A 64211-nucleotide genomic window follows, 5' to 3' on the forward strand; every position below is an offset into this window, starting at 1 on the left:
CTCCCCCTCAAGTGTGTGGAAACTGACATCTCGTGACACAAAGAATTCCTTAGTATTAAGATCATACACTCTCCAACCTTTCTGCCCATGAGGATAACCAACAAACATACACCGCCTAGACCGTGGACTAAATTTGTTTGTAGGTTTTGGTTGTGTCACCGCATAACATAGGCAGCCAAATATCCTTAAGTGACTGTAATCAGCAACAGATCCATGCAAAAGCTCATAAGGAGTTTTGCCATTGAGAAGCTTTGTGGGAGTTCTATTAATAATATGAGCTGCTGTCATCACACTCTCTCCCCAGAATTTGATTGGCAAGTTTGCTTGAAACAAAAAAGCACGAGACACATTTAGAATATGCCTATGCTTCCGTTCTACCTGACCGTTCTGTTGCGGCGTATGAACACAGGATTTCTGATGAAATATACCATTGGCAGTGAATAATTCAATCATCTTGTTGGAAGTAAATTCAGTTCCATTATCTGATCTAATACTCTTAACTGTTGTATTAAACTGATTTTGCACCATTAAAAGAAATTTTCGTAACACACCAAAAGTTTCACTTTTGTCACCCATCAAACAAACCCAAACAGCACGACTGAAGTCATCGACTATCGTTAAAAAATAATAAGCACCAGAGAAAGAGGAAGTGCGGTAAGGACCCCATGTATCACAATGAAGAAGATCAAAAAATTTATTACTCTTTCGATCACTAATGGGAAACGAGGATCGATTTTGTTTGGCACGATAACAAATATCGCATGCCTTATTGTTTACATTGCCAAATCGAATGCTACTAGAAAAAGGAATCAGAGAAAGTGCTTCGGATGATGCATGGCCCAACCGCTTGTGCCAAAGTTCTTGTGTATCACTGGAGCGAACTGTTAAAGCTGCTGCTTGGCTTGGTCGAAACACATACACACCATCCCTGTGATCACCCAATCCAATCTCCGTCCTCAGCTTGCGGTCCTGCAAAACACAACTATTATTAGTGAATACCACATCAACATTATGTTGTCGTACCAATTGAGATACAGATATCAAGTTACACTTTAAATTTGGCACAAATAAGACATTGGATAATGAAAAAGAAGGAGTAAACGAAACAGATCCTTGTTGCACAGCATAAGTAATAGCTCCATTGGGTAAACCGATTGCCAAAGGTTCAACATCTGTAACATTCTCCAGCAATTCCAATACCCCTGTCATGTGGCGTGATGCACCACTATCTATAAGCCAGTGACAATGGGAATCTTTACGATTTAATTTGTCCTTTGAGCGTTGCGGGTTGTCAACCAATGATAACAATTGTGTCACCACGTCAGGTGTCAGAACGGCGAATGCATTTGCTTGCTCTAGTGGTTCCTCCGTTTGAGCTGCGTGTGCACCAAATGGCTTTGCATGGAATCCTCCTTGTGGGTTACTGCTCCTATCACCACCGAAACGTCCTCGTCCTCGTCCAGGAACTACAGATAAGTAACTACACCTAATTACAATAGGACTCAGTTATACATATCCTAACAAACTACAGGTTACAACATATCACAACAAATCATAACAACATATAGAATCTTCTATTCCAACACTCCCCCTCAAGTTGGAGCATGAAGACATGAAATGCCTAACTTGGAAAGAACGGCAAGAAATGGAACACGACCAAGTGCTTTGGTGAAAATGTCTGCGAGTTGCAAATGAGAACGAACAAAAGTAGTTCGAATCGTCTTAGAAACCAACCTTTCCCGGACAAAATGGCAATCAATTTCAATGTGTTTAGTTCGCTCATGGAACACAGGATTTGCCGCGATATGTATAGCGGCTTGATTATCACAACATAATTCCATAGGATCATCATGGATAACATCAAGTGAAGCAAGAAAAGACTTCAACCATATCAATTCTGCTGTCGCGGCAGCCATGGAGCGGTACTCAGCCTTTGCTGAGGAGCGTGAGACAGTGAGTTGCTTCTTTGTTTTCCAAGAAACATGTGAGGTTCCAAGCATAATGAAGAACCCAGAAACTGACCGGCGAGTTAAAGGGCAGCTGGCCCAATCTGAATCACAGAAAGCATGAATTTTGAGATCACTTTTGGAAGAAAGGAGGATACCTTGGCCAGGATTCATTTTGATGTATCTTAGTACCCGAATGGCAGCCTCATAATGTGCTTCCTTTGGAGCTTGCATGAACTGTGAAAGAGTGTGCACTACATAACTCAAATCAGGACGAGTGATCGTAAGGTACACTAGCTTGCCAACAATTCTTCTATAGCGACCTGGATCATCATAGTCAGGTCCATCTGCCAGAGCTAAGCGATGATTCTGTTCAATTGGAAACTGAACCGGTTTACAATCCAACAAACCTGTTTCTTTGAGGATATCTAATGCATATTTTCGTTGGCACAAGAAGATACCCTCATTGCTACGGGCAACCTCGATGCCCAAAAAATATTTCAAGTGACCCAAATCTTTAATTTTAAAACACTTGTTAAGATAAATCTTAACCTCTTGACATGCTTGGGAATCATTGCCTGCCAACACCAAATCATCAACATAGACTAGTATGGTCAAGAAGGTAGAACCACGCTTCAAAGTGAACAAAGTGTGATCTGCTTCGGATTGAACAAAACCGTATTTAATAAGTGAGGAACTCAACTTTGCAAACCAATTCCTGGGAGATTGTCGTAAGCCATATAACGACCTTTGCAAACGACACACTTTTCTTCCTTGTCCTTGATTAAAGCCTGCCGGTATGCGCATATACACTTCTTCGTCCAGTTCTCCATTAAGAAACGCATTATGAACATCCATTTGGTGCAAGTACCAACCTTTTGCAGCTGCAACCGAGAGTAGAGTTCTAACACTCACCATTTTCGCTACAGGAGCGTAAGTTTCATGGAAATCTTCTCCTGGAACTTGATGATTACCTGCAATTACCAACCTTGCTTTGTAGCGCTCGATGCTACCATTGGAATGATATTTAATTTTATATACCCATTTACATGGAAGGGCATGTTTGCCTGCAGGTAAATCAGTGATAGTCCACGTATTATTTTCTTCTAGTGCATGTATCTCCTGAGCCATAGCTTTACGCCAAACATCATTGGTCATTGCTTCTTTAAATGACCGAGCTTCACTACCTGCATCAATAGCAGCAACAAAAACTCGATGTTTTGAAGAAAAATTGTTAGTATTCACATAGTTGGCAATTGGATACCGTATACCTGAGGTGGAGCTAGAAGAGGTGAGACTGGGAGTGTATGTATGTGCCTCAATCAGATTACATTTGTAGTTACTCAAATAGGACGGAGGCCTTCGTGTGCGTGCTGGACGAAGAGAATCGTTTTGAGCTGATTCTGCACTTCTTTGCACAAGTTCGTGAGCTGAATCTTCTATTCCAACAAAACCCAACATTGGTAAGCTCCCCCTCAACCGAGTACCCTAAGCGCAAAGTAATTGACCCGCCTCCTAGCCAATCACCATGCTAGCTCGAGTTCAACCCGGCTTTGATACCAATGTCAGGCGAGTCCAAAGGGAAGCCCGTGGCGGGGGACCACCACCAATAGGCTAAGGCTACACCAACCGTAGCAAGTGGATCCGACATCATGTCTCAACTCAAAATCTTAAGGAATTGGGTTCATGGGTCCCTTCCATTTATATACTCTTCACTCAGCCCATTATCAATCAATGTGGGACTCATCACACTTGAATATCCCAACACAAGAATAGTCGCATTTAAACTTCTTCGCTCCTCTCAAAAATATATTTAGTTGATGAGAATCGAACTCAAATTTTCTCGTTACCTACTCAGATTAGCTAAAGTAAATAAATTATATTATTTTCACTATAGGTGAAAATGTGTTATATTTTAATCTGTTTTAATACAAAAAGCTCTTAGCTGTAATACAATTTTTTTCGTGTGGTAAAAAGCTGTAATGTACAATCATAATCGAACCTCCAGTATAATGATAACTAATTTTGAATATCAACTTTCAAATTTTAGAAGATAGAATAAAGCTTGAAATATTTGTATTATTGACCTTAAAACTTGATCAAAAAACTTAAATTCATGATTTAATATTCCAAAATTGGTAGTAAAAATTTAAAAAACTAATTGCTCATGATGCAGAGATAAAAAATTCTTTTAAAAAACTCATTCACAAGTAAAATATAGCCTCTATTAATTTCTAAAAAAAGTGCAATTTCTTAAAGTGGAAAAAAATTATAAGACAAATTGTAACTTACCAAACACATATATAATTTTATATTTTTGTCTTTTTTCATTTATAGAGTAATGCCTTGTCGATCCCTTGAATTCAGCATCTTATGGTGGATGCCACCTGATATTTTGAACTGGGGAAAGTGTGGTTTACTTAGCATAGTAGCAGTGTTGGAACGTGGCTAACATGCAACTAAGATCTTGTGGGGTTCAGACTTCAGAGTACTCGGGTCGTGTCAAGCTTTGAAATCGGTGCATGCAGGGCCACAGATTACTAAAGAGAATTCTGCTGAGGTAACTAGGTGGCATCAATTTACTGAACAAAGGTTTTCAGGCCACCCAATCCAATGATGAATGATACCAGTTTTCTATCACTTTCCCATAGCATTAATAAATTTTGCTAATTAATTCAATTGATGTCAGTGAATTAAGCCGAGCTAAGAATATATGATTGGCCTTTTCTAATATTGTTTTAAGTAGAAGTTTAAAATTTTAATTTTGATATTCACTCCAAATCAAATTAGTTACGAAATGATAAATTAATTAAAATATTTAAAAAAATTGATAACTCATTAATTGCCACTTGTTAATTATATTGTATTTCTTAAAATATTAAACACTAATCTAATAAAGACAATCAACGACACATCACGCATTGGGGTTCTGAAAAATTTAAAGCTTGCCAATGTATTCGTCAACTACAAAGTATCACTTAATTTGGTAGTTTAAGTATCTATTTGGATTATTTTTTTAAGTTAGAAGTTATATATAAGCAGAAGTTAGGTGAAATATATTTTTGAAAAAAACTTTTATAATGAAAAGTTTTTTTTTATAATGAAGAAAAAAATTAAAAATCAAAAGCTTCTGGAAGAATTTTTTTTAAATTCTTATCAGCTTTTTTTAAATTGTGTGTTTTTTTTTAAATGAAAAGCTATAGTGTTAGAAAAAGGGAGAATTTTCTTAAAATATGTGCATTTAAATAGCTTTTAAGCTAAAAAATTTATGTATTCACCAAACAGCTTTTAATTTTTTTTAGCTTTAACTTATAAGTAATTTTTAAGTTAAAAAAGAGAGGATCCAAACAGGCTCTAATATGATTAGCATAACCCTTTATATTTTTAGATAAAAAATTTAAATTAAGGAAGGCATGCCTCATGCATCGCATAATATTCTTTTATTTTAGGGAAATATAAGTCTTCTACAAGAGATTTGTATCTTTTGTCATAAATCCTTCTATAGATGTGTTGTTATTATTTTATTTTTGTGATGGGTTCCACCACATTGTATCTTAATATAGAATATACTTTTTTCTATTACATGAGAGTAGACAAGTCATTTATTTTAAATTATTCTTTGTCAGGAAGCTTTGTTTATCAAACATGAATGCTTTTGTTTTAGAAAGGATGACATTGGGCTCAGAACTTTGGAGGATGTTTAGTAGAAGCGAATTTTTTTTATCCGAAAATCACAATTTTACAAGAATATGATAGAAAAATAAATTTGACAAGAATGTTATCCAAAAGATGTTTGGTAGGCCAATTTTTTTTTAAAATATTAGGTCAATTTTCCTATTCTATGTTTAGTTGATTATAAAATATTAATAGAAATATAGAGCGAATTTACAAAATTAACATTAAAGTTTTTTTTTGTTTAGCCTTTTTTTTTTTCTTCTCTTTCTTAACTCCTTGTCTTTCTCTTTTTCTATCTGTCTCAACTTGTGGAAGACGAAGACGAAACACTAGAAAATTTGAGAATGGAAAATTGGTGGGATACTGTGTTTATCAATTATCGATTCTTAAGCAGTGACTTTCATTTAATGGATGCAGGTGAGATGTTGGTAGGACCTGCAAAAGTTTTCTTAATGGATGAGATTTCAACTGGTTCCAAATTGTTAGGTTTTTGAGGCAGCTAGCTCATATCATGGATGTTACAATGATAATCTCTTTATTACAACCTACTCCATAAACATTTGAACTTTTTGATGACATAATCTTACTTTCAGAAGGTCAGATTGTGTACAAAGGTCCACGTGAGAATATTCTTAATTTTTTTGAGAGTGTGGGGTTCAAATAGCCCAAATACCCAGGAAGGAATGGAGTTGCAGACTTCAGGAGGGTGTATAAAGCACTTGTTACGATGTTCGCGGTGGATTGGATTGGTTTAAGAAGTAAAAATTATTTGATTCAATTCTTTCGGTTTGATCCTGTAATCATTCATTCAGTTTGGATTTTTTTAAAATTCGATCTGATCCAATCCAATTTTTTTCTGTTTGGATCGGATTGATTTTCAATTTTTTTCTTAAATTTTTTTTCATGATTATTGTGCAAATAACATCTTTTGTTTAATTTTTTTTTTCTGAAATACAAAAGTATCAGTAAACGATAATATAATTTTTTTTGTGAGCAATGAGATATGAAGCTCTACACAGATAAAATGTTGTTGATGAGATCTGACTAGGTTTTTTCTTAGGCTTAATTGATGAGTTAATGAATCTTGGATTTAGAAAATTTTGGGTTATGATTAGGGAAAGACCCAAGTAGGTAGAGAGAAATTAATATATTGAATCGGTTTGGATTATATTGGTTTTCATCAACCAATTCAAAAACCGATCCAATCCAATTAAAATTTGCGATTTTTTTTCAGATTTCAATTTTTTGATTTATTCGATTATCGCGGTTTGAATCGGTTTGGATCGTTGATGAACACTCCTAGTATACCCTGTGTTTATCAATTATCGATTCAAAGCGAAACACTATTGTATGGAGCATGATGATATGTGTTTAAAACCTAATTGCATCCTCCCCAACAACAAAGGCAACCACAAACGGGCCTCCATCAAGGACGAAGACCATATTACAACAAAAAATAGGCAACCGGGGAGGATATTTTTGTCAACCAAATCTTGTGTGATTTTCCCAGCCTATAGGAATTCAAGAATACCACTTCTTCGGTGGTATTTTTCAGTAGTATTTTGATTTAAAAAATACACATAAAATAAAATATCGGAAAAATCACTTCATTGAAATTTTTTTCTAAAATCTTCTATCAAACATGGTCTTTTTGAATCACCACCCTCAATTTCTCAAAAATCCTAAAAAAAAGCCGTTCACCAAACTCCCCCTTGAATCAATGGGAGGTTTCATACACATGGCTGTCTTCAATTCATAAATTTTATTATTATGCTCAATCGCATACGTAGAATTACTCTTGACCCATCTTTCCCCCTTTTGTAACATGCATTATGCTGTGACAAAAAAGAAGCTGTCGACTCTATTCTTAATTTTGGAATCAGTACGAATTTCCCTACTTATTATCCACGTTCTCCATGCAATCGGGGGAGCCATACATTTTTAGAAATTTCACTACATAATATTTAAAACTTATTCCGATGACATATATTCATGTCCATATAAAAAAGTATACTAATTCTCTTATACCACATGGCCAGTATTTTATATATAAAAATCTCTAAAATTAAGTGATTAAAAAATAAACAAAAAGAAAAAGAAAAATAAATGTAGAATGACAAATCAATAACAGACTAGAGAGAAATCGGGAATGGATGCAAAAGTGAAAGAAGAGAAATAAGATCAAAGTTGAGTGAAACAGTACAAATACAATACAAACAATACAATACGGTCTTATCTTATGTTAATGCTATTTCACGATAGCTTATGGTTGTGGAGTTGTTGTAAGGTGTCTTCACACTGTTAATTTGGTCGTTGCTAAGCTACCAATACTCAAATGCAATATTCGTTAGCCACGCATGCATATTCATCATTCTCTGTCTTGTCTTCCCTTTAAACGTGCCCCTCCTTCTTCCTCGCTCTCCTCTCTCTCACATCACCTGTGACATCTCTGTTTCTTTCTTTCTTCTTCTTCTTCTTCTTCTTCATTTGGATTCGTTGTGTATCTGGGTATGTCACGTGATCTTCAAAGTTTGTTGCTTTTCGTTTTTTCATGTTTGCCCTTTTAATTTCCCAGACTCTTCTGCATCCCCATTGCGATTGTTATCTCTTTTTGGCCCGTTTACTCTATTGGGTCGGAAACATTGATTCAGGGGAAGATCTCGAAATGTTGGAAAATTTCTATTTTTTTTTTTCGTCTGATGAATATAATCTTTCAATTTGTTATGGCAAAGAAGACGTTTTTAGCTATCAATGAAAGTTTTTTTTTTTTTTTTTCTGAGAACTGTTATTTTGGGTTGAAAGTGAAACTTTACTCTTCTTTGAATGGAGAGGGAGAAAGAGAGTTGGATCTGATTGAGACGCTCAGAGAGTTTTTCTCTCTGTTCTTTTGTGCAAAAAAAGAAAGACTCCATTTTTTTATTTTTATCTTTTTGCAGCAAAAGTATTTTATTTTATTTTTTCTGATTGGAATTTGCTGTGAAGGGTGGATTTTTCATTTTCTGGTGTAGGTCAATTTTCGGCCAATTGTGTGTTTTTACCTCTTCCTCTTGGTGTCGGTAAAATCCAATACACGCAGCTCTGTTTTCGTGTTCTTGGGGTGCTTATGTGTTTTATCATGTAATGCTTGTTTCGGAAATCGCTTAGGTTGGTGTTGTTTATTGCTATTTTATGTGGAGGTTTGTCTGGTGTAGATAACGAGTGTAGATTGAGCAACCTATGGAACCACTTGCTATCATTGCCAATATTCTAAGCATGTTTCTCGAATTCACATGTATTTTCTCTTTCTTGTCACACTGCAGCATGTGCATGAATATCTCACTAGTCCCTCGTGTTAATCCCCAACGTACTACACAAAACTAAATATAATTATAAGTCATTCAATTATGAGTTAATTCATTTCTGTTTTGGACCTTAGGGGTAAAATTCACCAGAAATTTAGTTCAGAGGAAATCCTTTTTTCCTTTTATTCCTGTGTACTTTGTAAGATGAAATAGTTTCTGATGCTTTCTGTTGCAGCAAGCAGTCATATGATGAAGACTGAATAAGAGATTCAATTTTCTATGAAGTCAATCAAATCATGGAGGTGGCTGATGAGAAAAAAGAGTGTCTTGCCTGATGGTTTGTCATCTTTTCTTTAAATTCTCATTACTTTGGATATTTCTAATTTGAATTTCTTGTAAACTGTTTTTTATTGTGGAGTTCTGTTTGTAACTTCACTTTTTTAATATGAATTCTCTTGGACCAGGGAAAATCAAGTTTGAAGATGAAACAGCTGCCTTTTATGGCAGTTGCGTGTACAGTAATGTTGTTTGTTTTGTATAGGACTATAAAGTATCAATATTACCAAGAAGAGGTATGAGATCTATAGAATTCTTTCGGATATCATCCTATGTCGTAACTATGGGCCAAAAATGTTGATATTATGTTTTGCTGCTGTGCTGCTTTATCCAGATATTAGTATAACAATGTTAGTATTTATTTTGATTAGAAAATCAGTGAAGTGGTGCCGAAAAAGATTAAAGAACCAAAGTTTTTGTTATCATTAGAAAACAATATTAAAAGAGTATCTTAGCATAAAACCCTATAGCTTTATTTGAATTTTTTTCCAGATGCTTGTATGGTGTACATTCAAAAGCCACTTTTTTGTGGCAGGTGGCAATTACATGGCTTAAGCTTTTCCTTTCTTATAATGCACCATTAAATGACATTTTATTCTTGTTCTTCCTTCTTTGCATGGCTAATTCAAAATTTCCTTCTTTGTTTATCATCTGCCATTATCAGATAGACAAAAAGTGGAGTACCCGGGGAGAAGAAAAGGTATACTCTGATGCTAGTTTAACTTTTCCAATTAGCTTTATGACTCTTCTTTCCAAATTTGAGCTTTGACGCATTTAAAGCAAAGGCTCTGAAGGTTATGGTAAATGATGGCTATGGTTGCTTTAAAATTTTTTGATGCACCTGCCTACTTCACAATTCTTGGATTTTGATAATGTAACTTGGTTGCATATTCTTCATTCACATTGGTACTTTTGATGCCAACTGTGCAGGCATATCCTGCAACTTCTGTGAAGTTGAAAGGCTTGCCACAAGGTATAATACACGCTACTTCAGATTTCGAGTTAAGGCCTTTATGGTTGCCAAGTAGTTCAAGGTCTAAGGTCAGCATCTTTGCATTGTTCTTTTACATTATAGTTCTAGTCAAACTGATAGATGATGGCCAAAATTTGGTAAACTATAATGGGCATGGTAACAGTTACCAAAGCTGCTTCACCTGAGCTAGCTAACATGATTGCTTGGTTGTGATTATTTGATTGCAGGATAGTGTGTACTCCAATCGTAACTTGCTGGCAGTTCCAGTTGGTATTAAACAAAAGCATAATGTAGATGCCATGGTGCAAAAGGTATTTTTGATGATTCATTGGGTTATAAAAATTGTTTTAATCAGCATTCCTGATCTAATTTCATTGGTTTCAGTTTCTTACAGGAAATTTTACAATTATTTTATTCCATTATGATGGAAAGGTGGATGAATGGGGAGACCTTAGTTGGAGTAGCAAGGCCATACACATAGCTGCTCAAAGCCAAACAAAGTGGTAAGTACAAGACTGATCACTGATGGGTGCTTTTTTCTGTATGAAAACCTTATATATTGAATCATATGTTAATTGAGGGGAGGTCACTTTAAACTTAGAAATTAATTGGGCATGTCATCTCTTCATCGCAGAAAGGATTTATTGAAAACTGAAATGTCTCTTGGACTCGAAAAGAGCCAAATAGGCTATGTAACATCGTTACAAGTTTGTAGGACATTTTGGCTTCTGTAAATGCAATGAAACCAAGGTTTTTGTTTAATTTCCTTTTTCTTTCTCGGAACAACCACTTGAATTGAAAAAACTTTACATAGCAATATAACCCCTTATCGAAACTACGTGAATCTTCTAGTTATAGATAAATTGGGTAATGTGCCACTGCCTGACCTTGGTTCAATTAATATTTCTTTGTTATTTGTATACCTTTTCAGTCTGGTTTATTTTTCTCAATTTAGATACTAATACCTGAGTTCTTTCCCAGGTGGTTTGCAAAAAGATTTCTACATCCAGATATAGTTTCTATTTATGATTATATCTTTCTCTGGGATGAGGATTTAGGGGTGGAGTATTTTTCTCCGTCAAGGTATGACTGATGGTTTTGTTGCTTTTGCTCTGCTGGTGGTGTTTTGACATTTGTCTACCTTTTGCTTCTAATGTATTTTTTTTTCCCAATTAATTTGGGATAAAGGTGTTGTTGATGTTGATGTTGATGTTGATGTTGATATGATATGATTTTTTTTCTGGTTTAGATTTTGAAAACTGAATGAATAGGTGGCCTTTGTAGTCAATTAAAATGAGAAATTTCTCCTCTATTTCCTATTACAATAAAAACCAAGAGCATGGTTTTGGGGAAAAAATTTAGGGACCAATTGGAGTATCCTCTTTTTTATATAAATCAATTTTGTTTTATGTCAACTTGTATTTTACCAAAACAGTTCACAACCAGCTTTAACTGCTCATAGGATTGGTTGTTCACTTGATAATTTATTGCCCTAGCCTCTAATTCAGTGATGGTTCATACATACATACTTGTGTGTGCTTGTGTATATCAATCATAGCATATATTGCTGAATGCCTTGGATCAATTTAAATACCTATACATTATTGCTATATTGATAAAAAAAAATTGGTTTTAGATGAAAGTCTGTAATTGTATTGATAATTTCTTCTAGCTAAATAATGATTTCTCTGCCTTAGTGTTTAATTGAACTTGCACCCACCATAAACTCTATATAATCGTTATTAAATTAGTAAGGTTCCGTTAGGTTGTTGAGTAATATATGCTCTGTAATGGTGGAAATAGAGGTTATTGGTTGGATTTATGTTCTTTATCTTGTTCTTTTTTTAAAGGCTAGTCAATCACCTTGTGACAGATTTTTATACTCTCATCAAAGAAAGAATGAATTAACATGGACATTTGTTTTTGCAGATACATTGAAATTGTAAAGGAAGAAGGATTGGAGATATCTCAACCAGCTCTTGACCCAAACTCAACAGAGATACATCATAGAATTACAGTTAGAGCTAGGACCAAGAAAGTTCATAGGTGACTTATTGTCAAAGACAATTGATATGTACTTGTTAATCATTGCTTGTCCATTGTCATACTTACACTTGAGTTTTCATATATGCAGGAGAGTCTATGAACTCAGAGGCAATACTAGGTGTTCAGATGCAAGTCAAGGGCCGCCATGCACTGGGTAACTGTTACTTTATTTGAACCCGGTTATGCTGTGTGTTTTTTTCATGTTGTTTTTTGGTTCTGGATCTTATTCAAGTGGTGTTATCATCCTTCCATCTGCCATCAAGGTGGGAGATGTTTGAATTTAATCTGTCAATATATTGAAAAGGAAAATAAACGAAATTAATAACATTTCCTGCTGTGGTGATTTATGGTAATTGTTGGTTACGTCTATAAACATGTTATGAATGACATTGAAATCTCAATATGACTTGGGCAGGTTTGTGGAAGGTATGGCTCCCGTTTTTTCTCGATCTGCCTGGTATTGTACTTGGCATCTTATACAGGTAATTTTCCATTCTACATAGGAATTGTAAAAGCTCTTTTAAGTTCTAACAACAGACAACACCTGAATTTTTTCAAAATTATTCAAAAGTTTTATCCCTTATACAAACTCTGTGTTGAGTTGTCTACTCTGGTGTACTTTTATGAACTAAGAGATTGATTAATAATAAGGTAGGAGATTAGAGAAAAAGATGAATATACTCTGTATAACTATATCCAGAGCTAGAATTTTCTAGGAATTCAAGGACAACTGAGAAAGAAAATTACAGAAAAAGAAATGACTAAACCACAGAATTGAACTCCCAGCCTTGGGAGAGGCCTCTCCCCCACTCAGACCCACACTTTACACAATTTTGTCTGCTCTCTCCTTGTGTTGTTTTTTATCCTTCCTCTACAATTCTGTTAGGCTCCTTCATTCTCATCATTGCTTCCTTCTTTCCGCTCATTATTCCCATGATGCCACTTAACCAACTCTTCTTTTGGCCCATTATCTATGATGGACTCTACTTCTCTGCCCAGCCCCCTCCTTCCCTTATCATACACCTTAGTGCCTTGTTTGAGTCTTCTAGAATAAATTTTGGTAATGGGCCTAACATTTAGCTTTTTGTTTTTGAAATGAAAATTCCTTATTTATTATATTGAGCCATTAAATATGTCAAGGTACCAAAAGCATCATATTGAGGATGTGGAATCATTTTCTGCCCTCATCCAGCACCTGAAAAGAAAACTTTTTCCAATTTACTTGGATTAACATGCATTTTATTTTAGTTGATTTCCAGATGAAGTTAACCTTGTCTCTGTTGTAATTTTAGGTATTCAATTTTTGTTTTTGTCTAGTAATAGATCAAAATAGCTCATTATTTTGGTAACTCATTATTATAATTTTCATTTTCTCAGAATGACCTTGTCCATGGATGGGGAATGGATATGAAACTTGGATATTGTGCACAGGTGAGAATTTTACACATTTTTTGGACAAAGTTTTTAACTTTTGGTGGTCATGGAATGCATCATATTTTCCATTCAACTTGGAATGCATTATGTTTTCCATTCAACTTATATATCAACAGTTTGTTGTGTTTACACTAGAATGACCAGCTCTTATCCTTCTCTTTAAGCTTCATTTACTGCATGACAAGTATCATTAGCAGTAAAATAGTCAATGTTATTTTTCAGGGAGATCGCACTCAAAATGTGGGAGTTGTTGATAGTGAATACGTTGTTCACAAGGGAATACAAACTCTAGGTGGTAGCGATCATGATACAACTAAAGTATTTTCCTCCTTTCTCTCCTAGTGTTTGAATTCATTTACCTTTCTTCCTTTTGTACTATGTCTTTGTTAACCAAAAAAATGAAAATAAAAAAAATCATCAACTGCTTATTTCCTATAATCCTATTTCATTAACTAACTCATTGAATCCTAAATTCATTTTTTTTTTTATTGATTTTGTTCCCTAATCAGAGACATGGTTCAGCAGCCTTTGATGAACGAACTGAGGTGAGGGATTTGAACTGCTTACAAAACCAAGTATTGTATTTGTATTTGTATTTGATCACAAAGTATTTTGCAAATGACCCTTGTTTACATTGTAACATTGGGGTGAGCAGATAAGAAGGCAATCAACATGGGAACATCAAATCTTCAAAGAACGCTGGAATCAAGCTATTGCTGAGGACAGAAGCTGGGTTGATCCTTTTAACAGTGATCAAAGACGAATAAGACGAAGGCACAACAGCCAACGGTTTTAACTAACCTGGTTTCATATGTTATTAGCCCTGCTTCATTCATATAAGCCATTAGTCATATTTATAGGCATATAATTTCGTTCTTTTTTTAATGTAGCTGAGTGAATTCTCAATTCATTCAATTTTGAAAGCTCACATATTTCTTTATATTCTTTTGTTCTTTCCTTTTGTCCGGATTTTGTTCCTTGTCTTTTTTCCTCTATACGAGTCCTCCAATTTTGATGTAATTATCATATATGCAGCCTTAGTATTACCATTAGAGCTAAATGAGCTTTCCATTTTCTTATTGTGCTTTTGGTTTTGGTGGTCTATGTGTTAGTATTTGGGTGTCCTAGAGACAATCTTATGATTAAATAAGGATAGAGATGTAGACCTTTTTAATATTGTCGCAAATAAATAAAAGCACTATTTATCTTGTTCCATAATTATGTCTCGATATTAATATTAATATATTATGAATAACTTGATAAACCCCGTGGAATAGAATAGGTATCTCTTGAGTATCTGTGATGAGATCACAATCATGAGGATTCAAGAATACTGGATGTTTATTCCTAATTTTATGTTCCTAGTGTAGAGATACTGAGAATGGGGTCAGTAATCTCGGGTAAGACTAGCACGACTTATCTATTTGTATATGGATACAAGGTATAGACCTCATGTGCTACAGATATGGAGATGTCTTAGCTAAAGTCGTGGGTGGACCTATAAGGGTATATCTCGCACTGAACGGACCCACAAAGAGACTCTATGAGGAACTCTCACAGAGAGTATCATTAGAGTAGTCTCTTTATATTTGGGTATGTCTTTCCTAAGACCAGAAGTTATTACCTAGACTGTGTTCTAGAAGGCATGCTTTGATTGTGCACCTCGTCTGCCTGAAACATGGAGACTCATAGGTATACTGTTGGGCTTGTCCTGAAAGAACACAGGGCTAGGGTGATAAGCTGAAGGAATTCGTCAAATCTCTGTGAGAGATTAGGTTATCTGTAAACCGGAGAAATCGGGATGACATTTACAGGGACTCAGGAATCTATGCATAGTAAAAGAGATCATGAGATGATCTGCCTTTAGAGTCTGTAAATTGAAGATTCCCTATTTCGAATAAAGCTTACCCTAAACCGCAGGGGTTGATACGCTTCCTTACCCTAGGTTTTATGGGAAGGTAACCGAGACGAAAGGAAATATATACGGCAACCAAATATGTTTAATAGGATGATCAAATCATTAATCTAACTAGTTCTGGGGCAACAAAGCATTGCTAGTGCTCTATGTTGTCATTATATGGGTTGGGCTTATTGGGCCCAAGCCCATTTATGTCAGTGGCTAAGTTGGACCTAATGGGTCACACACAAACACCTAATTGTCTAGATGCTCTAGCATTAAAGGTATTGGGCCTAATAATAGTTATTAGCCCAAGAAGTTGTTTGGAACTCCACCTAAAGGGGTGGAGGGCGCATAGTTCATTGTAATGAGCTTGGATAGTCCAAGACATTACTAATTAATTTAATTAGTTAAATTAATTATCAAACATTTAAATTTTGAATTTTGGAATTCGAAATTTGAATTTTGAAATTTTGAATTTGAATTTCAAAATTCGAATTTTGAATTTGAAATTTGAATTTTGAAATTTGAATTTTGAAATTTGGATTTTGAATTCGAATTTTGAAATTTGAAATTTGAATTTGAATGTTTGAACATTTGAATTTGAATACTTGAATGTTTGAATTCAAATATTTGAATTGCCTATGAAAGATTGTTTCATAACAAAAGGATAAGATGAGATCTTGTTGGAACAAATCACTAGTATCATGAGAGAATCTTTTGGACAAGATCCAAGGCCATATATGGCGCTGATTTGGGTTGTTGGTGAGCAAGATTTGCTCATCAAAATCAGCTCCAGAAGATTCAGTCAGTTGGGAGAAAATCTGAGTGAGTTGATTCAAATTTGAATGCAACTACTCAGATGTATCTGGTCACCTTTTTGGGCTATATGGGGCGCACCATATAGCTGATCTTATGAAGATTTCTGATCAGAATTTTGAATAGGTTTTTGAACCAATTCTCAAGAGAATATTCTAGGAGACTGTTAGCAATTTTTGAAATAAAACAGCTCTACTTCTCTCTCTCCAATCTGGCGCCTAATGATCAGATTTTTAGGAGAAAAATCTGATTGGTATTTTATTTTAAATACTCTCCTCTTATGCACCTATGTGGTAGTTGTTCCTCCAAGGGTTTTTCTGAAAACCTAGCCTATTCTCTCCTCTCTCCTGCGCCACTTGTGAAGCTTTCACATTGAGAGCTTCACTTTTTCAAACACTTTCACCTAGCCTCCATCTTCACACATAGAGCGCCTAGCAAGCCTCTTTGTGGTGATCATCCGGTGGCTTCACAAGAAGGAGTTCTTGCACCTAGACGAGTGGGTGGTGTGGATCAACGTTAGAGGGTCTGAACCCTTCAGACCGGCCTTGATCATCTGGTGATTTCACGAACAAGGTAACATCATGCTTTCCTAAAGCATGATCTTGATGTGCATGTATATTCCGCAAAGAAAAATTTTGTTTTTCCCTCTTGCATGCATCGGCCTTCAAGGCCATTTCGAACTTTCAAGTGGTATCAGAGCCCGGTTGCTTTACCATCGACGGGTGATGGTACCTTGTTTGTAATCATATTTTTCACGGTTAAAATCTCTTTAAAGGTTAAAGATTCAATTTTTTATGAATGGATTCTAATTTACAATACTTTAAACGGTTAAAGTTTTTGTTTTTATGAACATGTTATTTCGAATGCCATGTTCATGCATCCATTCATATTCATGGTTGTCTTTTTCTTTATAAAAGTTTTAAAAGGAAGCACCTTTTTGAAGGGTGGAGTTCGACCATGAAAGGTGTTTTGAACACCTTGATTGTTTTCTTATTTTTTTCTCCATGAATTGTTTCATGAGCATGCAATAAAATTTTTTCGAAAATTAATCTCATATACATGAGTATATGGTTCGGCCATTAAGTGTTGATGGCTATATGCATGATTTAATTTTGTGTTCTTTGAGAAAGAGTCAACAAAATTAGAATTATATTAATTGTTATATAATTCGGCCAATTGAAAAATTAAGAAAAGTTTTAAATTTTAAATATGTTTTGATAATTAATTGTTAAATATCAAGACATACGTGAAAAATATATATTATGTGATAATATTTTGTACTTGTGAGTTGTCTAACATTTCAGGTGCAAAAGAGGAAGGGGATGGTCATGGTGCCCGGAATTTGAAATTTCAAATTTAAATTAATGTGTAATTTTGGGCTCTTTTAAAAGAGATGTAATTTGAATTTCAAATTTTGTAATTTAAATTTTGTATTTTAAATTTTGTCCCTCCAAGATGTTTTGGAGTTTCTTTAATTGTAATTAGAGAAATTAGGCTAGTGGCGTATAGACGACAAGAAGCCGAGGCTTGAGAAGCAAGATGGACAAAAGAGCGAGCACCATGACTATCTCAAAATAAAACTGTTTTATTTGCATGTATGTTATTATACGACTAGTATGCATGAGATAGAGTATCGCGATATGTATGCTTTATGACTTATGACGTCTAGTATGCATGAGTTGGACTAAATCGCGTTTGTATGATTATTATGCAAGTCCAATTGCGACTAGTTTAAACCGTTAGATGTATGACATAGGTAACGACTAGCATGATAATATATTAATGCGTTTGATGAGACTTAATAAACCCTTAATAAAATGAACCCTTAAAAGGAATAAAATTATTAAGCGCATGATTACCTCCCACCACCAATATTACTCAAACCTCCTCTAAATAGTGGTGCTCTACAACCCAGTTGGGACCCACTGTTTCGTTGAGTAAGAGTAGTATTAGAAGTGTAAGACACTTGGGGTGCTGGTTAGTGCTTAACTGAGACATAAGCTGCAGGCCCAGCCGGGCTTATGTGCTTAGGGTAATAGTGCTAGGTTGGTTGCATGAGATGCACCACTAAGTGACAAGGAGTTGTCAACCTAATGTTAAGAAAGGGTATGAGATACCATTGATAAAGATCAATCCATTATTTAAATTAATCTTGCGGTCTCAGACGGGGGTTAAAATAAATAATCGCATTCTTAATCCCACTAAGGTAAATTCTAAAAGTAGAATAACCCTAAGTCAAAAGGAAGGGTCATTGACTTAGATAAAATAGTGGGAGGGGCAAAATTATTTAAAGTCTTTAATAATTTTTTTTACTACATGATCAAATATTAATTAATTTTATCTTTACATTTTTCAGTTAATTAGTATGACTAATACACTGTCACTGCGCTCCATACTTGATACGAACAAGCTGACCGGTCCAAATTTTATGGACTGGTATCGGAACCTAAGAATTGTTCTAAGGGCCGAAAAGATTGCTTACGTCCTAGATGCTGAATTACCCGTAGCTCCTAGGGAAGGGGAAGATGGGTTCGCGGAATATGATTTCGAGGCCCACAAACAGCACATGGATGACAATGTGTTGGCTGTCTGCATCATGTTGGCATCCATGTCGCCTGAACTGCAAAAGCAGCATGAGCATATGGATGCTCCCTCTATTGTCTTACATCTAAAAGAGTTGTATGACATTAAAGGCAGGCATGAGAGGTATGAGGCCTCAAGAGAATTGTTCTCTTGCAGGATGTCTGAGAGCATGTCTGTTGGCAGTCATGTTCTTAAGATGATCGGCCTGATTGAGAAGCTAGGAAATCTAGGCTTTATCATGGATGCCGAACTAAGTAATGACTTAGTCCTCACCTCACTTCCACCTTCCTTTAGTCAATTCATCATGAATTACCACATGCATGGGATGCAAGTGAGCTTGCCTGAGTTGTTAAGTATGTTAACAACTGCTGAAGTGTCTATCAAAAAGGATAAGACACAAGCTCTTCTGATTGGTGGGCCTAGCAGGGCCAAGGGTAAGGGTAAGGAGCCTGCTAAAGGTGACTCCCTTAAACCCAAAGGAAAACCCAAGAAGAAGAAGGGCAAAGGAAAGGGTAAGAAGGCTTCGAATGACAAAAGCAAAGCTGAGTGCTTCCACTGTGGCAAGAAAGGCCATTGGAAGAGGAACTGTCCAGACTACCTGAAGAGTGTGAAGGACAAGAAGCATGGTGATGCTTCTACCTCAGGTATTTTCATGATTGAGATCAATTATTCATGTGCTAATCCTACTTCATGGGTATTGGATACCGGTTGTGGTTCTCATATCTGCAATATGTTGCAGGTGCTTAGGAGCCCAAGGAGATTGGAGAGGAACGAGGTGGACCTCCGCGTTGGTAATGGAGCAAGAGTTGCTGCTCATTCTATTGGAGAAGCCGACCTCATTTTGCCTACGGGCCTTTTTCTGCATTTGAATAAATGTCTTTATGTTCCAAGTATTTCTAGAAACATTATTTCAATTTCTTGTTTAGAACAAGATGGATTTATTTTCAGTATTAAGAATGGTACATTTTCTATCATTATGAATGATATTGTTTATGGTACTGCTACCTTAATAAATGGATTGTATGTTCTAGAAATGGGAACTGAAGTGCTCAAAATAGATGTGAAACGACCTAGGATGGATAATCAATCATATCTTTGGCACTGTAGACTAGGGCACATAAATGAAACAAGATTGTCTAGGATGCATGCAAATGGATACCTAGATTCCTTGGATTTGGAATCCTATGGACAATGTGAATCTTGTCTAGCTGGGAAAATGACTCATCACACGCCCAAAGGGCTTGAGAGTCATAGGGCTAGTGAGTTATTAGAACTCATTCACTCTGATGTATGTGGCCCAATGTCTATTGAGGCTAGAGGAGGATACTCCTATTTCATTACCTTTGGATGACAAATCAAGATTTGGGTATGTGTACCTGATGAGATATAAATCCGAAGCTTTTGAAAAGTTCAAAGAGTTTAGGAATGAAGTAGAGAAACAACGTGGCAAGATAATTAAGACATTACGATCAGATCGTGGTGGTGAATATTTGAGCCATGAGTTTCAGGATTATCTAAGAGAGAATGGAATTCTCTCGCAGTTTACTGCTCCTTACACACCACACCAAAATGGTGTCTCCGAAAGGAGAAACAGGACCTTGTTAGACATGGTTAGGTCTATGATGAGTGAGACTCAACTTCCAAAATCGTTTTGGGGATATGCCTTAGACACAGCGGCATACCTTCTAAATAGGGTACCGTCTAAATCTGTTCAGACCACACCATATGAGATATGGAATGGTAAGAGACCCAACCTGAGTTATCTCAGGGTTTGGGGATCGCCAGCTTATGTCAAGACATTGGCATCAGACAAGCTTAGTGCTAAGAGTACTAAATGTCTTTTTGTGGGGTATCCTAAAGGTACTAAAGGATACTACTTTTACTCTATGGATGAACACAAAGTGTTTGTATCCAAGAATGCTGAGTTCCTTGAGAAGGATTTGATCTCTCAAGGAGCCAGTGGGAGTAAGATTGATCTTGAAGAAGTTCAAGAACCACATGAACAGATTGAGGAACCCAAGTCTGCTCAGCAGGCGACGTTCTCCGATGGAGAAGTAAACACACAACTCCGTAGGTCTACGAGGGACATCCATCCACCTGAGAGGTATGGATTTGTGATTGAGAATCAACAAACCGTTGAGGATAATGAACCGAGTAACTACGAGGAGGCAGTCAAGGATGTTGACTCTTCCAGTTGGCTTGAAGCCATGGAATCTGAAATGGATTCGATGTATCAGAACAAGGTATGGACCTTGGTTCCTAAACCGCAAGGAATAGTTCCTATCGGTAACAAATGGGTCTTTAAAAGAAAGACTGATGCAAATGGCAACGTTCAAACCTACAAAGCTAGGTTGGTGGCGAAAGGATATCGTCAAAGACAAGGAGTTGACTATGATGAAACTTTCTCACCAGTTGCCATGATCAAATCTATAAGGATCATGCTTGCGATAGCAGCATATCACGACTATGAAATTTGGCAAATGGATGTCAAGACCGCCTTCTTGAATGGGTTCTTGAAGGAGGAAGTGTACATGACACAACCTGAAGGCTTTGTAATCAAAGATCAGGAGCATATGGTATGCAAACTTCAAAGGTCGATATATGGGCTAAAGCAAGCATCAAGGAGTTGGAATATTCGTTTTGATGAGGTCGTTAGGAGTAACGGTTTCATCAAGAACGAGGATGAACCTTGTGTTTACAGGAAGGTTAGTGGGAGTAATGTTGTCTTCCTAGTGCTTTATGTAGATGACATATTGCTTATAGGAAATGACATCCCCACATTACAAACAACGAAAGAATGGCTTTCAGAAAGCTTCACCATGAAGGATTTGGGAGAGGCGGCCTTATACTTGGTATAAAGATCTATAGAGATAGATCAAACAGGCTGCTGGGTTTATCTCAATCCACGTACATTGACAAGATGCTAAAGAGGTTTAGCATGGAAGGGTCGAAAAGGGGTTTTCTACCTGTCAGTCATGGGATACATCTTTCAAAGGCTATGTGTCCTAAGTCACAGCCTGAGAAGGATCGCATGAGTGGAATTCCATACGCTTCGGCTATTGGGTCCATCATGTATGCCATGATATGTACGAGACCAGATGTCTCATATGCTTTAAGCATTACGAGCAGATACCAGTCTGACCCTGGAGAGGGTCACTGGACGGCAGTCAAGACCATCCTTAAATACTTGAGAAGAACTAAGGATGCGTTTTTGGTCTATGGTGGGGTTAATGAGCTTACAGTGAAAGGGTTCACTGATGCCAGCTTTCAGAGTGACAAAGATGACTGCAAGTCACAGTCAGGGTTCGTATTCACCTTAAATGGTGGGGCAGTATCTTGGAAGAGTTCCAAGCAGGAGACAACAGCAGATTCAACGACAGAAGCTGAATACATAGCTGCTTCAGAAGCGGCTAAGGAGGCCGTGTGGATCAAGAAGTTCATATCTGAACTTAGGGTGGTTCCAAGCGTGGATGAGCCCATACAGTTGCTGTGCGACAACACTGGAGCCATTGCGCAGTCAAAGGAACCTAGGTCTCATCAAAGATCTAAGCACGTGCTCCGCAGATATCACCTGATTAGAGAAATCATTGATAGAATGGATGTAAAGATGGATTATGTTCCCACAGATGATAACCTGGCCGATTCTCTGACAAAGGCTGTTTCTCAGAGAAAACATGATAGTCATTATGAGGCTTTGGGTATACGACTTAGGTCTGATTGGCTCTAGGCCAAGTGGGAGCTTGTTAGTATTTGGGTGTCCTAGAGACAATCTTATGATTAAATAAGGACAGAGATGTAGACCTTTTTAATATTGTCGCAAATAAATAAAAGCACTCTTTATCTTGTTTCATAATTATGTCTCGATATTAATATTAATATATTATGAATAACTTGATAAACCCCGTGGAATAAAATAGGTATCTCTTGAGTATCTGTGATGAGATCACAATCATGAGGATTCAAGAATACCGGATGTTTATTCCTAATTTTATGTTCCTAGTCTAGAGATACTGAGAATGGGGTCAGTAATCTCGGGTAAGACTAGCACGACTTATCTATTTGTATATGGATACAAGGTATAGACCTCATGTGCTACAGATATGGAGATGTCTTAGCTAAAGTCGTGGGTGGACCTATAAGGGTATAGCTCGCACTGAACGGACCCACAAAGAGACTCTATGAGGAACTCTCACAGAGAGTATCATTAGAGTAGTCTCTTTATATTTGGGTATGTCTTTCCTAAGACCAGAAGTTATTACCTAGACTGTGTTCTAGAAGGCATGCTTTGATTGTGCACCTCGTCTGCCTGAAACATGGAGACTCATAGGTATACTGTTGGGCTTGTCCTGAAAGAACACAGGGCTAGGGTGATAAGCTGAAGGAATTCGTCAAATCTCTGTGAGAGATTAGGTTATCTGTAAACCGGAGAAATCGGGATGACATTTACAGGGACTCGGGAATCTATGCATAGTAAAAGAGATCATGAGATGATCTGCCTTTAGAGTCTGTAAATTGAAGATTCCCTATTTCGAATAAAGCTTACCCTAAACCGCAGGGGTTGATACGCTTCCTTACCCTAGGTTTTATGGGAAGGTAACCGAGACGAAAGGAAATATATACGGAAACCAAATATGTTTAATAGGATGATCAAATCATTAATCTAACTAGTTCTGGGGCAACAAAGCATTGCTAGTGCTCTGTGTTGTCATTAGATGGGTTGTGGGCTTATTGGGCCCAAGCCCATTTATGTCAGTGGCTAAGTTGGACCTAATGGGTCACACACAAACACCTAATTGTCTAGATGCTCTAGCATTAAAGGTATTGGGCCTAATAATAGTTATTAGCCCAAGAAGTTGTTTGGAACTCCACCTAAAGGGGTGGAGGGCGCATGGTTCATAGTAATGGGCTTGGATAGTCCAAGACATTACTAATTAATTTAATTAGTTAAATTGATTATCAAACATTTAAATTTTGAATTTTGGAATTCGAAATTTGAATTTTGAAATTTTGAATTTGAATTTCGAAATTCGAATTTTGAATTGGAAATTTGAAATTTGAATTTTGAATTTTGAATTTTGAATTTTGAAATTTGGATTTTGAATTAGAATTTTGAATTTTGAAATTTGAAAATTTGAATTTTGAATTTGAATTTTGAATTTGAATATTTGAATGTTTGAATTCAAATATTTGAATTTGAATTTGAATTTGAATTGCCTATGAAAGGTTGTTTCATAACAAAAGAATAAGATGAGATCTTGTTGGAACAAATCACTAGTATCATGAGAGAATCTTTTGGACAAGATCCAAGGCCATATATGGCGCTGATTTGGGTTGTTGGTGAGCAAGATTTGCTCTTCAAAATCAGCTCCAGAAGATTCAGTCAGTTTGGAGAAAATCTGAGTGAGTTGATTCAAATTTGAAAGCAACTGCTCAGATGTATCTGGTCACCTTTTTGGGCTATATGGGGCGCACCATATAGCTGATCTTATGAAGATTTCTGATCAGAATTTTGAATAGGTTTTTGAACCAATTCTCAAGAGAATATTCTAGGAGACTGTTAGCAATTTTTGAAATAAAACAGCTCCACTTCTCTCTCTCCAATCTGGCGCCTAATGATCAGATTTTTAGGAGAAAAATCTGATTGATATTTTATTTTAAATACGCTCCTCTTATTCACCTATGTGGTAGTTGTTCCTCCAAGGGTTTTTCTGAAAACCTAGCCTATTCTCTCCTCTCTCCTGCGCCACTTGTGAAGCTTTCACATTGAGAGCTTCACTTTTTCAAACACTTTCACCTAGCCTCCATCTTCACACATAGAGCGCCTAGCAAGCCTCTTTGTGGTGATCATCTGGTGGCTTCACAAGAAGGAGTTCTTGCACCTAGACGAGTGGGTGGTGTGGATCAACGTTAGAGGGTCTGAACCCTTCAGACCGGCCTTGATCATCTGGTGATTTCACGAACAAGGTAACATCATGCTTTCCTAAAGCATGATCTTGATGTGCATGTATATTCCGCAAAGAAAAATTTTGTTTTTCCCTCTTGCATGCATCGGCCTTCAAGGCCATTTCGAACTTTCACTAGCCTACAAGAAACAGAATATGGGGTGAAGTGGGTGTTAAAATTCAACAGACACATTATGATTGATTGATTATTTCTTTAGAAGATGAGTTTTTTTTCCTGTTTAAGGGGTTAGATGTAGAAGGCACCTGGACTGGTTAAATACAAAATTAACATTTTTTGGTTGGTTTAATGATTAATGTTAGAAGATGTTGTCTCTATAATTCTTCACCTTGAGTTTTAGTACCTATTGTTGAAGTGATAGATGATTTTTTTAGAAGATGAGTTTTTTTTGTCTGTTTAAGTGGTTAGATCTAGAAGGCACCTGACCTGGTTAAATACAAAATTAACATTTGTTGGTTGGTTTAATGGTTAATGTTGGAAGACGTGTTGTTGATCTTTCAGTTTCATATATATCTTGTTTTCATATCCGTTTTAGATGATGATGAGTTGATGAATGTAATGGTTGCTTAAAGCTTAGTAATAGTTGCATCTTTTGCTGTTTTGTTTTGGATCTTTTGGAGTTTTGGTTTCTAGATCATGCACCATCTCCTGGACCTTAGTTCTGCCAGATGAATCTAGCACTGGTTATGCCTCTATGATTAATAGCTTTGTTCTATTATTAGTTTTTGAAGTGACACACAATTCATGTCTTGCAGTGAAATTGCAAAGCATCGTTCACTTCCACCAGTCAAGCTTCAATGCAGCATGCTTGCTAAGGATGCTATAAAGGCAGCTGTTAAAGATTATGAAGCTAAGCGTGCCTCTGCAACTGCTAGCGGAGAGTCAACAACTGGACAGAAAACTGCCACTGCCTGATTTCTTTAATTTCTAGAATGATGATGAAAACAGTCTTTAGTGTGGTTTTATCACGGTGTTAACGAGTCAATTGTTATCATTCGAACATCTTGAAGCCAGACTATTTCAATAAGTGACCTCTAAATTGTATCTGCATGTATTTGTCAGTGTTGAAGGTTGGTCTGACTTTAATTATTAATTGATTCTCTATCTTTGGATCCATAACATTTTCAAATGTGTATAACAGCATCATGGATAAAATTGATTTTTGGCCCGCGGGCTAGCCCTAACTCGTGGGTTATATAATTTTTTAGCCCGTGTGGGCTGTTTAATATGTGGGCTTTTTGGCCCTGGCCCGCACAGGTTAAGGCCTAATGGGTCGAGCTGGTCCGTTTTGATGGCTCTAGCTGCACGTACAACAGCTGCAGAAATGTAAACCCCTATACACACACACACACACACACACATATATATATAGGATTTGCATTCATCATGCAACATGACAACAAAAAGTTTCCTAAACACAACATTTTGTGGGGCCCGCATTTTTTGAATAAAAAAAAAACTACGGCACGGAAAGCAATCTCTATAACATAACACAATCACTTTTCTTACAAGATAACTTTTATAAAACCCTATATATATATATGGTAAACTCATTTATGTAGCCGCTTTACGTACAACAATGACAGGTGTATGGTTATGATTTCTCATATCTAATGCTTTCATCTTTTGTATGATTATAATTCCCTGCATTTAATGCGTTCAAGTATATATATGACAAGTATTTGATTATTGCACGTACAGTAGCTGTAGAAATGTAAATACACACCCATATATATATATATATATATATATATATATATATATATATATATATATAGGAGAAAAATATTTCTCAAGCAGTTTGAGATATATTTATCTTCTGTCTATCCAAAAAACTACGTCGTTTTATTTATTTATTTTCTTATATTAATTGGTTCACATTTGAATGGTTATGATTCTCTTTTTTTCTCTCTTCCTTTATCGTCATTGATTCATCTTTGTATGGTTATGATTAGTGCAGGAGATAAAGTTATCTTAAGCAACTTGATAAACAATACAATTTTAAGTGTAGTGTTTGTTATTGTAAATGACACAATTTTATGTTATTTTAAATGAAACTATGTCATTTTTGTCTGTTTTGTCATTTTTTCTAATTTATAAAATTAGAAATAAAAAAATGAATATATATATATATATATATATATATATATATATATATATATATATATATATATATCGAGGTTTACATTTCTGCAGCTGCTGTACGTGCAACAATCAAATACTTGTCATATATATATTGAAAGCATTAAATGCGGGGAATCATAACCATACAAAGGATAAAAGCATTAAATGCGGGAAATCATAACCATACACATGTCGTTACTATACGTAAAGCGGCTTCTGAAATGATTTTACCATATATATTTTGGGATAGGATATTGTGACACCCAAGTGATGTTATACCCATGTAACACCCAGTCAATCTCACCGTTAAATTAGGTTTTTGATCTAACGATCTAGATTTAATTCTTATATACACCCTCACTTCCCCTTCTCTCTCCGCTTTCTCTCTGATCATACTCTCTCTTTTCCCTTCTCTCTCATCAAACTCTCTCTCTTCCCTTTCTCTCTGATCCACCGTTGCCGCGCCTCCCCCTCTGATCCACCGCCGCCACTGCCGCCCATAGCCGCCGTTGTCGCGCCGCCCGACTCCACCTCCGTCATCCCGCGCCGCCCACTCCACCGCCTTGCCGCTGCCGTTCCAAACTTGTGGAGCGAATCAGAGATTTCCAGATCCGATCTCAACCCAAGTGTTTTCCTCTCACTCTCTTCTCTCCCAAACCCCATATCATTACATGGTAAAAATCAAAACCCCCTTTTTTCCCATTTCAGTTCATTATATTTTGAACATCTGACCCACACTGCCAAATTTCTCTTGTAAAAGTTGCTGTAAATATTTAGGGGTTATCAATACTGTGAAATATGAATAGCATTTTGTTGTGATCACTTGAAGAAATTGTTTTTGTTTCACTTGCAAATTTTCATTGAAGATGATATATAAATCATCTTGCTTGTAAGGTTAAACTTCTTCCATGGCCACCACTTTCTATTCTCTAACAATATTTCTAATAGCAAAAATGAACTGATTATCTTACAATTACATACATAAATTAGGTGTGGAAAATGATCCAGAAAAAGATGGAATGTGTTGAAGTAATAGTCTTGAAGGAACCAATTCATCATTTATGGGCACATGGTGAAACAATTTTTGCAATTACTGAAAGCCAGGGAATAAAGGTGATGCTTCAATGATTTGTGACATGTAGCACTGAAACTTTAAAACAAAGTCACACACATATGTACCACCAGGTCTTCTCTATTATCTAGCTATACTGAAGTTAACCACAGTTTTGATTAGTTCAATAGAATTATTTATATTTTTTACCATTTGCAGCTAATTAAAGAATCAAGAGTGATAGGAGATATTATCAAAGGTAAGGAAGCAAAGTGCATGGCAGTGGCTCAGGGAAAGTTATACATTGGCTGCACAGATTCAAGCATACAGGTTAGTATTTTGTTGCTTGACATGCATTCTGGTACCAATAAAATACAAGCATGACATGATGCTTTATTTTAGGAGTATTCCACACCATACAACTGGGAAATAGAAATCAAAGCACGTACAAGGAGTTGGAGGAAGCAAAGTAAGCCCATCAATTCAGTTGTAGCATTATGTAGCTGATCTTTATATTTTGTGTTTTTCTTAAATATGTCAGATTGAGGACCAGGGTTTGAGCAGCAGCTTTTTTCCTTTCATAGTTGTGGAGGAGGATGTTTGCTCTGAAATCTGTGTACTTGAGCCTTTACTGGAATTAAGTGATACTGATCAAGACATTGAAGGAAATGGAAAAATTAAAGCCAAAAATCAAGCCATGGAGTTCTCTGTGGACCATGATTGGTGTGCAGTAGTTAAAATACTACTGAACCTCCTGCTTGATGAAACTTTTTGTTGTATAAGGGAAAGGAATTGTTGTATGTTTTTGTATTTTATGATTGTTGTTTATAAGAAGCTATTGTATTTTTTGAGGCACATTTTTGTCCTGTTTATCTAATTCGGTTGAAAAGGATGCTGATATAAAAATTTATATCGTACACATTGTTTCAATGTATTGAAAATCGCGTCTTTTTCTCCTTCTTGCAATATTTTTATAATTATTTCCTTTCATATTTTTATTCTTTTAGTTTCCATATAAAAACTGCAAGTACACATGCCATCTACACCTAATAAAGAAACCGTAGGATACTAGGAGCAGGGATACGATCATTCGATTTCAAGGTTTTTCTCAGGCTTCCTTCCATAGTGAGTGAATGGTGACTTTGACAGTGAATTGACATTATTAAAAAGAAACATGGCCACTAATATAAAAAACTCAATACAAGAATAAACCAAATTACAAAAAATATTGTTCAACGATACAATATGTCTTATAGCAACTAAAAGAAATAATAAATTAAATGATAATCATGTAGCAAATGTCATGTAACCCAAAATAAAAAAAAAACAACAACTAAAGTCAATGTAAATTTTTCTCTCTACATATACGCTTATTATGTCCTCGTTTCTTGCAATTTCCACAAATATTAGCATTCTTTGATGCTTCTTCAATCCCACCAGGCATGTCATTCCTAATTTCATCATTTAAGTCATTGTAGTCCGAATGGTCATCCATAATATACCTAAAAATTTAAAACCAAGAAATCATGTGTTCAGTGTAAGCAAGGTAAACCAGCTTTTGCAAAAATTAGAAGGAAAATTGCTATCCTACAAGATGTTTGCCCGTGATACAAAAGCTTCAAGAAATGAGTAAGTTCTTAATACTTGAATTTATATCTCTACTCAATAGAAATAGCACATACCAAATTCAGCTATGGCTTTTGTAGATAAGAGCTACTGACTATACAACTTGAGTCAGTGACAATGCTCATAAACAATAAAATTTAAAAACTTGACGGTACTGCATTTTGTCATTGTGAGAACTCTTTCCCTTATTGCATTGTAAGTAATGGCTTTTGGCAAATGATGCCTATGAAAAGAAGAATGAGCCAAGAAACAGGTATCATAAATAAATAGAAGTTAGAATCAACCTCTCAGCCACTGACTATTCCAACTATTATTCTTTATAATGTTGACCATAACTCATAATGATCACAACCACACGGTTCAACATTCCATGCCACTACTACTCTTCCATATTTTTAATGAAGGCATTGTACCCATGTTCTTTAGGCAGCGGAAATTAAAGTTTATAAAGTAAGAAAACCAAAAATAATATGCAGCACCTGCCCATGCAGTTTCAGCAAAGACACCGGCTGTTCTCAGCAAGGCTGAAGTGCACCTTGAAAATTTTCACAGAAAGGTCAGACTTACTTTACCAGATGCACAAAGTTTCTGTCAAAGAGAAGCAAAAATTGGTATAATTAGAAGGCAATGCAGAAACTGGAGGAAAAAATCAATTTCAGAAAAAATCGTTTCTTTCTAATTGCTTTTTCTTATAACAGAATATTTTAAGAAACCAATTCTCAAAACAGAAAAATTTCACTGCAATGTCAAATTTCACTAAAATAATAAGGCTTTGATGTGAGGTGCTACTCACATCCATCCACGGTAACTGGGTTTTCTATCTAGATCATTGTCTCTCTAGTTTCTACAGGCTTCATAATCTCCAATTGTGAACTATTTTGCATGTGAGAATTGAAGAACTTTCCTAATAAAGGTATAGTCTATAGAGAAGATCATGCAATAATTTCAAGCTTTGGTATTTTCTGAGCTGGGTCCTCCCGCAATTGCATAAGCCATTTAAAAGTTGTCAACAAATTTATTCATAAAAAAGAAGAAAGAAAAAGCTGAGTCATAAAGCCAATTTGAATCTTCGTTGCACAACATTATAGAGGGTTCAATACAAATATCAAGCTACTGTTTACGCATATACGCTTTGTCTTTCTTCCTAAAAGGCATTTAGTACTATATATCAAATTTACACAAACTAAAATCAGGAATTTCAAAGGTGAATCTGACAATACTTCACGTGAGCAAATGAAACTTTAACCTGACCTCATCACCTATATTGATGGTTATGACCAATCAAAATGAAATTTCAAAAGAAAATAAAATTGTCAATGTACCTTTCCAGTTTTGGTACCCTGAGATAATCACATTCCTGTAAAGACAAAATAGTTTTAATACACACACGTGACCATCAAATTTGGGAGAGAAAATTCAGCTGTACGTGACCATCTCTGATTCGCTCCACAAGTTTGGAACGGCAGCTGCAAGGCGGTGGAGTCGGGCGGCGCGGGATCAGAGGGGGAGGCGCGGCGGCGGCGACGGATCAGAGAGAAAGGGAATAGAGAAAGGAAGAGAGAGAGTTTGATGAGAGAGAAGGGAAAAGAGAGAGTATGATCAGAGAGAAAGGAGAGAGAGAGAAGCGGAAGTGAAGGTGTATATAAGGATTAAATCTGGATCGTTAGATTAAAAACCTAATTTAACGGTGAGATTGACTGGATGTCACATGGGTGTAACATCACTTGGATGTCACAATATCCTATCCCATATATTTTAAGAAAAAAGTGTCAATTTAAAAGATATAAAGTTTGTGTCATTTTTATCTTAAAGAAATAAATAGATCAAATAAGAGAGTGGATAAAAAAAATAAAAATATGAGTCTCAACTTTTTGTGAAAGTGAAATAACACAAATTGTGTGGTTCAAAACTACAAACATTTTTTTCCATATTTTATATAAACAAAAAAAGACAAAGCATGTGACATTAACAAAGAAGAAGATGGAAACTCCGAGAACGAACCCACTTGACAGTTTTACCCCTGACACTTCCTTCAATTTACATGACGCTACTTTGTTCTTTCGTACTTAACCTTTTCAACTTACCGTTTGGACCCAATCATCGGCAATCAAAGCATGGAGCGCGGGAATATGGAGGCGGCGCCGGAGGAATACCGGCGGAGTTCCGGCGAACCGGGGGCGGAGGAGGCGAAAGTGTTCAGGGGGAATGAAGTATTCGGCGAGTCGCCATCATCCAACTTTTTGAAGACGATTTTGGCGTTGGCGTTGTGGCTGGGAACTATTCATTTAAACGCAGCGTTGATGCTCTTCGCAGTTCTCTTCCTTCCTCTCTCCAAAGCACTCTTGTTCGTTTTTCTCTCTTGCTTTGCTTTTCTTTTATTTTCTTTATAAAAAAAAGTAGTATCTATTGATGATATTTTAAATGGGTTTTGTGGTGTATGTCAGGGTTTTTGGTTTGCTTTTTGTGTTGACGGTGATTCCTGTTGGTGAAAAGAGCAAATTTGGTCGAAAATTGTCCAGGTGCTATTTTTTTTTTGTAATTCCTTCTTTTTACAATAACGCACACTTTGAGTATTCAAAAAAAAAAAAAAAAAAACGCACACTTTGAGTGTCTTTTTATTTTTTCTTGTCTGAATAAAAAGAATATATCTTTTTTTTTAAGAAGAAAAAGAATTGGGTATTTTTCAGGTACATATGCAGACACGCTTGCGGTTACTTTCCCATCACGCTTCACGTAGAAGATATAAAGGCCTTCCTTCCAAATCGTGCTTATGGTTTGTACTTTGTACCGACCTATTAATTCAATCTTCACTTTTGATTTTTTTTTTATTTTTTATTTTTTAAAAAATTGCGTTCATTTGCACTCCTTTGCCATTGGCCAAAGACAAAAAAAAAAAAAATTTCTTGAAATAGCAAATATATTTTTTAAAAAAGTTATTTTTTATTTTTTTTATTTTGAAGTTTGCTGTGGCTTCTTTGGTTTAGGAAGAAAGGGTTCATAGGATAAGAGACTTGAGATCATCGTTCCTCGTGTTCCATAATGGGGGCTTGGTGACAGTCGTGAAAAGTATAACTTTCCTAAAAGTTTTGTAAGGGACCATAGAATATTGGGTGGCACTATTGACACTCTAAATTGCTAACTAACTGTATCCAATTTATTTATTTTTTAAAATTGCTGACTAACTGTTTTATGTTTTAATTTCTTGAATTGTCATAAATTAAATGTGTATAGACACACATGAATATGATTGCTTAAGGTTTGACTTCAATAATTTATTTTTAATTATTTGTAATTTAAGAGATTACAATTGAAAGTACTTAGTTTGATGTGTGGATAGGCAATGATAGTGCCAGTTGCCCCGCTCAAACAAAATGATTTATAAATTAATTGATTTTTTAAAGTGTTACTTTTCCAAATGAATTTTAATAGGATTCATTTATGAATGAAACCAGTTCTTTCATTTGAAAGATTCAACATTGTGTAAATATGACTAATTGTCCTGGATGAAATGATTTCTTGTTTATCCTTGAGCAGAGCTAGATAAGAAACATGTTTACGAATTTTAAGCCATCATATTTTTTGGTTCAACTCAATTTCTAAAAGTTTCTGTATGGAATCTCTAGTTAGCACAATTAACTAGATTTTTTTAAGGGATTACTGTTTGTCTTTTTAAAAGACATAGAATTGTGTTATTTTAATCAAAACTATTGTGTTTTATTGTGAGAGAAACAAAAATCATAGGAGGAGAAAGTGAGATTTTTTTTTTTAATTCAAATATTAAATAAAATATACTAGTTTTAAGTAAAATGACGGCCCTTTAAAAGGACAAACTTTTTTTTCCTTTTTTTAATTAAAAATCCCATTGGTTAATCATGGTGATGATTCCTGTTTTTTTTGTCTTTTCTTTTTAGTAGCTCATTGATATTAACAACATTATGCCCTGCATGCAGTTTTTGGTTATGAACCACATTCAGTTTTGCCAATTGGTGTTGTTGCACTAGCTGACAACACAGGTTTTATGCCGCTTCCAAAAATAAAAGTTCTTGCTAGCAGTGCGGTGAGGCTTTTACTTGAGACTCTGTTTTATAATGAAGGCCATTAAAGATATTATTTTAAATTTTTCTCGTCACATTTGATGAATAGATATTTTATGCACCATTTTTGAGACACATATGGACATGGCTGGGTCTGACACCAGCCACAAAGAAGAACTTTATCTCCCTGTTGGATGCGGGCTACAGTTGCATCCTAATACCTGGTGGAGTGCAAGAAACCTTTTTAATGGAGCACAGTTCTGAGGTACATTGTTTTATACTCTCCTTTTTACACGCAATTTATATTTTTATTCTTTCATTGATAACTGAAAATGTTCATTGTCCTTTAGATATTGGATTATGACTGTGCCAAAGTTTAGTCATATGTTGGTTTAGGCATTTTCCCTTGCTGTGCAAGCAAGCACTTGGCCTCAATTACCCTGTCAGTGACATATGTTTGAATGATTAGGAATGTTAGATAGTCATTGACTCATTAAACTTTGATTTTTTCCCCCATATCAAATTTATATTTAGATTAGAGTGGGGAGTGTGATGGTACCAGGAAAAAAAAGAAAAAAAAAAAACTGTGTTATGGACCATAATATTGGGTCCATATCTTAACAACCTAACAAATGAATAAGCAGCACATCATGATTGATAAGATACCAAAATCTAATCCCAACAATAAGATAAGACCCCACAACAACCTTATAACAGACTAAGTGAAGGCTCAACCAGGTAATTCATTATAAATAAAAGTGAGGTACACATTTTTTGCTTGTCTTTACTTCTGCCATATACCCATGTCTTGGCTATGCCCGTTACTATTTAGTGCACAATGATCCATACACCCTTGAGGTATCTCTTTCATAGATATTCGCGAGCGTACAGATCTCATATTAAGTCATCACCTATCCGGTGAACATTCCCGGTCCACCCGTGCATAACACTTTGTATTACGAATGATTAGGGAATCAACCCTTAGACAGCACCAAATTCCTTGAAACACAAGTACAATCACTACTGCTAAGGAATTGAAAACAATACATAATCACTAAGAATAATCCACTTATTTACGAATCACACATGCCAATTCAATCTATTAATTGGACAAATTGTTAATTGACAGAAAAAATAAAATAAAGATCAGCAAATGGACACACCAATACTTGTTAATTCTGAAGAAGAAAGACAAAATTACAGTTAACCAACTACTCCCTCTATAAGGAAAAGACCCTTCTCAAGAGTTCCCATTTACCTCCTTAATGGAACTACTTCTTTGATGCCTCCATCCATCCACTCTCTTCCCTATAACTAACTCATCATCACCATTTCCTCCCTTCACCATTCAGAGCATGCCACGTGTATTCTTTTGCAATAAACTCTCCTCCATTCCCTTTCTTCTCATTATGTACTTATGTACTTGAGGCATTATGTACTTAAGGCAGAAATCGGGGATACTTTGGCTAATGTTACAAGTTCAAGGAAGAAAACAGTTATGCATCCAGTCCTAAGTTCCTGTCATATACTTCAGCTCACACAAGTCTAATCATGCTTCCACCTGGAGTCTCAAGTTAAGTGTCTACAGAATGTTCCACATCTAATTACTCAAGGTAACTTAAGTACATTCCAAAGTTCTCATGTCATACCTATATAGACATTAACCCTTTTCTCAAAAGTACATGTTACATCTTCTCCAATACAGAAACTACTCAAGAACAGTATATTGATGTGGACCAACCAGTACAATGTTCAGTAAGACAGTTACAATAACAAAGACAATATATTGCTATGGGAAATTACAATGACAACAATGGAAGAGACAATTAACATTAATAAAAAAGAGAAAATAACAATGATAGTTCTAGAGCAATTGGAGAGGCTCTAGTCTCTCCCTAATCACCTAAGAGGTGCCCAAAAGTCCCAAGTCCAAAGATGCCTCTCCTCACTTCCCGGCTGCTTTTTAACCATCTCATCCTTTCTCCTTGCCACCTCATCCCTTCTAACAGAATTAGAGCCTTCCAACAACCTTACCTTTAGAATATTTCCTTTACTAATTGAGTCATCCTTCTTAAATAATTCCCTTCCCTGTGGCAATTCTTAGGATAAACCATTAGGTGGGGTCCTATCACATTATGTACTTAAGGCAGAAATTGGGGATACTTTGGCTAATGTTACAAGTTGAAGGAAGAAAAGAGTTATGCATCCAGTCGTAAGTTCCTGTCATATACTTCAGCTCACACAAGTCTAATCATGCTTCAACCTGGAGTCTCAAGTTAAGTGTCTACAGAATGTTCCACATCTAATTACTCAAGGTAACTTAAGTACATTCCAAAGTTCTCATGTCACACATCAACCCTTTTCTCCAGAGTACATGTTACATCTTCTCCAAAATACATAATTGTTAGAGGGAATACAATTTAAAACCATTAACGTAGTCTTACATAATAGCTTAAGTTATTGGGTTATATTAGTTTTTTACATGGTATCAGAGCCATCATGATCAAGTGCTCACGAGTTCGATCTTCACTAACCCCATTCTACTAATAAATAATGTGGAGTTTCTTAGCATAGGTAGACGGAGCCTGTGCATTGTCCACCTTTCAAGCCCAATGGGCTCTTATGTGAGGGGACGTGTTAGAGGAAATATATTATAAAACCATTAATGTAGCTTCACCTAATAGATTAAGCTTTTGGATGAAATGGTTCTTTACAATAATTTTAAACCGATTTAGTTAACTAAACAAACGTGAACCTCAGCTTTACATATGACATGATTTCTTTACAAGACAAAATACACAAATAGGATTCTTCAAAAGTCATTCAATTACATAGCTTCCAAAACCGAAACCAAACATCCACAAAAGCACATTTCACTCCAACAGGGCAGATTTCAATCTCATCATGGGTCATTTTTTTGCTTTGTTCCTTTCCTCCTTGGGTTTTGCAATTGCTGCCCACAAAGGGTAAGAAAAATGGTTATCGATGAGCTATGAAACCAGGAAATTCCTTCCACCATAGGAGCTCCAAGACCTGCAATACTGTTAATACAAGGCAGCATATACATTCGATCTTTAGTTCTCATATGTCATACAAACTATAGCACACAATTGTCCTTGGTTCCATGAAATTCATCCCAACATAAGGTGGGAGGGGTTCCCTAAGAGACCTCCTTGTCTTCATAGGTGAAATCAACATAGAAAGCTAACTTCCTACGAGACTCCTTTTTCTGCTTGCAAACCTGGGCAGGTTCGATCCATGCTCATAGTCCATAATTTCTCACACCATTGTAATTAATATCAGCCATAAAAACATCTACCAACTACAATTATTTCTTGTTGGGATAAATTTTAAATGTCCGTTTTTAGCAGTTTTGGTTTTTTAGTTTCTTGTGTCAGTTAGAATATTAATGTGTCAGTTATGTCAGTTATAAAGTAATGAGGGTGTTATGTGTGGATTTATGTTTGTCAGTTTTATAGCTTATAAATAGCCTTTGATAGTTTGTATGAAATGTAGAGCAAGAAAGCAAGAATAGAAAAGAAAAGTTTTTTTGTAGATACACAAGTATAGTTGTCTCTTGCATCTGTGTGGATATCCAAATTCTAACAAATTGGTATCAGAGCTATGGAGAAAAAGAGCGAGTTGGAGGTGCCACTCTTCCATGGAGATAAGGATGAAGCATTAGATTGGCTTCTCTGTTTGAAGGAACATTTTTGGAAAGAAAAAATCTGGACGGAGGACAAATGTCAGGTAGCCATGAGAAGACTCAGAGGAAGCGCAATCAAATGGTTCCGTACATGGAACTGCCGCGACTTTAAAAATATGTGGAAGGATTTTCTAATGGCCTTCATAACAAAATACTTGCCTGGACATTTTGATCTGATTAATGAAGAAGATGAAATCTTCAATGATGATGATGAAGATGAGGAAAATCTTGCGGATGAAGAAGAGACCGAGATGGTGGAATCCGAGGTTGCCAACGGCAACGCATCCGCGGAGGAGATTGACGTGTCAGAACGCGTAAGAGACGACTCGGAGAAGAAGACGATGGAGATGACTGCGGTCGAAGGAGCCGAGATAGAAGAGGAGGAGAACAAGGGAGCCGAGATAGAAGAGGAGGAGAACGAAGGAGCCGAGATCGAAGCAGAGAAAGACGGGAACGACGAGTCCATTGTCAAGGTAGAAGACTTCGTGGAACTTGAGTGTCTGGAGACAGAGTCGAAAATCGGAAAGGAGATTGAGAAGTCGAGGTGCTTGATGGAGACCGGCATGGAGGAGACCGCGAATCCGAGTTCCGTGTTGATAACCGGGTTGGGTGAGATCCCGGCTAAATCACCGAGTTCATGTTTTGGAGAAGAGCTCGACCCCGGCGTGATGAGGTTGATGTCGGAGACCGGCATAGGCGCGGTTCGGGTTGGAAGTCAGAAGTTGGAGACTGCATTGAATTCATGGTGGAAGTGGAAGATGTCGACACCACCAAAAAGAGACCACTCCCTGGAGGACGGTGGTCTGAGATTCCATTGATGAGGCGCGTGGAAGCTGTTCTCGATGAAGAAGAACCCGGCGATGAAGAAACTGAGAGCGAAAAAATGGAAGGTGCATTTGAAGAAAAGGATGTGGTCTTGAAGAGAAAAAGAGGTTTTGTTGACAATACCAATGATGCAGAAATTGGGATTGGACGAGGAAATAAAATTGTGAAAGCAACTGATGAAGTGGCGAATGAAACTGAGAAGAATTTGGGTGACGAGAAACTTGCAGGTGAAGAAGATGCAGCGAATGGAAACAAGGAAAGTCCTGCTAATGAAACTGAAATATCAAATTAAAGAAGCCACCAGATAAAATAAAATATGTTCAGAAAAATAATTGCTGGGGAGATATTTTTTTGAGTTAATTAAGTTGGAAGGTGTTAGATGTTTTTTGTCGGTGATCAAGATTGAAGAAAACAGGCGCGATCAGAAAGTTGAAGAAAAGTAGAAGCAACGCGAAGAAAGAAAGAAGAATTCAAAATTTATGGGGGAGTTTTGTTGGGATAAATTTTAAATGTCCGTTTTTAGCAGTTTTGGTTTTTTAGTTTCTTGTGTCAGTTAGAATATTAATGAGTCAGTTATGTCAGTTATAAAGTAATGAGGGTGTTATGTGTGGAGTTATGTTTGTCAGTTTTATAACTTATAAATAGCCTTTGATAGTTTGTATGAAATGTAGATCAAGAGATCAAGAGATCAGTAGATCAAAGAGAAAAAGAGCAAGAAAGCAAGAATAGAAAAGAAAAGTTTTTTTGTAGATACACAAGTATAGTTGTCTCTTGCATCTGTGTGGATATCCAAATTCTAACATTTCTTAACATTTATATCCATAATAGCCACCTAAACCACGTGAGGTCAGAATGCAAGCAACTATTATGGAATAGCAAGGCAACTAATTAGCATGCGATTGTCAAGGAACAACCAAGGCGAAGGACAGTCAAGACTCACATGCTTACCTTACTCCTATAGGCTTCTTTTGCTAAATATAAGGTTACAAAAAGCTTTCTACTTGAGGTTACTGCGGCACCACCCCAAGAGGAAGGAGTGCAGGCCTGTGAGGACCTCCTTCAAGGGAGGACAGCCTCGGTTCAACAGGAGTAGACCCACAACCTTCTGCATTGGAATTTCATACCCATAATTAGATAAGATTATAGGTGTAATCAAAAGTAATTGAAGTTTGCACCCCATGCAAAAGAGGTAAGGCTTGGATTCTGGACATACATTAAATAGGAACAGTCTACCCCCACCATTTCTGGCTCCTGACTTTTATTGCTTGACATATAAGGAGGAAGAAATGAGACTCTTCTCTTTGTTACTCGCCTAAAGTCTTTGTAACATTACAGGGCAGTAGTTTCCCCCCTTTGTTTTCCTTGGGTTCCACGCCTTTAACGTACAGAATCACCCTTGAAGAAGGGATGGTGTGAATTCCTATGGAGTAGAATGAAAATATTTAAGGAAAACTACGGGATTTTTCCTTGAGACACATGGGCTGAAGTAAGCTTCAGTTATGGAATTTGATAGGAGAAAGTTGTGTGAACTAGAGACTTCTTCTCAATGTAATTGAAAAAATTAATCGAGGGAGAGTAGAAGAATGGTCTGAAAATTAGGTGGAAGTAGTAGAGGATTATGTGCAGCCAAGCCTATTCTAACTGTCTACTCCCTATACATGCATGCGTATGATTACCATTGCATGGTCGGGGAAAAAGGCATGGTGATTTGTTATGGTTACTCACCTACCGGATCATATCTTTGGAAAAAGTTCTGATAATTCAATTCCACCCCATAAGTTTAAGAATTTTGAAATCCCAAACCAATAGTCGTAATTTGATATACGTTTGGTTGTTGTAAAGATTGTTGCAGACTCTTTGAGAGGTCTGCTTCCTCTATATCCAAAGGCCCCAATAGCTCACTTAAGGACCAGACGCTATTGTTCAGGATCCTGCCCTCCCTTATAGTTTTCCCCTTGCTTTTCCACACCCCTTGCCACATAGGCAAAGGTGTGAAAGCCCAAATCCCTTTCCTGCCTCTTTGTCACATTGTACTTGTTGCTTGGGTATTCGCCTTTCTGTTTCTCTTTACATACAGTTATGGGATGCCTAACATAAGCTGATGAAAGAAAGCAGTTAGATTCTTCATTCTACCTTTCCTCTATCTAGTTTGATTCCTTTCATATGGCATACTATCTTGCAGTGTGGTATGGTCGAACTGACTGCCTTCAGAGAGTTCATTAGTCTATGTCTAATGTGACGGTACAACCAAAGAGGGGGAGTGTATCAAAGCTTTTCACCACTCGAAGGGGAGTAGAACAAGGAACACAATGATACTAAGGTTCAGATTGTGGCAAAGAAGTTCTAGAATTTGTGTGTACAGCAAAAAGGTTGAGAGTTTAAGTGGCTTTGGATTTTGAAAAGGAAAGGTGATTGATAGGTTTGAATTTGAAGGACTAGACTTGAAGTTAAAGAAATACGATGACCGACATCAAAATACTAGTTAGAATAATTGAGCAGGAATGTCCTTAGAGTATTGGTTTAAAAGGAGATAATCACACGGGAAGACTGGTTGTAATAATTGACAGGCAATTACATGAGGCGAATGGTACGGGACATGAGATATGAGAAATGAGACTACTGGGTGCTATTAGTGGCAGTAAGTGCAAAGGAAGAATGGAAATTCATATCTGCTTGCAACTTGTCTACAACAATTATATAGTTTAAAAATGTAAAATGAAGAAATCTTTCATTTCTTATGTCTCGTGCGAACCTAAAGAGTGACAGTGCCATTATAATCCTGTTTGTTTGAATTATGACATTGTTTTTGAAGTAATTTCTTATACCTGTTCCTGGTGTTTTGTGAAGAGAGGCAGAAGAGGGTTCTAGATAAAATGGGTCTTACAATAGAAACCTCATTCTTTTCATTATATGATTTATATTTATATATAGGTTAACAATATTAAGAACTATTTATTCTTTAGGTTGCCTTTCTCAAGGCAAGGAGAGGATTTGTCCGCATAGCTATGGAGAAGGGCCATCCCCTGGTTCCAGTTTTCTGCTTTGGACAGGTTTTCATTTTTTTTAGATCTCTTTTATTCCATATAGGCATCTTGCTGTATTTGCTTCGTTTTTTTTTTTTTTTTTTTTTAAGCTTCACAAAACTCTTAAACTAATAGTTAAATGTAAAAGAATACGTTGTGTATTGATCTGTGTCAGGGAGTTACAATATATAGAGACCCTAATGGGCTTAAGTGTAAGGCCCAAACCTAATCCTAATACAGTCAGAATACAGTCAGACTATTTACGGATAAGACAGAATCCAATCATATCTAATCATATCATATCTAATATTCTAACACTCCCCCTCAAGCTGGTGCGTATATATTATGAGCACCAAGCTTGTTACAAATGTATTCAACCCGAGGACCTCTAAGAGCTTTAGTGAAAACATCCGCTAGTTGATCAGAGGAGTTGACGAAAGCAGTCTTGATTTCTCCTGACTGAATCTTTTCTCGAATGAAGTGACAATCAATCTCTATATGTTTGGTCCTCTCATGAAAGACAGGATTAGAGGATATATGTAGCGCAGCTTGATTATCACAGATGAGTGTCATGGGTTGTTTCTGTTCACAAAGATGAAGCTCCTGAATCAACTGCTTTAACCAGACTAACTCACAGGTAGCATTTGCCATTGCACGACACTCAGCTTCTGCACTAGATCGAGCAACAACAGGTTGTTTCTTGCTCTTCCACGAAATTAAGTTTCCTCCAAAGAAGACACAATAGCCAGAAGTAGAGCGTCTGTCCGAGGGTGATCCTGCCCAATCAGCATCTGAATAACCACAAATTTCTGTATTTCCCTGATCTGAATACAACAAATCTTTTCCTGGTGCTCCTTTGATGTATCGGAGGATCCTCACAACAGCATCCCAATGTGAATCACAAGGGGAATCAAGAAACTGACTAGCCGTACTAACAGCGAAAGAAATATCTGGCCTAGTCACAGTAAGATAGTTGAGCTTCCCAATTAGCCTCCGATAGCGTCCAGGATCAGATAACGGCTCCCCCTGTTCGGGTAATAACTTGACATTAGGATCCATAGGTGTATCAACTGGTTTACTCCCCAACATACCAGTTTCTTCTAGGATATCCAAGGCATATTTCCTTTGACAGATAGAAATGCCCTGTCTGGATTGCGCCACCTCAATTCCCAAGAAGTAACGCAGCTTCCCAAGGTCCTTTGTTTGAAATGTACTAAACAAATGCTGTTTTAACTGACGAATTCCGTCTTGATCACTTTCGGTGAGAATGATGTCGTCAACATAGACTAACAAATAGATACACTTATCAGGAGATGTAATCCTATAAAACACAGAATGGTCAACTTTACTGCGGATTAAGCCAAACGCCTGAACAGCAGAACTGAAGCGACTGAACCATGCTCGAGGAGACTGCTTGAGACCATATAAGGATTTCCGAAGACGACACACCTTTCCAGACTCCCCCTGAGCAACAAAACCAGGTGGTTGCTCCATGTAAACTTCTTCTTGTAAATCACCATGAAGAAAGGCATTTTTGATGTCAAGTTGAAGGAGTGGCCAGTGACGAACAGCAGCAAGGGCAAGAAAGAGGCGAACTGACGCCATCTTAGCGACCGGAGAAAATGTATCGCTATAATCAAGGCCAAAGATTTGAGTAAAACCCTTGGCAACTAAACGTGCCTTGAGACGATCAATTAGGCCAATAGGTCCAACTTTCACAGTAAAAACCCAGCGACAACCAACTATAGACTTCTCTGGAGGAGCAGAAACAAGGTCCCAAGTGCCATTGGAATGAAGTGCAGTCATCTCATCAAGCATTGCTTGGCGCCACCCTGGATGGGAAAGTGCTTCACCTGTGGTCTTAGGAATAGAAATAGAAGAAAGACTAGAAACAAAGGTGAAATGAGGTGAAGAAAGACGGTCATAATTCAAAAAGGTATAAAGAGGATAAGGGTTACGAGTAGTACGTGTACCTTTTCTTTGAGCAATGGGAAGAGTCTCTGATGAAGGATCCGGAGGGGAAGAAGCAACAGCAGTGGGCGATGAGTCAGCAAGAGTCGAGTCGACAGAAGGCACAGTTTTGCGACGCTGATAGGTGAGAAGTGGACGGTCCTTAGGTATAGAAGCAATAGGTTGCTCATCTGGAATAGAAGCACCTGCAGCTGGCAAAGACAAGTCAAGAAAAGGGACAGGAAGTACATGATCAACCTGTGACATCTGAGATGGGATAGAATTAAAGGGTTGTTGATCAAGAAAAGTGACATCAGCGGAAACTAAGTAACGCTTAAGGTCGGGAGAATAACAACGATAACCCTTTTGAAGACGAGAATAACCAAGAAAGATACACTGAAAGGCTTTGGATGTTAACTTATCCTTACCAGGAGTGAGATCATGAACAAAACAAGTACAACCAAAGACATGTGGAGTTAGAGGATAAAGAGGAACATCTGGAAGCAATAGATTATGAGGAATGTCATTGTGGAGCACAGATGAAGGCATGCGATTGATGAGAAAACAAGAGATGAGTACAGCATCTGCCCAGAAGTGAAGAGGAACCTGCATATGAATAAGAAGGGTACGGGCAGTTTCAATGAGATGTCTGTTTTTACGTTCAGCCACCTCATTTTGTTGTGGAGTGTGAGGACAAGTAGTTTGATGTAAAGTACCTTGTGTGGCCAAGAAATTAGAAAAATCAATAGAAACATATTCCTTAGCATTATCAGTACGTAGAATACGAATAGAAACACCAAATTGAGTATGGATCTCAGTAGAAAACTTTTTATAAATGGAAAATAACTCAGAACGATTTTTCATTAAATAGGTCCAAGTGCAACGGGAAAAATCATCAATAAAGGTAACGAAATACCGAAAACCTAAGACAGACAAGGTACGACTTGGACCCCAGATATCTGAATGAACAAGAGAGAAAGGGGCATCAGCTCGTTTATTGACTCGACTGGCAAAAGAGAAGCGTGTATGCTTCCCTTGTTGACATGACACACAATCTAAAGACTGAAGACCGGACAAAAGAGGAACCATTTTCTGCAACTTTGAAAGACTTGGATGACCAAGGCGACTGTGGATAAGTTGTGGAGATTCTGTGAGAGAGCATGCTACTGAAGGACGAGGCACATCCAGATAATAAAGCCCCCGTGACTCACGACCCACTCCAATCATTTTCCCCGTACCCGGATCCTGTACAGAAACATAATGGTTAGAGAAAGTAATGGTGCAAGTGAGGGAGTGGATCAACTTACTAATAGAAATTAAGTTATAAGGGATGCCAGGAATGTAATAGACAGATGTCAGGGCCAAGGTAGAGGTCGGACGAGCTTTTCCAATCCCACGAACTGGGGCTTTGGTTCCATCCGCAAGGGTAAAAGACAGTAAATGATCAGAATAAGTAAGAGATGTATAGAGTTCCTTATTACCACAGAGATGATCGGTAGCACCGGAGTCAAATATCCAAGTGCCAAGTGATGTAGAATGAGAAACACAAGCAACGGGATTACCAATATAAGGCTGAGACTGAGGAGAAGCCTTCCTGAGAGGGGTTTGGAGTGCAGCACAGTCCGAACCTGAACCAAATGATGCATTGTCTGACTGAGCTATATTTGCAACAATAGAAGGAGAGTTAACCTCCGAGAGATCAGGAGATGCTGCTGCCATTTAAAGATAAAATATAAAAGCCGTAAACGAAGGCAAATGATATCCAATCAAGAAGAACCATGCGTCTAAGGTCAGACCCACAGAGAAACAATCACAGATCCAGAAAGGGGAGGAGAAGGCGAGCTTCTCTGTCCAAGACCGGCCGGAAAAAGCCGCCGGAATAGTGCTCACGCGCCGGCAGAAGGTGGCGCGTGAAGCCCACGCGCAGTGAAGACAGGTGGCGCGTGACGGCGCGTGGGAGATGCGTTGCTGACCGGACCACCACAGACCTGGTCGCCGGGAAGAGAGGGTCTTGATCGCGTGAAGTTTGGTCGGAAAAGTCACCGGAAAAAGTCTCCGGTTGCCTGAACAGTGATTCCGACGGCGGGCGGTGGTTCCGGTGGCCGTCGGAGGTGCTGACGCGTTTGGAAAAATCACTCAGAGGCTGTTTACAGCCCTAGAAGGCTTGCCGGAAGGACGCACGGCAAGAAAGAGGACTCCTAAGCAGTGGGCTTAGGTTTTTAAAGCAAAAAAAAAAAGGTTTCTGAGCGGAAGCGAGGGTTCCTAGAACGAAAGAGCTCTGATACCAAGTTAAATGTAAAAGAATACGTTGTGTATTGATCTGTGTCAGGGAGTTACAATATATAGAGACCCTAATGGGCTTAAGTGTAAGGCCCAAACCTAATCCTAATACAGTCAGAATACAGTCAGACTATTTACGGATAAGACAGAATCCAATCATATCTAATCATATCATATCTAATATTCTAACACTAATAAATACCTGGGTATCTAATGTTGCTAGTTTATGCTTTTCATTTTCTTTGTTCATTCAAATTAACTATCATTCCCCTTTTGGGTGCAAACTTGCTAATAGTCAGGTGTCTATAAGTGGTGGAAACCAGGCGGGAAGTTAATTCTGAATTTTTCGAGGGCGATCAAGTTCACACCAATATATTTTTGGGGAATTTTCGGGTGCGTGCATCTTTTATATGTTAACTTGCCTCCTACCTTTGATCTCCTTTACCTCCTGTTTTCACTGGACTAAGGTTTTTCCATGATGAATGTAGCTAACTAATATTTTATTTGAAATTGAGGCTGTTCAATGGATTAAATTTTGAAGCGATGAAACAATAGAATAAGCCATTCTTAAAATGTCAAACCAACTCCAGAGTCAAAATGATATATATATATATATAGACCTCTTTTCCCTTTATAACCACTTTATGGTTGTTGGATCAACATCAAATCAACGTCACAAATTGACATTAAGTGAGAGCTGTTAATTTAATTTTATTCCAATAACCATAAAAGTGGTTGTAAGAAATTGTAAGGGAAAAAATATTGCAAGTATCTCTCTCTCTCTCTCTATATATATATATATATATATATATATATATATATATATATATATGTCAAGAAGGGATTGCTACATAATATGGAAGGCCAATTTTGTTTGGTTCATCTTAATATTTGCGGCTAAATGTGATTGGAGAAGGTGGATTCAATTGACCTTTTACAATCAACTTTTAGCAACTAGTAACTCACCAGCATTTTGTATAGAAAATTTCATGTAATATAGAAGAATTTGATACAGAATTGAATAATTGATGTGAGGACAGTAATCAATTGTTTGGTGCACAAGTACGAAGCTTAAACTAGTTAACACATAAGTTGCTATTCTCTGGAACTATTTTTTAACACGAATAGTCTCTTCTCTTTAGATCTCCGTTACCATTTAAAAATCCAATGCATGTGGTGGTGGGTAGACCAATTGAGCTCGAGAAAAATCCAAAGCCAACGACTGACGAGGTATATACTATTATACAACCTTTATATTGAATATCATTACTAGCTATGGGGCTCGGGAGGTATTTACAAAATTGAGCTAAAGTTTTTATCTCTTATTACTTAACTTTGTTTTAGGTTGCTAGAGTACATAATCAGTTTGTTGAAGCACTTCAAGATCTTTTTGAGCGGCACAAAGCTCGAGCTGGATATCCAAACCTTGAGTTGAGAATTGTTTGACAAGGCCGTAACTTCGAGCCATATTTTCATGGTGTAATTATAAGTATCTCCTCTTAGATTAGTGTATGTTTGGGAGTTTGGAAGATAATGAAGTGGTTTGGAAATGGCATTGAAGAGTAAAAAAGAAAATGTCATCATCATATTGTATGTAATAAGTGGCGGGAAATTACAATGGTAATTATTAATTAATAAAGTAGAATATATTTATGGGCCATGAGCCCTTAAACCTAGGGGTGGTAATCAGGGGTTTTTACCCACCTCGTGGAGTCTTAAATTTACATGTCTAAAATTGATTATTGGGATTATGTTTGGATTTGTATAAAAGCTCGTTTAATAAAATGGTTTCAAGCTCTAATTTAAAAGTTCGACTTTAGAATCTCTCAGATTGGTTTAATGTATTAATTTTTATTTTTATTTTATATTTTTTATACGGGGAAGGATTTGTTTATAAATTTTTTTTTTTTACAAATTTTTGCAAATTACACTATGTATTCCCGGGAGAACATAGTGTAATCTAGTGTTCTCCCGAGAAAACATAGTGTAGTTTGTAAGAGTTTGTAAACAAAAAGTTTGTAAATATAACCTTCCTCTTTTTATACTACTCATGATAGTTCTTTCTTTCCTCAATCTATTTAAACCAATTTTATTGATTAAACAGATTTTTTAAATGATTTTGTTTTATATTATGTTGTTTGGATATAAATTGAATTTATGAATCTTTGTGAAATTATAAGTGTTATTGATCATATATTATGTTTGGGTAAATTTTTGTAGTCTTTTTTTTTTTGTAATAGGTTAAATAAGGCTTTTATTTTTTATACAAGTCATGCCATAGACCGATTATTTAACAGGATAGGCCAAATTGATATATTTAAACACAAATTTAGCTTTTTAAGATCAAAGTCCGGCTCGACAGCTCAGTTCGTTAACACTCTTAAACCAATAAATATAAAAAGTAGAATAGATTTCAAACTCCAATATTGTCCTTTCAATATTATTTTTTAATTTTTAAACAAATTATTTCCAATTTTAACCTTAACAACTCTAATCTTTTTGTATCAACCTTACACACTTTTTTTGTTCTTTTTTCTTTCTTTCTCTCTCTTTAGTTGTTCCAAAGAATAGATACGAGGCTCTTAAGAATTTTAATCAGTCTTGTACTAAAATCCCGAACTTTATTAGGGCCAACTTTTTATGTTTTTCCATAATCTCAAGTAGAAGGGCAAACAAAATGTTCATCGATTTGGGGAAGGTTTATTTTTGTACACGCTTGTCTCAAATTGTATACAACTCATCCAATTCCCAAAAGTCCTCACAATTGCCTTTTGCTTTGCCTTTCATGCCTTTTTGTATGAGATATGAAATCCAAGAATGGATGCAATCTTTTCCTAGATTAGACCAATTTTAATAGTTGGCTCTTCTCGTATCATTTCTGCGTTTTGACAAACAAGAATGTATTAGCGATACAATGTGATTATTGTATAAATACAGAGGCTAGTTGACTTACCGATGATCAATGAACAAATGAAATTTGAGTCAAGCTGTTTGTGATCTTGTGAAAGTGATTGACTAACACATGTGTGGGTGTTGTTCTATATGCCTATAAACCATTTAGTACCGCCTTTTTTTGACATATGCCCTCATCCTCCATGGACAACCGTCATTGTGATTTTTACAAACCATTATCAGCCTTTTCGTATCACTTTTTTCTACGACAATTATGTGATGATTTGCCATACAGTATTGTTTTATTGCCATTTATACATCCTGCTTGCTCTCAAACACATGGTCCTTATAGAGCTCTTGATCCATCTGCCAATTTCGTATTTATGCCCCTTGCATTTCATCACACTCCTGATCTGGGTGTGCCCAATTTATATTCGTGTAATGGCTTATTTGCGACCAAAACGTTACAGTATCCTCCCTTGTATAATCCCAACGTATATCATTACTAATACCATTTTAAATAAAATAAAAACCACTGTAGATAAACTAACCTGCCACTGGTGGTGGGTCATGTGTTCCGACAATGCCCGGTGATGGACTATAAGGAAAGAAGCAAATCAAGCATAAAGAGTTGGCTAAGTTAGTGTTTTGGTATTGAAGTACTGGGGAAACAAATTATATTCTTGGTATAAAACTCTTATTAGACCAGAAGAATAACTTTTGTCTTTGTGATTGAGTCACATTACCTCAAGTAGGAAACATGTTTTAGTTAAAAGAGGGACTAAAAGTTCCATAGTCTTTGAACTAAAAGCTACATGTAAATCCTATTTGGAAGGAAAAATGGCTAAGCAATCTTACAAGGTCAAAGGGATTTGCGCAAATATTCAACTAGAATTGGTACATACTAATGTATGTGGACCAATTAGTGTTCAAGCCAGAAGAGGTGGTGAGTACTTCATTATATGAATGGTTACTCTGGATTTGGACAGATGAACCTAGTGCGCTATAAGTCTAAAGCTTTTGGAAGTTTCCAAGAGGTTTAAGTCTAAGGCAGAATAGCATGTAGGTGTTCAAAAGTGTTGGCTATCTGTCTGGTAAGTTCAAGTCTTACCTGATTTAAGAGGGGGTAGTTGTATAACTGTCTACTCTAAGAACGCGTTAGTTGGATAAAGTTGCAGTACGTAGAAATCAAATATTTCTGACTTGGTGAAGTCCATGTTCAATTATTCATCCGTACCAATAATGTTCTAGGGAGATGCCTAAGAGAAGGAGATGTACCTTCTTAACTTGGTTTCGTCAAATTTTGTTGTAAAGACACCTAAAGAATTTTGGAAAGGGTGCAAGCCCAGATAAAACCATATTCGGATTTAGGGTGCTACGGCACACGTCTTACAATAGCAGTGAAATAAGATGGAATCTTGTACGAAATAGTGCATATCTTTTGGCTACCCTAAGAGAATCAGGGATGATTTCTTATTTAATCTTAAGGACAAGATAATCTAAGTGAGCACTGACGTTATTTTCTTAAAGGAGGACTAGATGAGAAATCATAAGCTCTTAATTAAGGTTATTCTTGATGAGTTTTATCCTAGATCAAGAATTTTCAGAATCTCTAGAAGCTTCATCCAATGTTCCCTTGATTGTTTAAGAGGGGAAATATATATCTCTAGGTGAACCATAGTTCTTCAACTTGTGTTATTTGTACTTTGAGAGTACTTAGCCATTGTTAAACACCTTTCTTTGATTTCTTGAGTAGTTAAGGGAGTGAACCCTATACACTTGAAAGGTCACCAAATTCATAAGAAAATTTGGAGTGAAAAATTGTAAGGCATCAAGAGCCCGAAGTCTTGAAAGATTGTAGTGGTTTGTCAAGCACCCTCAAGCTTGATAGTTAGTGAAAAGAATCGATCGAGCGGCTTAAGTCTGGACGTAGGTCACGGTGGTGGTGACCGAACCAGGATACATCTAGTTTGCAATTTGTCTAACCTTAATCTCTTTATTTAAGTATTAAAATTGCATTTTAGATTGTCTTTATATATTCGCTTGCTTACTTTGTTGATCACTACACTTGCTCTTACACTTAGATTTTTTCTTATTAAATCACTTTATTGAAGAAATAGTCTTTAAAATATCAAAGGAGGTACTTTGCGAAAAGATTTTGTAAAACTCAATTCACCCTCCCCCCTCTTGAGTATTGAAGCCACTTGTCCAACAAGTGGTATCAGAGCTTGAACTCTTGTGTAAAGAGCTTAACCGCTTCAAGAGAAGGGATGGCTTCTTTGAACCATGATATGCCCCTTGAGGGATCGTCTAGTACTAGACCTCCATTTTTCAATGGCGTCGATTATTCTTATTGGAAGAGTCAGATGAAAATATTTCTTCAATCTAATGATTTAAGAGTATGGAATGTAGTTGAAAAAGGGTACACACCACCTACTATAAAAATGCGAAAGATGAAGATGTTCCTAAAGATATAGATAATTACACCGAAGATGAAATTAAGAAAGGAAATTGGAATGCTAGAGCTCAAAACTTGATCACAAATGTCTTAGGTGGTGATGAATACTTTCGTGTTTCAAATTGTAAGAATGCTAAGGAAATGTGGGATATTCTTCAAATAACCCATGAAGGAACTAGTGATGTTAAATTTACAAAATTAAATGCACTCACTAGAGAATTTGAAATGTTTGAGATTCATGAAAATGAAAGTATTCAAAGTATGCAAAAGAGATTCACACACCTTGTCACTCATCTAAATGCTTTAGATAAATCTTTTACTAACCTTGAGTTAATTGCTAAGGTGATTAGAAGTGTGCACAATGGCAACCCAAGTTGACGGCTATAACGGAATCAAAAGATTTGAAAACCATGGATCTTGCAACCTTGTTCGGCAAACTTCAAGAGTATGAAATGGAGCTAACTAGAATAACCTTGAAGGAACAAGCCATCAAGAAAAGCAAGGGAATTGCCTTGAAAGCCTCAACACCAAGCAAAGAGAAAGATGAAGAAAAAGAAGATGGAGATTCCGAAAATGATCTTGATGAAGATGAAATGAGTCTCTTCATAAAAAAGTATGGAAAATTTTTTAAGAAATTTTTTTCAAAGAAATCCGCATTTCCTCTTAGAAGAAGATCTAAAGATGAAGGATCCTCACAACTCACTATCACTTGCTATGAATGTGGAAAAATCGGTCACTACAAATCAGATTTTCCAAATATTCAAAAGAAAGACAAATATGAAAAGAAGCAAGGCAAGGATAGAAAGAACTTCAAGAAGGCTTATCTTGCTTGGGATGACGAATCTAGTTCTTCCGATGATGGATCCAAGGAAGGAGCTAACCTATGCTTCATGCAAGATGGGAGACCACCGGAGAAATCAAGCAAAGGGACTCAACATATATGTCTAATGGCAAATGAGGACAAAAATGAATCCGAAACTGAGGTAAACTCATCTTGCTCTACTATTTCCCCTTCATATAATGAGTTGTCTGACATGTTTGAAGAAATGCACAATGAAACACTAAAACATGTTAAAACTCTTAGAGCATCAAGAAAAACTATTAGTTCTTTGGAAAAACAAATTGTGTCGTTAGAAAAGGAAGTGAAAGAAGATTTGAAAGACGAAAATGAAACTTTCAAATTACTTGATGCTAGCACTAGTTGTATCAAATGCCTATCTTCAAATGATCATGCATCTTCATCATCATGTACATCATGTAAAGATCTAAACAATGAAATTGATGATTTAAATGAAATTCTAAGCAAATTCACAAGTGGAAGAGATAACTTAAATGTGTTGCTTGGCAAACAAAGATGCATGTTCAACAAATCCGGTTTAGGCTTTAACACTAGCACACAAGAAAAATCATATAAAAACTTCTTCATTTCTCCATCCTACATGACACAGATAGCTTATTCATTAAATGTTTTCATTGTGGTGGAAAAGGTCATAGTGCATCCACATGTAAAGTTAGAAAGAATGGTATTATTAGGCAAAAGAAAGTGTGGGTTCCTAAGGGAACTAAGCCCAAGACTAACACACAAGGACCCAACATGGTGTGGGTACCAAAGATTAAATCTTGACTTTGTGATGTAGGTTTTTTGAAGGCTAAAAGCTCCAAGTGGTACTTGGATAGTGGTTGCTCAAGTCACATGACGGGAGATATTGCTAAATTCCAATCATTCACAAAGAAAGAACATGGACATGTTTCTTATGGAGACAACAATAAAGGAAAGATACTCAGTATTGGAAAAGTTGGTAATTCCTCCTCCGTCTCTATAGAAAATGTTTTACTTGTTGAGGGCCTTAGACATAACTTGCTTAGCATTAGTCAATTATGTGATAAAAATTATAGAGTTGTTTTTTACTCAACCTCTTGTAAAATGGAAGGTCTAATTGATGGGCAAGTTAAGTTTCTTGGTCATAGAGTGGATAACATTTATATGATAGACTTAGATGGTATTGCCTTCAAATGACGATAAATGTTTGATTAGTAAGGAATATGACTCTTGGTTATGGCAGAGAAGAATAGCACACATTGGCATGGGTCAATTAAGCAAATTGATTTCCTTAGACCTAGTAATTGGGTTACCAAAGCTCAAATTTGAAAAAGATAAAGTTTGTGATGCTTGTCAAATGGGAAAACAAGTAAAGACTTCTTTTAAATCAAAAAATATTGTTTATACCACAAAGCCTTTACAACTTTTGCATATGGATCTTTTTGGACCAACTAGAACCATGAGCTTTGGTGGCAATTACTATGCATTGGTCACTGTGGATGTTATTCTCGCTATACTTGGACTTTATTTCCCACATATTAAAGCGATGCTTTTAAATCATTCAAGAGACTAGCCAAGTTTATTCAAAATGAATAATCTTCAAATATTATTTCAATTAAAACTGATCATGGTGGAGAATTTGAAAATCAAGATTTTGAAACCTTTTGTGAAGAGAATGGCATTGAGTATAATTTTTCCGCTCATAGGACTCCACAACAAAATGGAGTTATAGAAAGGAAAAATCGTCTATTGGAAGAACTTGCCAGAACCATGTTAAATGAAAATGATCTTCCAAAATATTTTTGGGCGGAAGCCATTGGCACCGCATGTTATGTTATGAACCGTGCTTTAATTAGACCTATTTTGAAGAAAACTCCCTATGAACTTTACAAAGGAAGAAAACCTAATATTTCATATTTTCATGTCTTTGGTTGCAAATGTTTTGTTTTAAACAATGGAAAAGAAAACCTTGGCAAATTTGACTCCAAAGCCGATGAAGGCATATTTCTAGGCTATTCACTCACAAGTAGAGCTTATAGAGTCTATAATAAAAGAACAATGGTCATTGAAGAGTCTATTCATGTTGTATTTAATGAGACTAACAATATCTTGCCTAGAAAGGAACCTTGTGATGATGATCTTATAGAAAGAATGGACAACATAAACTTGGATGGCAAAGAGAACGATGAAAGACAAAAAGAAGATGAAGCAAACAATGAAGAAACACCAAGTCAACAAATCAATGACGGGAACAATCTACCACAAGATTGGAGAGTAGCTAGAGGACACCTCATTGATGTGGTAATTGGTGATATATCCAAAGGGGTAACTATAACACCTCACATTTCTAAATCGTATGTTAATATATTAAATGAGGATTAAAGGGAAGGATTAGTGAAAATCATGGAAATTAGGTTAAAATACAAAGAAAGGATAAAACGGTAATTAGCCAAACACACAACCCTAGGAAGGTAAAATTGAGTAGGAGGTCTCAAATGATAAAAATAATCTTGGAAATGGATTCAAAACGAAAAATTGGGTGGCTAGCCAAGTTTCAGAAATTCAATGAATAGTGTTTTTATCGAGTAAAAATACTGCGGTACAGTTGCACCGTAAAATGTGTCGATTGAGTTTTGAGCTCTAGGTTTTGAATACAAGTTATAAATGGTATATAGGACTAGAAAATATGATTTCTGATGAAAATTGACGGAAATTAGTGAGTTTGGGGAAGCGTGGCTACGACGCGCGTAACAGCTGAAAACTGCATTTTCTCCGAACGACCGGAAAACTCTGGATTCATCTGATCAAGGGTAATTAAAGGACAATGGTTAATGTTAAAAATTAGAGTTTCTAAATAGGTTATGAAATTATGGACGTTTAGTGGAATCGGAGGGAAATTCGAATTAGTTTGAAATCGTGTGAGGTGGCGGTGGGACCCACCTCACTTAAATCACTTAAGCCATATGGCCATTTACTATTCATGATCATCTTCCCTCTCCCTTCCTCTCTCCAAACCCGAGCCCCCACCCCCCTCCATGGCCAAATTTCTTTGAAACTTCATTCTCCTCTAACTCACATAATACTCAACCAAATCAAGCAAAGTTTGTCTTGAAATTTGTTGGAAATCACCTTCCAAACACATTGATAGTAGTCTTAAGCCATGAAACCAAATAGATTTTGAGAAAAAACCCCCCCAAACCCGCGGCCCTTTGTGTGAGATTTGTTTGAAAATCAATGGGAAAATATTGGATTGTGTTGGGTTGTGTTAAATGGGCAAAATGATAGTAGAATGGTGTAAAATGCAAATTGGCACCTAAAATGATATTGGGGTAGCCTTGGGATGCTTAAGAAAAATGAAAAGAAAATAAAAAATAATAATTTGTAAATTAACATACTAATGGCCGAACCACACCCTTGGTGGGGGTGGATTTTGACGTTTTTGGATTTTGATAGATTTGTCGTGTTTTAATGATCCGTATATGATCAATGTAGGTTGCCGTACGCGGATTTGAACCCTGAACCGTGAACTCGGTGGGTTGCACTTGGTCCCGGACCAAAGGGGATTTTGGTGAGTATTTGAAACCATGCTCGAAGAGTTAATAACTTGCATGTGTTTGTATGAATGGTAATTAATTGAGAATGTCCTCTGTGTAGGCATTTCTGTTGTGTACTTAGCTCGGGAAATATACTACATTGGAGCTGTGGGAGAGGATTATACAGGTAACCTCTTGGTACTGGGGTTTGATCCCCTTGTGTGTTCCACCATGCCCGTTGAGGGTAATGGTAGGAAGTGTATGTAAATAATATAGGATAACATGTTCATGCATTTTGTATGTGTGTTGGTACATAGGATGTACCGTGTCTCTGGCCAGTAGACTGTTTGCCTTTGGGTGTTACGGACTTCCACTTGATAGGTCTCCGTGAGGGACTTCCAGTTGATCTGGAGTCGTGGTGTGTGATCCGGATAAGAGCACACTAGGAAGTCTCGGGTGGATATGGATGGAGGGTGCCTTGGTTTGATATTTTGGGAACACGCCTTGGTTTGAAACCTGCAGGCTTATATGCCGAGCCAATAGGCTGGACGTTGCGTGGTTTTGGCATCGACCATTCCAACTTCGTCGTATTTTGTATCCTTATGCTCCCCTATTTCACTAAATCCCTTGCTTTATCCCATTTTCATATGTTAAGTTGTATTATTTATATGCATCGAAGTGAGCCATTGGGCGGAGTATTCTCCAGAACCTCTGGGTTACTGAGATATATTCGTATATCTCATCCCGCTTTGGGGGCTTTATTTCAGGAGGTAGCAGTGGAGTTGGAGCGGCGGGCAAGAAGCCCGTAGGCTGAGCTGGAGAATTCTATTTATTTTGTATTTTGGTGGCCATTGGGCCTAAGCTAGACTTAGGTCATGAACAATGCATATGATTAGGTGTTTTGTTATCATTTTGTTCATTGTAATAACCCGTTGTACACCGGTATTGTTAACATTAATTATGATATTAAGTGCAGTTACAATTACAACAATTCATTTATAAAATGCGAGTAAACTTTTTCAAGTGGTCAAATCCCTTAAGCTTAATCATCAAATATCCTATTTATTTCTCTACATTAACCATCCCAATTCATTCAAGTGTACACCATCTATCCCGAACTTATAACTTCTAATCAAACATAACATATTCAAACTCATAACTAAGCTTACATGTTCACATTTTTCAATAACCCATCAGGTTCTAAGTCACTCACCTTAATGAAGTCCATTCACCAAGTCCACCTGTACATAATTGTTTTACTATACTACACTTATACTTAGAAATTTTACCAATACTGTCTTCATATTATAAACCCATCTCAATTATATATTTATTATCCTCAATGCTACAAATCTCTCCTCTGCAAATACTGTACACACCACAGGCTTGTTTACAATTTTCACTTATGATACCACTTTATAACTTTCACCAGAAAGGACAGAAAAAATATTTAAGTCTGTTTTCCTTAAGTCCTCTAATATTTATATATATATATATATATATATATATATATATATATATTTTTATATATATATATATTTTTACTTACTGTCGTCTCATGTCCATGTAGCAGTTAACACTGCAGCCACAACATTAGGCTAAGGACTTACATTCAGTGCTCCAGGGTTGCCACGCAGGCTTCTTACGATGACCACACATCTAACACAAAGGAATAGGTTGATCAGACCCTCACTAAGGAATCACATATGCAGTAATCGATAAGAATCTACATACAACTATGCAGCACATAACACAACTATACATTATCAGAGATTAGGCTAAGGACTTACATTCAGTGCTCCAGGGTTGCCACGCAGGCTTCTTACGATGACCACACATCTAACACAAAGGAATAGGTTGATCAGACCCTCACTAAGGAATCACATATGCAGTAATCGATAAGAATCTACATACAACTATGCAGCACATAACACAACTATACATTATCAGAGTTCCCTAACAAAACTACTCTGATACCATAAAATGTAACAGCCCGTTGTACACCGGTATTGATAACATTAATTATGATATTAAGCGCAGTTACAATCACAACAATTCATTTATAAAATGCGAGTAAACTTTTTCCGTTATTACGCGAGCATTTAAAATAATAAAAAGCGTAATAATTAAAAGTTGTGACCATAACTGTAAACTCTTACGGAATACTTGTTTAAACTATTTTTATATCTTATTTTACTTAATATAAGACACTAAAGGGTTCCCATAAACCCACTTAGCCAATTTCTCAATCTTATGTTTTCTACCTATCGATCATGGTTCGGTTATTTTTCTGCGGGCACACCGCACAAAACCAGTCCTTCATCTTTAGCTATCTTTTTTACTACTTAAATACCTTTCCGATGAGCCATCACACGAGTCATTTCGATCTCGTTTGCTCCGGATATCGCCGTTTGAAGTTGAACAAGCAAAACGGCCAACAAACCCCAAAACATCTCCAAACATCCTTCACTCCACGAATTACTTTTGAAAAACCACTCACTCAAATTCTCTCAAATTTTTATACCACAAACTAGACACCTCAACCTTCGATTTGACATATCATACACTTAATTTGATAGCGAAAAGAAGCAGAAATAAAATTCCAAAAAAATGCCAAAAATAGCCCCTGCATAGGTGCGTTCTGGACAGTCCGTCTTCACAGGATTCTACAGGGTTGTGTTCAACCCATAATTTTCTCAGATTTTAACACAATGTAGGGGACATATCAAGATTTAAAATGGCATATGGCACGTCCCTATCGGACCTTTGTGGAGGGAGATATGCTCTCCCAAAGTTCGTCTAAATTCTGCCAATTCTACAGAAAATTCGCCAGAGTTTCCTTTGTTTTTCCTAAAATCCCCAAATTTGTAAATGCTTTCTAATACCTCAAATGTACCTAATAACCAATGGGTGGAACACACAAGGACCAACAATGCCTTGGGGCACTTACAACCCAACTCAATTTATAGTTATTACACAATTTATACCATATGGCTCACTTTATAATTCCTTAACTTGTTTCAATCACCAATGTCCATTTACATGCAATTTCTAAACATACAAATAATCATAATCCTAAAATAGGCCTAAAGCCCTTCCATCATATTACATCAAGTATTCAAGTACAAAATATTACAACTTACAATTCCATGACTTTAAATTACAACTTCAAACATAAACTTCAAATGATATATACAACTAACTAGACTTAGGAAAAATGACATGAACAAATATGACTATGAAACTCATCCTACATACATATGGAATGTTCTTGTCCTAAGTCTAGCCTAGGCCCAATGGCCACCAAAATGAAAAATATGAAAAGATCTTCCAACACTCATCCTACGGGCTTCTTGCCCGCCGCTCCGGTGCCACTGCTACCTCATGAAATAAATCCCCCAAGATAGGGTGAGATATATGAATATATCTCAGTAACCCAGAGGTTCTGGAGAAAACTCCGCCCAATGGCTCACTTCGATGCATATAAATAATATAAAATAACCACTTTTCAAAATGGGATAAAGCAAGGGATTTAGAGAAACTGGGGAATATAGGAATACAAAATACGACGAAGCGGGAATGGTAGCTACCAATACCACGCAACGTCCTCGGTATATAAGCCTATGGGTCTCATCCAAGGCGTGTTCCTAGAACATCAACCAAGGTACCCCTCCCATCCCCATACACCCGAGACAACCTAAAATTTCTCTAAGTTAAAAATCCATATTTTTCCTCAATAATTTTTATTGCATTTATAGCTAATACACATTATTCTAAGACACATTCATGTACAAACTTTTTCCAATTGAGCTCTCTAAACACATCAATCAACTAAGCCCTCGTTAGGGTTCATAATTCAAAACACATGAATCAACCGTTTAAATACAAGGAAACTCACCCAAATGCAAGGCACAAGGCTCCTCCTAAACATACTCCACCATTGGAGCACTTAGAAGCTCCATGAACACAAATCTCCAACTATGAGCTGTGGCCTTGAGGAGGAAATTATCAAAATATAGCTAGATTCAAGGATTGAAACTAGTACCAATAGGTTTGGAAGGTGTTTTCCATCAAGTTTCAAGACAAGAATCACTTGATTTGGAGCCAAAATGACTAAGTTATGATGAAATGAAAATTTGAAGTGGAAATGGCCAAGGGAGGAGGAAGGCTGCGGGTTTGCTTGGAGGAGAGGAGGGAAGTGATGATGAATAGTGTCCAAGGATGATGTGGCTTAAGTGGGGTGGGTCCCACCGTCACCTCACGTGATTTCAAACTCATTTGAATTTTCCTCCGATTCCACTAAACGTCCATAAATTCAAAACCTATTTAGAAACTCTAATTTTTAAAATTAACCACTGTCCTTTAATTATACTTGATCAGATGAATCCGAAGTTTTCCGGTCGTTCGGAGAAAATGTTGTTTTAAGCTGTTGCGCGCGTCGTTGCCACGCTTCCCCAAACTAACTTATTTCTATAAAATTTCATCAGAATTTATATTTCCTAGCTATATAAAGCATTTATAACTTATTTTCAAACCTAGAGCTCAAAACTCAATCGGCATATTTTACGGTGCAATTGTACCGCAGCATTTTTACCCGGTAAAAATACTATTCACTGAATTTTCTAAAACTTGCCTAAACACTCAATTTTTCGTTCTAAATCCATTTCCAGGATTATTTTTATCATCTGAGACCTTCCACTCAATTTTCTTCCTAGGGTTGTGTGCATGGCAGTTTACTGTTTTGCCCTTTCTTTGTATTTTGGCCTAATTCTCAGGATTTTCACTAATCCTTCCTTTTAATTCTCATTTAACATATTAATGTTTAAACTTAGAAATGCGAGGTGTTACATTCACCCCACATTTTAGAATTTTGTCCGCAAAATTAACTCATACTTGTCCGCTAACTCAGGATACAGCCGGAGAATCTCATCCTCCCGGTCCCAATTAGCCTCATCAGGTGTGTATCTTTACCACTTTACTTTAATCACAGGCATAACCTCCTTTTTGTAGTATCTATCATTCCCCAATCCTTCACAATACTTGTCTAGTCTGGTGCTCTGACTTTTTAATTCACAATACTTTAAACTTTTCCTGGTTCACGGTTGCACTTTCTCTAATTTTTAGGTAATAATATAACCATGTTACAAATTTGTCTGTATCACTTCACCTCATTCTCATCTCTATCTATCTTTCTGATCCAATGTCGTTCTCAAAAGCCTCTAACCGTTTCCATAATAGGCTCTAACCGTTCTCATGCATACATACTGTTTATTTCTGGAATCTTTCCAACTCACATTTTCTTTAATAGTTAACTCTTTTCGCTGCCCTTACTGTTTCAACAATACCCCAACATCTCCATTATCCCAGTTTTTTCCATTGATGTTACTAATCTTACCATTTCATTGCTTCCATAGGTTTCACACAAGCTCATACCTCTTGGTTTCAGTTGCATGCTACAGCACCCAAATAATCTCAACTCACATTACATTCCATTTTTACATACTTTACTTTGTCCCGTGTCTCCATATCTTATTAGATAATCACCACTATGTCTTTCTCTTTGGGACTCGAAGCTAACCCTTCTCACAACAGCTCCTACTCCCTATTAATCTATTTATCACTTAATTATTTAAACTCTATCAATTTAGCCCTCTCAGAGCCTAAACTCAGAATCCATCAATGCCTTTCGTATCAAAGGTCCTATGCCTAAGGTTTTCACCAAGTAACCATTTTTACTCATCATCGTGTAACAATATTATAGATTCAACATAATTTTTCATTCATTTATACCACCATTTCCTCATTATCGACATTCTGATCATGGATGTCCAACTTTAAAATGCTATACCCTCACAGCTTCACCAACTTATACCACATGGAACTACTTTCATTCTTAACAATTTTCAAAATTTTATCAATAATCTGTATCTCAAGGGACCTATCTCTCACACTTAGCATGTATCACTACCGTACTCCAAAGCACTCCATCGAGTTATCAACCTTTCTTTAATCACCACAATTTAAGTTACTGATCCTTATTAGACATCTCCACTTAATTCTTCACAACTAACTTCTTACGAAATGCCATCAGGCCACCATCTTAACTGCACGTTTTTTCCTCACTAGTCCTCCTAGAAAAACATTTACTCAATTATCCGTATCAACAGTTCCATCTTTTCTCATAGGGTACGGACCCCTCGATCACTTCACAATTTCTGTGAAATCCAAAATCCATATCCCACACTTGATACACACGTATACGGACCTCCTAATGCTCAGAACCATTCCTCAAAATACATTCTCATGACGCCTCAGATCACATATCCGATTTGGTATATTACTGCTCACTTAAACTTACCTGATATTATATCTTGCATTATTTCCACGACACAATCCTTCCAATACAGTGGGTAAAAGTACCCCCAGGTCAACTTGCTGTCCTAAGGGCCCCAGGTGTAAATAACCCACCGATCAGAGAATCTGCCCTTATGATTCACGCAGTAATAGGTAATCTACCACCAGCTGCCCCCGTACTAGGAGCATCCCCAAATGTTTCTTATTTGTGCACTTACATCAAACACCTCAACTATACTAGCAGTCCCATCAATGCGGGATACTTCCTTGTCTCATATTACTCATATAAAATAATAGTAGTCTCCGGGAACATAATCCACACGGAGATAGCTACACACTCCGGGCACATAGGCCACACAGAGATATCCACACTATCAAGTCGTATAACATGCACCCAGTGCACAGAGAATTTATATTTCTATAACTTATCTGTATATGACAGCAAACGTGTACCCAGTACACTCCAGATCACACATGGACCCATTCTATTTGGTGTGCGTATCACGTTCGTATATAACGGAAAAATATCTTTGGTATATTCACATGGGGCTACCCACAATAAGAATAGTAGTAGGGGTGTAATATACACTTATTACATATAAGTCGATTCATTATACTCTCTCGTTTAATTCTTCCCACTGATAGTTTACTTTCATTTTGGTTAAACGTCAGACCTGGTTTATAACATAGTCACTATTATAATAATTCATATCCTCTTCGTAATTTCGTACACATCTCACACCTCTTAATATAATATATCATATTTCCCATATATACTTCCCGTCACACTGGGATTTTATAAACATATATGTCCTATCACAGAGAACTAATTTCTCCTCAGTCCTTGCACTGGAAGTTTCACATCAATCCTTGCACTGAAACTACACGTCAGTCCTTGCACTGACACTTACACGTCAGTCCTTGCACTGACCATTATACCTCAGCTCATTAGCTAATCTTATCATTTTCATTTTGACATTACACCTTAACTCTTTTGCTAACCACATAATTTCACACTTTGTGCACATTTTACACCTTAGTTCTTTCGCTAACCACTTAATTTCGCACTTTATTGCAACTTAGTTCATACACTAATCACATGATTCCATATTAGGTTGTAAATTAGCTCATTCTCTAATCATACCATCTCACCTTATTGTTGTACAGCAATAACCCACAAAATCCTGTCACCGTTCTAATCTATTGTCCACTACGAATCACATAAACCTATACTCAATATTGTAGAGCAACCCATCAATTTTCCTGCTCACTTCCACCCGTGGTGGTTGTAGAATATTCATTACATTGAAAATACCTACACTCCGTCTATCAATCCATATCAAATACCAATGATTTCACAAGCACACTACTATTAGTAGCACATATATAGACCACAAGATCATAATTTCTTTACAATTCTCATTACTGTCTTACACATGACTATACATTTCAACCATCCTATTCATTTATCACTGACATGTTTGCCAATTTGAATCGACATCCATTAATTACAATAGTGCCTTCATCGTACATTTATCTTATATCATCCATGGTGATTTTCTCAATTTCTTCCTTCTACACATACTGCGTAATTACTTCATCTCACCTATGTTTACTCAACACTAACTCCTGATGGATTTAATTTCCATATGTCAACATATTTCAATTAACACTTCCATAACATAATAATTTCAAGTGGTCAAATCCCTTAAGATTAATCATCAAATATCCTATTTATTTCTCTACATTAACCATCCCAATTCATTCAAGTGTACACCATCTATCCTAGTCTTATAAATTCTATTCAAACTTAACATATTCAAACTCATAACTAAGCATACCTGTTCACATTTTTCAATAACCCATCAGGTTCTAAGTCACTCACCTTAATGAAGACCATTCACCAAGTCCACCTGTACATAATTGTTTTACTATACTACACTTATACTGAGAAATTTTACCAATACTGTCTTCATATTATAAACCCATCTCAATTATATATTTATTATCCTCAATACTACAAATTTCTCCTCTGCAAATACTGTACACACCACAGGCTTGTTTACAATTTTTACTTATAATACCTTATAACTTTCACCATAAAGGTCAGACAAAACATTTAAGTCTGTTTTCCTTAAGTCCTCTAATATTTATATTATTATTTTTTACTTACTGCCATCTCATGTCCATGGAGCAGTTAACACTGCAGGCACAACATTAGGTTAAGGACTTACATTAGGTGCTCCAGGGTTGCCACGCAAGCTTCTTACGATGACCACACATCTAACACAAAGGAATGGGTTGATTAGACCCACACTAAGGAATCATATATGCAGTAATCGATAAGAATCTACATACAACTATGCAGCACATAACATAACTATACATTATCAGAGTTCCCTAACAAAACTGCTCTGATACCATAAAATGTAACAGCCCGTTGTACACCGGTATTGTTAACATTAATTATGATATTAAACGCAGTTACAATCACAACAATTCATTTATAAAATGCGAGTAAACTTTTTCCGTTATTACACGAGCATTTAAAACAATAAAAAGCGTAATTATTAAAAGTTGTGAC

At 36.5% G+C, this 64211-nt stretch overlaps 4 protein-coding genes and 1 long non-coding RNA gene across 10 annotated transcripts; 4 read left to right on the forward strand and 1 right to left on the reverse strand.

Annotated features, from left to right (window-relative positions):
• Nucleotides 1–7790: 7790 nt before the first annotated feature.
• On the forward strand, nt 7791–14868 carry LOC133300287 (uncharacterized). 2 transcript variants are annotated; one of them, XM_061499806.1, is made up of 15 exons: nt 7791–8892; nt 9138–9239; nt 9367–9474; nt 9903–9938; nt 10169–10279; nt 10439–10522; nt 10596–10714; nt 11193–11294; nt 12141–12257; nt 12346–12411; nt 12673–12739; nt 13635–13688; nt 13914–14009; nt 14201–14236; nt 14347–14868. In XM_061499806.1, exons 2-15 carry the CDS (start codon nt 9237–9239, stop codon nt 14485–14487), a joined length of 1140 nt encoding a protein of 379 aa, XP_061355790.1. In that variant the 5' UTR covers nt 7791–8892; nt 9138–9236; the 3' UTR covers nt 14488–14868. The 2 variants fall into 2 exon arrangements, with proteins under 2 accessions (XP_061355790.1, XP_061355791.1); XM_061499807.1 differs by having other exon boundaries at nt 7791–8129.
• Nucleotides 14869–27471: 12603 nt separating this feature from the next.
• LOC133300298 (squamosa promoter-binding-like protein 1) lies at nt 27472–29014 on the forward strand. Of its 4 annotated transcripts, XM_061499820.1 has the most exons (5): nt 27472–27749; nt 28066–28188; nt 28346–28456; nt 28529–28595; nt 28668–29014. In XM_061499820.1, the coding sequence occupies exons 1-5, from the start codon at nt 27747–27749 to the stop codon at nt 28670–28672; spliced, it is 309 nt and encodes a 102-aa protein (XP_061355804.1). In that variant the 5' UTR covers nt 27472–27746; the 3' UTR covers nt 28673–29014. The 4 variants fall into 4 exon arrangements, with proteins under 4 accessions (XP_061355804.1, XP_061355802.1, XP_061355801.1 ...); XM_061499818.1 differs by lacking the exon at nt 28529–28595 and having other exon boundaries at nt 28066–28260; XM_061499817.1 differs by lacking the exon at nt 28529–28595.
• A 346-nt stretch (nt 29015–29360) lies between these two features.
• On the reverse strand, nt 29361–31632 carry LOC133300286 (uncharacterized). The gene is made up of 3 exons (XR_009750051.1): nt 31075–31632; nt 30232–30340; nt 29361–29628 (listed from the first exon to the last, which is right to left on the reverse strand). It is a non-coding gene; the product is annotated as an uncharacterized LOC133300286 (long non-coding RNA).
• Nucleotides 31633–31733: 101 nt separating this feature from the next.
• Nucleotides 31734–47377, forward strand: LOC133300285 (diacylglycerol O-acyltransferase 2D-like). 2 transcript variants are annotated; one of them, XM_061499804.1, is made up of 9 exons: nt 31734–32096; nt 32197–32271; nt 32440–32525; nt 33703–33809; nt 33896–34051; nt 41281–41367; nt 45866–45963; nt 46713–46800; nt 46915–47377. In XM_061499804.1, the coding sequence occupies exons 1-9, from the start codon at nt 31867–31869 to the stop codon at nt 47014–47016; spliced, it is 1029 nt and encodes a 342-aa protein (XP_061355788.1). In that variant the 5' UTR covers nt 31734–31866; the 3' UTR covers nt 47017–47377. The 2 variants fall into 2 exon arrangements, with proteins under 2 accessions (XP_061355788.1, XP_061355789.1); XM_061499805.1 differs by lacking the exon at nt 41281–41367.
• Nucleotides 47378–51330: 3953 nt separating this feature from the next.
• LOC133300292 (uncharacterized) lies at nt 51331–54065 on the forward strand (the record flags this gene model as incomplete). The annotated part of the gene is made up of 3 exons (XM_061499812.1): nt 51331–52168; nt 52558–52719; nt 53704–54065. Coding segments are annotated over exons 1-3 (1362 nt in total), but the record flags the coding sequence as incomplete, so codon positions are not given.
• Between the last annotated feature and the right edge of the window lie 10146 nt (nt 54066–64211).

This window comes from Gastrolobium bilobum, unplaced genomic scaffold, assembly GCF_033153095.1.
Source record: "Gastrolobium bilobum isolate Gb01-03AN ecotype WA unplaced genomic scaffold, APGP_CSIRO_Gbil_v1 utg40131, whole genome shotgun sequence".
In the NCBI taxonomy this organism is placed as follows: Eukaryota; Viridiplantae; Streptophyta; class Magnoliopsida; order Fabales; family Fabaceae; genus Gastrolobium; species Gastrolobium bilobum.

Bases quoted from the DNA above. Each gene is read 5' to 3' on its own strand.
- LOC133300298 (XM_061499817.1), top strand. The intron at 28,189-28,345 runs GTGATGCTTCAA...TACCATTTGCAG, and splicing joins CTGAAAGCCAGGGAATAAAG to CTAATTAAAGAATCAAGAGT. The intron at 28,457-28,667 runs GTTAGTATTTTG...TAAATATGTCAG, and splicing joins GCACAGATTCAAGCATACAG to ATTGAGGACCAGGGTTTGAG.
- LOC133300287 (XM_061499806.1), top strand. The intron at 10,523-10,595 runs GTATTTTTGATG...CATTGGTTTCAG, and splicing joins TAGATGCCATGGTGCAAAAG to TTTCTTACAGGAAATTTTAC. The intron at 11,295-12,140 runs GTATGACTGATG...TTGTTTTTGCAG, and splicing joins GAGTATTTTTCTCCGTCAAG to ATACATTGAAATTGTAAAGG.
- LOC133300285 (XM_061499804.1), top strand. From the start codon at position 31,867: ATGGAGCGCGGGAATATGGAGGCGGCGCCGGAGGAATACCGGCGGAGT. The intron at 34,052-41,280 runs GTACATTGTTTT...TTTATTCTTTAG, and splicing joins TAATGGAGCACAGTTCTGAG to GTTGCCTTTCTCAAGGCAAG. The intron at 41,368-45,865 runs GTTTTCATTTTT...ACTTGCTAATAG, and splicing joins CAGTTTTCTGCTTTGGACAG to TCAGGTGTCTATAAGTGGTG.